This window comes from Camelus dromedarius, chromosome 2 (genome assembly GCF_036321535.1).
Source record: "Camelus dromedarius isolate mCamDro1 chromosome 2, mCamDro1.pat, whole genome shotgun sequence".
NCBI classification, from domain to species: Eukaryota; Metazoa; Chordata; class Mammalia; order Artiodactyla; family Camelidae; genus Camelus; species Camelus dromedarius.
Window position 1 is genome coordinate 15,597,460 of NC_087437.1, and position 70,750 is coordinate 15,668,209.

General features: G+C 51.9%; 1 protein-coding gene across 1 annotated transcript; it reads right to left on the bottom strand.

Annotated features, from left to right (window-relative positions):
• Nucleotides 1-7,696: 7,696 nt before the first annotated feature.
• KY (kyphoscoliosis peptidase) lies at nt 7,697-50,125 on the bottom strand. Its single transcript, XM_031439420.2, has 11 exons — nt 49,990-50,125; nt 46,687-46,749; nt 42,982-43,044; nt 32,504-32,578; nt 30,703-30,765; nt 27,946-28,028; nt 27,132-27,240; nt 25,531-25,648; nt 17,407-17,595; nt 15,887-16,077; nt 7,697-12,134 (listed from the first exon to the last, which is right to left on the bottom strand). The coding sequence occupies exons 1-11, from the start codon at nt 50,123-50,125 to the stop codon at nt 11,239-11,241; spliced, it is 1,986 nt and encodes a 661-aa protein (XP_031295280.2). The 3' UTR covers nt 7,697-11,238.
• Nucleotides 50,126-70,750: the final 20,625 nt, after the last annotated feature.

Genomic DNA, 70,750 nt, shown 5'->3' on the forward strand with positions numbered 1-70,750 from the left:
ATGGGAAGGTTCTGAATCTGTGATATAATCAACCTGATCCTTCTTGCATGAGGTGCCATTTGTGGACTAACAAGGTATCCCTTGGTCTCTTTATTTTGCTCCAAAAAAGGTCTAACACTAACATATGGTTTAACAACATCATGCAATTCCAGTATTTTCCCAGGTTAAGTCATTCCTTAAATCCACATTTCTCAAACTGTTTCCCAGAGATCTGAAATTTTTTAGAGTGTTAGTAAGTGCTCCTTAGAAATGTGCAAAGCAGAACAGAAAAGGCTGCATGTCATACCCCCTGCCCCCAGCCCCGGGCCAGGATAGAACTGCCCCTCTCCCTCCTGCCGGCCATGACCCCTCCATCCTTTTCCCTGATGGCCTCCCTTGGGCTTCCCAAATCACTGGGAGCTGGTGGCCATAGACGCTTAGTGGTTCTTAACCTTTTGTGTGCCAGAGGCTTCTTTGGCGGAGTAGAAAAACCTATGGACCTCTCAGACTATTGACTAAGTGCACAAAATAAAATCCACAGTGTTAAAAGGGAAACCAGTTATATTGGCATTTAGTCATCAAAACCCAAGAATAAACAAATTTGTAATAAAGTGTTATATGCGCCTCTTTATTAACTCATTAATAATGAGACTGAGTGCAACGATGCCTGAAAATAATGCTTGGAGGTGTCTGCCAACACCTGTAGTGAGATGTGAGAGCACCTGTGGTTTCTACTGGGACAAAGCCCCAGGTACTGCTGGCAGTGCTGTGGTTTCTGGTCTAGACGCCCAATGGAATGAAAACTAACTTTCAGTTAGAGCTTACTGAGAATAAGGATGTCAAGGTTTCCCATCCAAGTTCACGGAGACTTAAATTCTCTCCTCAGACCCCTTGTAGGGGATCTGTGGACTCCAGGTAAATGATTTAGAGGCTCGGTGCTTATTTATGCTTTACCTTATATCTGGTCAGTCTGGTTCTACGTGAACTTTCACTTGTGTCGTGAGGGAGGCATTTGTGCTTAGTGTCACCTGTGGTTCTAAAAACTGAGTCTTTAAATGGATGAGATCACAAACCAACTTATCCATTATTCATGGAGTGCCTTTGGGCATCTTGGAAAACCAGCATTATGCACGTGACAGATCAGAGGCTCCCACCTGGGTTACCGGGGACCCTGGGTTCTTAGATGCCCTCCGCATATCAGGCAGCCAGGTCAAGCCTGGGATGGTCAGAGTTCCTGGCCTGGGACTCTTAGAGAAAAGCTAGGTTTGGTCAAGCAGCCCACAGTCCCTATAAGTGACAAACCCAATGAGTGACATCCTGGGCTCGTTGCATATGATCAAGGAAAAGCTGGACCACTTGGACATCTCCTTCAACAGAGCTGCAGAGGGTCCCGCTGTCCACTGTGGACAAGGAGCCCATGACAACAGCAGGAGCTGATGCTCTGTGCACCCAGGCAGAATTTTGTAGCCCAAGCGCAGCCACCTGGGGACTGGGGACAAGGGGCAGGAGGAGGGTGGCTGGTGCAGGGAGGCCAGATGGAATTCCGGTGGGGACAACTCTAGTGGTCCTGAATTCTGTCTTCACAAAGTAATCCAGTAGTCCCTGAATCTCAAGTCATGCATTTTGGGCCCCTGGCCTAAAATTAAATCTTACAAACAAGGCAAACATTTTATCCAGCAATGGTCAGTTAATCGTAGCTCTCTATTGCGTACCCTGCCACCCCTCACCCCAAGCCAGCTACAAGAAACAGAAGCTCCCCAAATTAGTGTTTCTCATACTATATTGGTTGATCAAAAATGTTTTATTGGATTCAAAATCTGTCCATACTTCAGCAATAAATTTGTCATTTAAAGAAGAGGAATTGCAATTGGAGTCTCTAAATACATTTTATAATTTTCGAATTAATATTGTAAAGGAAAATTATCATTACTTTGCAAAGTTTCTCATCAAAGTGGACTAGGAAGAATTGAAAGACATTGTTAACCAGAAGCATCTTGATCAGGAATTTTTTTTAACAATTTCTAGCATAAATCCTGACACAAAAAGTTAAGATCGTGAAAGAAAAGTCTGGGTTTTCATTAAAATATTTGAGCAGATCTTACCAGTTTTATATAAATTCAGTGTCTTTCCTAATACTTTCATTTTATTTTTATCATCATAATTATGTACTGCAGAGAAAATGTAATGAATTTTGTTCCCTATAGATAGCCTTGAATCCTCCCCAGTTTACCCAAGAGGGTTGTGCAAATATTATTGTCTATGCTTTTCATGGGAAGGCCTCCCTTAAATGCTCAGCCAGGAGACAAGAGGGCCTCGGTGGCCAGGGAGGGCCTGGCCTGGCTGCCTGGTAGGCTGCCCTTCCTCCTCTTCCTTCATGCCTGAGCTAAAATATTTCTGCAGTTAATGCGTTTTGATTAATGGTTAAACGTATCTGGGCTACTCAGATGACAGTGCATCCATTTATTCATTCATTCATCAAATATTTAACCAAGCAAACTCCGTATCTTAGAAGTCTGAGCTCCTGCGATTCCCTGAAGATGCTGGCAATACAGAGCCCGGCTCCCTTCTTGCTCTCAGAACCTCTGACAAGTGTGCACAGTGGGGCTACTAGCACACCTGCGCCCTTAAGCAGTCTGCATCACTGAGGCAGCCCCAGTGCCCAGGGTGACAGGCCAAGGGAAGCAGTCTAAGAGCAGAGAGGGAGGCCTCAAAGCCAGTTGGCCACTTAGCAGCTGTACGCCCTTGGGCAGTTTCTTCATACGCAGAACATGGACTCTGATTCTCGCTCAGTGAGGTCAGGTGAGACGCCAAATAGGGAAGAGAATCAAAAAGCTGTAGATGAGGCCTTGCAGGTAACATCTGTTACCCAAGAGGGGCAGAAGGAAAGCATCCACTCAAGGCTGGGCAGCTGACCTTGGTCTGAGGGTTTGGGAGACGGTCAGTGGGGCAGGCGTGGGTAACCTGAGCAGCGCCCATCCAAAGGGAGCGCTGCAACTTGGTCCCCTGTGGAGATGTTCACTGGCTTCTTAGGGCAAGTCACCAGTCAGATACTAATGTGGTTTTCCTGATTTTTAAGTGTAGGCACTAATTAACAGTGTGCAGGCTGCAAAGCAGGTTTACAACCTCTGCCCACACAGCATAGGGGTGATAAGGATGACCTGGGCTGGGGTCTATCACCACAGGCATGACCCCCAGGACAGGGGTGGGGAGCTACAGGAGGATGGGCCACCTTCCCTTGCTGGCAGGGCTCTAAGGGACACCGACACACAGCATCAGGCCACCTGCCACGGGCTCCTTCCATCCTCCATGGAGGATGGGGCTCATAGAATAGAATGACTTCCATTAAGAGCTAAAGCCATAAAACCCCTAGAAGAAAATGGATCTTTGTGATCCTGGGTTAGGCAAAGATTATTTTTCTTAGATGGTGGCATGGATGACTTGCCCACCCTCCCAGCCAGATTTAACAAATGCCAACATTTCATCAGCTATGCTTCAAAATTCACCTAGCATACAAGATTTCTGAAAACTTCTTCGTGGCCTTTCCTAATTTCATGTCCTTTTTTTTCTGTCTTCAGAAGCAAATGCTATCCTGGTGATGGTGTTAACATTTCGCAACCATATTTTTGTCTTTGTACACAGTCACAAAGAATGTATAGCATGATTTCAGGTACTATAATTGTATTTCTATACACTGGAAATGAATGATTAGAAACTGAAGTTAAAAACTGATACCATTTACTGCATCATGAAAAACATACTTAGAAACATACCTAACAGAACACAGGCAAGGTTCTACAAAGGTCTACTAAACATTACTGAGAGAAAGGAAGAATTTCTACCCTCCTCCTTGGAAGTGGGAGATGGGAAGGGAGAACGGGGTTGGGGTGGCATCAGTTGGGTCTGTGCTGGTGGCTCAGGGCTCCTGCCGCCTGGTGGTCCTGGAATGTGACAGATGTGTTCACAGGCCAGCGGGCAGATTGGTCAACTGCTTTAATTTAAGGCAGGCACGTAGGAGGGAGGGCCTTTCAGCAGAGGTGTCAGGTAATGTACAGCTGCCTGGTGCAGGGCTGAGCTTCTGGCCTCTGGAAGATTCTAGGAGAGGCAGGGCGGTCAAGTGTTGGAGACAGGATTTCTTCTTATTAGGCTGGAATCCATGACTGGAATGACTTTATGAGGGGCCTGTGAGCTTCAGATTCTCCAGGGAACAACGCACAGCACATCGGTATCATCCTCATCATGCTGGTGACAACTGTGGTGTGGCAGTGGTGACCTCAGCGAGCACTTACTATGAGCTGGGGATGGTTCTGTTCACTTTATCCTTGTAACTCATTCAAACCTCATCAGAAACTTTCTTGGTAGGTGCTATGATTTTACTGCTGAGAAAACTAGGACAGGAGGTTCAGTAACTTGCCCACAGCAGTGCGATGTGGCACAGGGGGTGTGTAGAATCTGGGTGGCTGACTGCGGGGTTTGTGCGTTGAACCATTGTAGCATCCTGGTGTCGTCCGACAGGCCACCCCAGCCTCAGGAGCACCATGAGGAGGGGTCTCCAGGGAGCTGCAGGGATCTCCCAAGTCAATGTTGATGGAGGGAAATAGAGCCTTCAATCCTGCATCGATGGCTCCTGACCGCACAAGACAGCTTTCACTCAAACAGCAACCAGCAGCTAAGAGGCCAACTTTCCAGAAAGAAGCCCATTGGCTTCTTTTTAAATAGACTTTTAACACTCTTGTTGAGCTTTAAAAATGCCCAAAGAAGCTTTTACAGACAAAATGGTTTTCCTCCTGCAATCAGGTTGACATGTTCTCTCTGCTGCGTTTCTCCTGGGAGGTGGGGAAGGGGATCTGATCCTGATGAAACAGACACGAGAGGGTTCACAATGCCCACGCTCACCGTCGTCCGTCCTGAGGGCAGGACAATCACAAAGGATTTGGGGGCAGGAGGCCTCCCAACACCGTCAGTATCTTGGCTACATTTCATTGTAACATAATGAAATGGTCAGTGTTAATTTCCAGATCCCTTTGGTGTTCACAAACACGCTGATACATGTACATATCGGCAAAGGGTTCACTGGACAATTTGTTGTTCCACAGTCACTTCTTTTACATAAACATTTCCTCGTCTTCCCTCATCAGCACTTTGCCCAGATGGGAGCTGCAAGGGGCCCCTCACCCCTTACATCTGTTCTCCATTAATCAATTGCTCTTGGCTATTCGCGGCAGGGCTTCCCCTCTGCCCTCAGTGGCACAGGGTGGTGGGGGCATCACTGCCAGGTCCCCGCACAGCCAGGGTGAAATGACAGCTGATTCCTTGTGTCACAGAGGCAGTCAGCCATCCCCCTGGATGGAAACAAAGCAATCTCAGTACAAGGTGAGGGCAGTGGGTCCCCCGGGAAGAAGAGCACTCCTCAATCGATCTGTGGTCCTGATTGCTTCCCGCAGGCAAACACCGTGAGCACACCCAGCCAGGTGGCAATCTCTGTCTTTCCGTAAATTCACATTTCCCAAAGAGGCAAAGGAGCTCGTTGTCTGGCATAAACTTCTTAGTTGGGAAAAAGAACCGATGACTTAAGATGTTGTAACTCAACAGCTTTTGGGGTCAACAGCCATGTAAATAAAACCAGTGGTCTATAATTTCATTTTTGAAAGGACAAATTGATGTTCACTCCAAACATGGACTGATCATTTATTCTAAATGCAAGGTACTGTTTCATCATGAGATGAAATAACACACAAGTTCGGCGTGGCTCCTCCTTCCTGGAGCGCTGTGCACTGCCTGCATTTGCGCTCCACGCCGGTGGGTTGCGTGGCCACCTCCTGGAGCCCAGCAGTGGTCGGGATGCCTCCAGAGTGTCCTCTGGCCTATGGTGGGAGTTGACTGGTTGTTCATCAGTGGGTGAGGTTGCTAGGAGGCCAGGGTTTACCCCCTGGTCTGAATAATCTCCTGCTTATTTGGTCTTCGTCCGCGCTTGGCTACCTTGAAGGCAGAATTGGCAAACACATGGCATACCTCACCCTTCAATCCCGAGTCTGTAGATCACTAGCCAATCATAGCACTCTTTCCTACTGATCCCCACGTGACCTCAGAATCCTTCTTAACACAGTCCTCCAGGCAGCAATGACCAAACATCTGGAGAGCTGGTTTAAGTCCAGATTCCCTTCTCATTCTCAAACCCTCGTGACCCAGCTTTGCCACTGGATATACCAAGGACCTTGAGGATCTCTGTCTCTTTTATGTCTCATCCTGCAGGTGCTTCTTTTTAGAGGAGGTACTTTAGGACAACGATGCTCAAAGAATCAGGAGCTCTGAGTATTCACTGGACCGTTGTTTTCCGAGACATCAGCTCTCCCGAAGACAGTCCCGTGTACTCAGGCTGTGCCGGGAGAAAATTTTTCTGCTTTTTGGTCTTAAATAACCAAAGATTTGCCATTTTGCAGTGGAGTTGGAGGAGTAGGTCAGATATGGAACACAGCAGGATGGACCAAATTTCCTCACCCAGGGAGACGCAGGAGTCACTGGTGGGCACCACGAGTTTGTCGCAGGTTCCTGGGGGCTGGGGATGTGTTTACTGTGTTTGGGGCCCAGGAGCAGATGGAGGTAGTCTGGGGGAGAGAATTGACTTTGGTTCAGTATCTTTTGACTCAGGAATTCAGGGGGAACATCCGAGAGAGGGTATTCCAATTGCTGCCTGATTTTCAGTTTTCCTTAGTTCTGCTCGCAAAATCAGAGAGAAGCAACATCCTGTCGGGGCTGTTGCTTCCCCTTTGGTCCTTCTGCTGGGTCGTCTCCAGCCCCTTGCCCTCAGGCAAGAGAGAAGCCCGCAGCGCAGTCTGCCGGGGGCTGCAGGGCTGGATTTTAACACAGCAGGGCCCTTCAGATGTTCCACCACTGACAATCCCAGGTCTACCACCTGCCAGCATCTGTTCACGGAGACACAGCATCACAAACTCTCCAGACTGGAAGGGACTTTAGAGGTCATCCACTCCAGCCCCAGGCTGGCATTTTCAGACTGTTCTAGTAATTCAAGAGTTCCTCCTTCTATTCTGTGGAGATTGTTTGTTCTGACTTCCTCTTAACTATGCTGTTAAAGATGTGGTCCACCTGTGGGCTCCTTCGTAAGGAGAAGCGTGATGGGGCTCGTCGTGTTTGTGGGTCTAGCAGTCAGGGGTGCAGCGGGCCAGATATGGGAACGTGAGTTTTTTTGTCCTTCACATTACAGCTGTTAAGAATGGTCTCCATGGTTACAGCAGCTTCTCAGAGGTATCTTGATTTTCATTTTCTGTACTTCCCTAAATGTCTAATTTATGAATAATCTGCTTAAGCAACCTGCTGAAAAGTTTCTGCAAAGTATATGAATATCAACAAATATATATTTATGTATATTCAAAACAATCAAAAAAGTAGGCTGATAGGCATTTCTGGAATTTTTTTTTCTTTCACTAAAAACAGAAATTAGGATCGACTTAAAAAACTTCAAGTTAAACAAGATTCAATGAAAGAAACACCGCCTTCACGTTCTTCAAAGGCATGTGAGCCAGAGAGGGGCTGGAGCTAACCTAATTATGTTTCCTTTAATGTGAAATAGCATCTCACCATCACATTCAAATAGCTGGGAGATTGATTTTTTTTCCCTAGTGCTCCCTTTGAACATGAAAGTGTTTTTTCCTGTTTTTCCTCCCCTTGTGAGAACAATGATAAGAATGGATCGATAATTACATTGTTGGATAAAAATGAATATAAATTTTATTGAAAAACAACACCAGCAACAATGTGGGGAAAGCATACTCAACAGCCACTGGCCCACACAACTCAATGCACACATTATGAAAAGTCAACACCTCTTCAGAGTTCCAGCTACTCACTCAAATGAAAAGAACTGATCGACCTCAGGTAAACACTGACGTGGGACACAGATGCCCCCCACCTCTGAACACTGTGCCAGTGGCAAAGGACGCAACAGTACAGTTCTCTCGCTGGCTGAGGGTGAGCTAGTGTATTTCAAGGACTCACTGCTTTGGAGAGAATCTTGTCTTCTAAGACCCAAGACCACTGGGAAAACGTTTTTACTATTCAAGTCCTTTGGAGAAGAGGATTTCACAAAATTTCTTGGCAACTTGTCCCTCCTGCTTAACAACAGGAAATACTTCTTTATGTCTAGCCTCAATCCTTCATGCTTCAGTTATCTATTTATCTCCTTTTACTCTCAGCAGGCTGTAAGGAGTTTGTCCCGGAGGGACAATGTAACATAGGGGGAACACACAATGATCACAATCAGATTGTTGAAAACGGAGTCCAGCTGTGTTGGTGGCGCTTCCGAAACAAGTTGAAGGTAATTGCGGTTGTGGTTGTAGCCCATTCGTGCTATCCCACTCCTCAGTTCTCCCCAACCCTCCCCAACCCTTCACACCCTTATGTGGCCTGAGGGCTGCCATCCTAGGACTTGCAGCAAAAGCTCTCTGAGTTCGATCAGTTTCAATCCTTCACTGGCGTAGGAATGAGTGTGGTCAAAGCTGTCCCATACACTCCTACGGGATTTCTAGGCAAAGCACTCCCCAGTCCTATTACATTCGTGTCTTCCCACCACGAGAGGCAGCCCCCAGCCTCGCTTCACAGCTTGTGCGTGGCAACGACGTACTCCATGTACACACAGGAAGCGCTGAGAAGCCATGAAAAAGCACCCAGTGAATTTAACATAAACATCTCAGTCGCATTTTTCAATTTCTGCCTAAAACCCCAGTGATAGATTCAGCCTCACAGCGTTGGGGGTCGGGGGTCGGGATGCAGCGCCGGCAGATCCGCATATCGGCCACCAGGGGGCGCCCGTGCCATTCCACGGGCCGCTGGGACGCTTCGACCGGGAAACAAAGATGGGGATTTGAATAAAAGACTTCAAAACGCAACCCCGAATTCTACCCTGAGCAGCATGCGTGTAAAAATTCATTAAGATTGGATTTCATTTCGTGTGTTTTTAATTCAGTGGATAGAAATGCAGGTGTTGTCTGACTGTGTCTACAGCTGTCTTTACAAGGGGCGGGGGCGCCTGGTTAATTGAGCAGGGAGGGGAGGCTGATGCTCCACCTGCGCTTTGAGAGGCTGCGCCTCCTTCTCTGTTCTTGGGAAAGCTCCTATTTTGCTGGGTGGCATCCTTTGCACGCCCCAGAATGTATTGATTAATTACATTGCTTTGTAAAGGATGCATGTCGTTCTCAGCAGGACTAGATGAGCCAGCCAGCTCTGGGTCCAGTGAGTGACATGAGTCATAGAAGGCACTTATTATTTTGATGAAACACAGCATGTTGCTTTCAGCCTATAAAATCAAAAGAATGAGAAAAGGCTGTTTTCAGGGTGTAAACCCTCCCTTGTTTCCCTGTTGTGGTGCACAGTGATTCCGCCTCTGTGGCCTTTGTGCATTTTCCAGGCGTGAGTGACATGGTGCTGAATGCCTGGGTGGCAGAGCCTGCCAGAGGATGCTGGACACAGGCCAGGGCGGCTCAGCCCCCCAAGGTGTACTGCCCTTGTGTTCCAGGGCCCCCAGCCTGGTACAGAACAGGCACCCCATCACATTGCTCTGGACTGGGTCCATGCTGGGTGGCAGTGGGGATCTTTGGGGGTGGAACCCCAGGGAATGATGGACTGAAGTGTTGGAAGACTGGAACTTGAGACAGGTGTGGGCAGGGGTGGCTGCTGCCACCCACCTTGAGCTCTGGGATGGTGGGGCAGGGCCCTTCCATTCCCTCTGTAGCCCCAGTGTGGAGGGTCAGTGTGGTGCTTATTAAGTGCTCCACGAATAAATGAGGAGGTTCTGAGGATCCTGGCTGGCCCTGGCTGTAACTGAGCCCAGGGGCATTTGGAGGGTAGGCAGTGTGGGCAGAGTGCTGGGCAGTGCTGCCCCTCAGGGGCCAAGGTGCTGAAAGGCAGGGGCTGTAGAGCTGGAGAAGCAGGAGGGCCGTAGGGACCACCTCCAGTGTCTCCATGTGCTGGGATGGCGCTGCTGTGGCCACACATGGCCGCTCAAGGCCCCTCCATCCTTCCCTCTCATTGCCCTCACTGAGACAGCCTTTCCACTGTTGCCATAGCAACGCTGGCCCGAGGTGCTGCTAAGGGCTGGCTGGGCAGCCGAAGCTTCTCAGGTCAGAGCAAGTAAGGGGCTCGGAACTGTCCCTATAGGAGGGGGGTCCTGGGGGGGTTTCTCTTGTCTAGGAAGGGGAGGGAGGGGATGGGATAGGGACAAGCACAGAAATCGCTCCCAGGGCAGATCGGCATCTCCGCAGGCATGGCTTTGGTGGTAGGGATCTTGGGGGCTGACGGGGCCCTGTTATCCTGGGGGTCCCCCTGGCACTGCAGCATTTGCACTCCTCCTTGCCTGGGTCTTTAGTTAGGGTGATGGCCAGGGTTCCCCAAGGGCCCAGCCTCATGAGGCTCCCTGTAATGGGTGCCAGCTGCAGCCTGAGGCACAGGCTCTAGGGGGACCTGCAGGGGCCGAGTGAACCGAATCAGTCCCTCTGAGAGCAGAGTTGGAGGTCTCATGCCCTTAGGCTCAGGTGGCAGGACTGCCATGTGTCCCTGAACCCCCTGGCCCCCACCCAGGACACTCAAGAGTGGGCACTGGCTGCTCTTTGCCTTGGTATCTCCCATAACTTTTCTGTTGCCACATTCCCAGCACACACAGGCATTGTGGAGGCCCTCTGCCTCCAGCCACTTGAGGGGCAATTAGCTTCCTCTCCACACCCTCCTCCCCAGCCCTCAAAGAGCAAGGAGTGGCAGCAGGAATGCGGAAGGTGGTCAGGTCTGGGGTAAAAATGGTAGTGCCACCTCCCCCTGGGGTTGGGGAGCTGGTGAGAAACACTGTGATGCTACTTGAGGGGGGTGCGAGGATTCAGGATGACCCAGCCTCGCAGGGCACGTACCTCTTCTCTCGCCCCACCGCGGCCCGGGCAGCATGCCTGCATTCCCACACCAGCCCTGTAGCAACCACAGCAGTATCAGCACGAGAAGGGGGCATCTGGGCAGTGGGGTACAGTTTACAATACCTTGGATTTACATAGCACCTTTTTCTTCTAAAGGGCCTTTGCCTCTGTCCCCTCGGCCATCAGAACACAAGCATCACTGCTCCGGCGGCGGAGCAGGGAGACTGAGGCAGAGGCCTAGACGGGATTCCATGCAGACGCAGTGGTGTCCGGGGCTCTCTGCACTGCCCCTGGGCCGTCCCCAGGCGGGCCTGGCGGAGGGCCCCGGCAGGCGGTGGTGGGGCCCAGGCCGTCACTGGGCATTCACTTTGTATTTCAAGATGTAGGAGTAGAAGTTGTGGTTGGCATTCTCCAGCACCATGACGTAGACTTCCTGGCAGCCGGCCGTGCTGCAGCTGCCCTCCCAGTAGCCCTCGTGGTTCAGGGTCAGGGGCCACGTGTCCTGCCCCTTCACCAGGGCCTTGGCGACGCCGTGCAGCTTCAGTTTGAACGGGACGTTGTGGTTGGCAGGAAGCACGCCCGACAGGGGCTCCAGCAGCTCGTTGTCCGGCCCCCAGTTGCCGAAGCTCTCGGGGAACACGGGCCAGTTCACCTTGGCGTTGGTGCAGCACAGGAGGTAATTGAAAACGAAGATGTAGTTGCCTGGTTCCTGCCTCTTCTTGACGAAGATCTTGAGGGCAAACTTGCCGGCGTGGGGCAGCTGGACTTTGAGCTCTGTCCGCTTCTCCCGGTGCAGCTGGAAGATGTAGCGCCGCTGCGTCTCCTCGGTGATGGGGCCGTCGTCCCCGTGCAGCGACGCCAGGACGCTGATGCCCTCCTCCACGCCGAAGCTGACGGAGCAGCGCCCGTCGCTGGTGTAGATGACCGGCTCAAGGTGGGACGGCTTCACGATGCCCATCTGCTCCGAGAACCAGCTGGGGCCCACAGGCTGGTGCAGCTCCGCAGGCAGTGGGACGTCCATGTCGGTGTAGTGGCACTTGAGCGTGTACTCCAGCACCGAGCTGTAGATCTCCGAGTTGCCCTTGGCGAAGATCTGCAGCTTGTGGGTGCCCACGGTCGGCGGGTAGACGTCCAGCTTCATCCCGTTCTTCCTGAGGTTCAGCAGCCCGTGCTCCTGCTTACCGTTGAGCATAAACATGAACAGCGTCGGGGCGCAGCTCTCGATGGTGACCGTGGCTTTCCCGTTCACTGTGGAGAGGAGCCAGGGTCAGGTGAGATGGAGTCAGCATGTGCCCACGTGCCAGTAAGTGTTTAACAATAGGATCTCTGGGGGAAAGGCCCTGACTTACAGCCTCTGCCCATTTCCACGGCAGAGATACCTTCACTATGATAGCTTTCAGCCACAAGTGTGACGTCACTGAACAGGATCTCAGCCGCGGCTGCACACCCCTGGAAGGGCTCCCCTACTCCCTCAAGGTGGTTTTCTTCCAGAGAGCTGAAAGCTGGGGGTCGATCTCAAGAAAAAAAATCTGCCCCCTAGCTGTATCGCTTTGCCCATTTAATTCACATCAGATGAAGACTGCACAGAGGGTTAGCCTGATTCCAGGGCAGGGAGAGACGCTGGTTGGAGAGCCACCCTTTGACCGTCACCTCCAAATTTCATCTTACTTTCACTCTGCTCCCTCCAGCATCAGATCATTACAGTGTCATGGCTGTCATGTCCATGCATTACCTTTAAAAGCTGATTGGAGCGGCTTCCCTCCAGGAAACTGTGCTCAAGGGGTGGGGCTGCTTCCTTGTCTCCCCCTCTCCCCTACCCCAGGCTTCTTGATGGAAGTCAGTGGCTGCATGGGAGGGTCTTCTGCGTCCACCCCTCCCACCGCTCCCCTTGCCGTCCAGCGCTGTCTTCTCTGTCCTGGTCAGTTCTCTGGTCTTTGCAGCCCAGGGCACTCTCCTACCTGGTCCTCCCTGCCTTGCAGGACCACAGGGAGGGGCAGGGTTTCTCTGAGAGCCTCGCCTTGCCTTCCTCTCAGAAGATGATCCCCTGCTCCTCATCCCAGCCACCTCCCTGGCCCCATTCACGGATGAGCACAAAGGAAGGAGACAGACTAGTGTCTGATCCATGCTAGTAACTCTCCCCAGCCAGGGGTCCAGTGCTCTTGCTGGGGAGGGGGAAAGCCATGCCCAGGCTTTAGGACAAGTGTCCCAAGACTTCCGATCTAATCAGCCACGAGGTCCCCTGAAGCCAAGCTGCTCAGCTACTACATTCAGCGCTACCTCCCATCTTGGGAGTGAGAATCCCCACACAGGCCACAGGACAGGGATGGAGGCTCAGCTGGCCTCTCCCCTCCGCCTTCCTCATGGTCCCTCCATCTGGAAGACTTTCCCTCCCTTCTCAGGCACGGCTGACTCCTTACCTACCTTATTCTCCCAAACCCCTCCCTGCCACAGTTCCCTTCCACCAGTTCAGCTCTCTGATATCTGGCCTCTGCTTCTACTCTCCAAAGTCTTCAGTGACTTCCTTGGAGAATCTGGGCTGCTGGCCATGCCCTCCTGGAAGTCCTCTCCTCACCTTTCGTCCACCGCCCTCTCCATCCTGGCCTCTCCCCACCCCTGTGATCCACCATCCGATCTCTGTTACCATCCCTTCTCTTCCCATTACACTAACTGTGAGATCTTTGTGCTTTTGTGCTATTTTCTTTGTCTACACTTTCTCCACTGCTGTCAGCCACTGTGGGACAACTGTTCCTGGAAACCTCCAAAGGAAAGTGACCAAGAGCAGTAGACTTGAATCCCTCTTCTCCCTTCTCTTTTTCTTCTAAGCCACTCAAGGGGCAGAAGCTATCTCAGCCCTCAACTCCTCGTGGCCCCCAGCCTGCTCCATCTTGTTTCCCAGGTGGTAGTGAGGTCCCTGTGCAGTTCACCTTGGATGCACAGGGCCTGCCAGCACCTCCACACAGCAGCCCAAGGGCTCCTGCAAATATACACGCAGTCACTAGTGGGCTCAATTCTGTGGGTCACCATCAAACTGGAGACCAGTGAAGAGGCCTCCAGCAGCACACCCCTTCACATCCTGGGGCCCTCACACCTGCTGTTCCCTCTTCCACTGTCCCCAAACCTGGATAAGACCTTAACGTAATGTTCTGACTGCAGAGAAGGCTTTCCTGGGGGGGAGGTATAGCTCAGTGGTAGAGCGTGTGCTTAGTATGCACGAGGTCCTGGGTTCAGTACCTCCAATAAAAAATAAGTAAGTAAGTAAATAAATAAATAAACCTAATTACCTCCCCCCACAAAAAGCAAAACAAAAAAACAAAAGCTTTCCTGATGCCCTGGGGTTAGGCTGAGCTGCCGGGAAGCCCCTCTCCTCGCCCGAGGCTCCTTCAGGGAACTTAGCACCACTGTGTAATGTCTGTGTTCTGTGTAATGTCTGTCCTCTCTGCTGGCGTGGGCACGTGGGGAAGGCCCATCTGCCTCCTTTCCTGCCGCGTGCCAGGCCTGGCCAGGGCCCCTGGCCCAGGGGGTTCTTGGCAAAGGTGAGTTGAACAGCTGGGAAGACCTGAAGTAAAGGATTGGAGACCCCCAGGGACCCTGTAGGAGCCTGTGATCTCTTCCTTCCCTCGTCCCTCCTTCTCCCTCTCCTGCTCTCCCCTCCCGGCCTTTTGCCCCCCTCAGTTTCCCTCTCTGCTTTCTTCCCATCTCCACTCTTAACAAAATGAGCTCCAGCAAAGACATAGTCTTTAAATATGCTTCATGAATATGCAATCAAATTTTAGGTTACTATATATTGAGAAAGCCAGCGTTAACATGTCTATGTCTCTTGAAAAGGCAAACTCCTTGGTGGCATTGTGTTGACAGTGGTGTGGCCTGGCCCACTCCTCCCTGTGGCCCTGTGGCCCACGACGGACAGAGCCGGCCCCCGACCTGACATCCGTGCAGCGGCCCTATTCTCAGGACGGCAGCCTCATGCTGTTATTTTCACAGCAGGAGCTGCCAGGTGTTTGTGGTTTTCAAAAGTATTCCAGAGCTCAGCAGCCTGGTTAAGGAGGCCATTGTGAGGTGGAAGGGACCAGGCAGCTGGGACCAATGTGGGGGGTGCCTGTGCTCCTCGTGTCCCCATTTCCCTGCAGCATGGCCTGGGGATCACCCGCAGTCTGCCCCAAGGACCCCACTGTGCTAACACTGGGTGAGCTCACGGCTTCCCTCTTGGGAGCACACAGGCCCCCAGGTGCAGAGACGGGGCCCATGGGCAGTGCTTGCAGAAAGTATGGGGGCGCACTGACCCGGCTGTGCTAAGCCCTGAGCTGCGGTCCTGGCCCCCCAAGCCCGGCCTGCCATGTGCCCTGGGGTTCACAAACACACCCAGCTGGCTGCCTGATGGGGGAGGTGGGGAGCAAATGTCAGTCCAAGCCAGCCCTGGGGACAGCCCAGTCCCGGTCCTGCACTGCCCAGCCCCAGGGCAATCGGCTGGAAGAGGCTGGTCCTGCCTCAAGAGGGAAGGAGGCAGAGTAGCGGGCAGAACCAGTAGCACCAGGCCGGGGAGACAAGGCTGTGAGAGGCCAGGCTATGCCCCTGGAGCCCGGCCCTCGTCTGGGCTGCCTGAGCTCAGATGTCGAAGGGTGGCTGCATCCTTCCTGTCCTGTGATGCTCATTCTCCTTCAGCTCCCAACACCTAGCTCAGCGGCCACCTCCCTAATGTAGCACCCCCCTAGCACTCTGTCCTGGGAGACCCCCGCTGCTCCCCCACCAGCGGGTTAGGCCACTGACACACAGATCCCAGCTCTGCGGGGCCAACACATACTCTCTGCCAGGCGTTCGGGAGCATCTGTCAGGCACCTGAGCTGGGAGGTGTGTGTAGCCAGTCCTCTCCCTGCTGAGTCAGCTGAGGGAGACGCACCCCGCTCGGGACCACCAGCCCTGGCTCCCTGACCTGCTGGGCGGGGAGCGCGGACCTCAGAGGCTGCAGGAAGAGCTCCTGGCCCGGCTGGGCCAGCTCCGGTTACCTGTTTTGATGGTGGAGGTCTCCGGGTAGGCGCTGAGCATCCCCTTGTTGTAGAATTCGCTCTTGTGATACATGTTGTTCTCAAACTGCCTCAGGGACTGTGGAGGCTTTAGCAGCTGCCAGTTCTTGTTGTCTGGGAAATGGTCCTCGATGAACAGCGCAGGGTGCGTGAGGAAGTAGAATTCGTTGTAGCTGGAGGGGGAAGAGCTGGTCAGTACCCGTGTGGGTGGGTGGGGGGCTCAGCCGTGCAGAGGAGCAGGTGGGGTTCACAGGGGGTCTTTGGGGCCTACTTTTTCAGCTAACACATCCACAGTAGGGTCCCACCCACAACCTGATGGGAAGAGGCACCATCTGCAGCCCTAACACGGGCACTGCAGATGCCCCCTCAGTGGCTGCTTCCAGAAACAGGAGGCAAGGCCGGATCTGAGGCCCATTTTACGAGAAGGTCACAGCCCAGGTGGCGCAGTCCAGGTGGAGAGTGGGCTCCCCTTGCTCTCAAAACCAAAGAGATTCGAGCAAATCCATGCCCCACGGACTAGGTGCTAGTGACATGGAGGGACAGCAGGGAGGGAAGGCCGGGCGCACCAGCTCTGCACGCAGCCCGGGGTGCGCCACTGTGCAGGGAGGAGGCCCTGACGCAGTCCCTGGAAGCGGCTCTCTGGAGGTCAGTGATGGGGATCAGCGGAAGAACAGGGAACTCAGCTGGAATGGGGGAGCCTCCTCGAGGCCCAAGGCGAGCAGTGCTCAGAGCTGACAGAGCGGAGGAGGGCTGTGACTGGACGCGCCCTGTGTGGATGGGCCGAGTGCATGTGCTTGTATCTGCCCTGTGGGAAGGACCGTCAGGTTAAACTGCACAACTGAGGCAGCGCCCTCATCCTCCGGATGAAAAGCCACCTGAGCTGCTGATGTACATCAAGACCCAGTGGGAACGTCATGGCCTCAAGATAAGGCCGGCACCTCGGAGGCCAGACCTGCACACTCCAGCCCCGGCACCCCAGCCTCCCTGCCCCATGGTGGCCACGGTGACCCGGCACAGCATAGTGTCCCTTCCCACAAACCAGAGCCCCTTCCTCAGAGATGGGGTGTGGCTGATTCAGCCCAGAGAGGAGGGAAAGGAATCCAGTGTCCGGGAGAAACAGTGGAAGAGAATTCTGGCATCTGTGGATGGAACACAGTCAATGGCCAAAGGCCTGAGGGAACCTACGGACACTTAAAGAAGCTTCTCAGGCCTGCCTTTCTGTGCATGTGGCCCGTGTGTAGGCAGACACTGTCTTTTAGTACTTGGGTGGGGAGAGTGCCCAGGAGCCAGGGGGCGGATTTAGTCATTGGACAGCGAGGTGACAGAAAGATCAAGGCCCTTACAGTCGGCCTGGAGCTAGCTCACTCCCAAGCCCAAGGAAGGGTGGGAGTGGCCAGCAGCAGACGGAGGCCCCCCTGCTCTCCTCCCCTGCTGGCCGCCTTCTCCCCCTGCTGCCTCCTTCCACCGACCAGACACCCCGCAGAACCAAGGCTGGCACTTACAGGAAGGTGAATTTGGAGGTGGTGGAATCCACCAGGCCGCTGCCCCAGGTGCTGTCCACCAGGTGCCATCGCCCCTCCAGGTACACGGCGTTCCAGGCGTGGTCAAACTCTCCAGAGAAGCTCTGCCCCGGCTGGTAGCCAAAGCCCTTGGAGTAGCCAGGCACGGTCATGCACTGCACACCGGCGATCCTGGGGGCGGGACGGGGGTCTGAGAGGTCGCTCCTGCTGTGGGTGGGGGGGGCTGGATCCCCTCCTCCCCCAAGCCTGTCTGCGGCCCCAGGCCTCAGGCACTCTGCTGTCCATCAGTCCCTCCCTGTCTCTCCTTTTTCCTGCCTCTTGCACAGTCATACAGCCTGAGGGCTTTTATATGCAGGACCTGGGGACAAGGGGGGTGGGCACAGGGTTGGCTGCTCCCACTGGAACAGACCAGCTGCAGTTTCCGCTGTCTGCTCCTCCCTCCAGACTGTACAAACCACTTGGGAATGTCTCTCCCCAGAGCCTGCCTGACTGCTCCGCCAGCAGCCTGCAGGAGGACACGGTGCGACAGCGAGGACCACCGGGGGACCGTGGAAACCTGGGGGATGATGATGTTCTTGAAGAACCAGAGAGGATCTGGAGGCGCGACTGAGGAGCTGGGTCTAGATGACACGGGTGGGGCATCAGCGAGGGGTGCTGGACCGGAGGGTGAGCCCACTCCCCTGCCACGCCCTGACCATGGACAGCTGTGTGGGGACCTTTGGGCCAGGCCAGTGGGAGTCCCCTGTGACCCGGGGATGACTGGCCCACTGCCAGGATGGCTCAGATCTGACTGCCAGGGCCACAACAGAGCAGTAAGGCCATTTGCTGACCGATTGCTGTGGCCACGGTTTCAGAGTCCCTTGTAGTTGTCACTCTGGGAGTGGAAATGCTGACCAGTCGGCCTGAGCTTTTATCAAGGCCCCCTTGAGAGCATTCCCCAACCACTCACAACCAGTCTGGGATGACTTTCTAAGGCCTGGACAGCAGGGGATGGGTGCTGGTCACTTCTGGGGACCCCATGGGCAAGCTACAATCTGGGCATTTGTAGCTGAAACCCTGAAGCCCAGACCTAGGCTGTGGGCACCGCCCTGCAGCCACAGCCAGTGTCCTGAGAGCCCTGCCACGGCCAGGCGGCCCCCACATGGCATCTGAGGGGTGGGCTGCTCTTCTAACCCAGGAGATGCCCTGTGCGGACACTTCTGGGGACAGTGTGTGAGTCAGAACAAGGTGCTCCTTCTTTGAGACCCTTTCCTTTCACCGGTAATGCTGGTATAATCAACACCCAAACCCGTGGTAGCCAGGATGTCTGCAGTGGCCCCTGCGGACGGGGCTCAGCACAGCTGTCTGCTGACTCTACCGTCCCCTCACACGAACCGGGTGTGCGCTCCGGGGTGTAGGCAGGGCTCATCTCAGGGAAGTGGACCCCGGGCAGCCAGGGTCTTTCCAGCGACCAGATCTGAGCCTCAGTTTTTCTAAACGAGAGGCCACGGAGCCTCAGGGTAATGGGGTGAAATGGGCATGCATTCAGGATAAGAATGGGGAAATTTTCCCTATAAAAATGAACTTGAATTAACAATTAGCAGAATATTGGATTAAATAGTATGTATCTCTATGTACATATCATTTGTAGAGAGAGTTGGTGAGGCCAAAGGTGTAGTTACCAGACTCCACCCTGCCCTGGGGGCTGCGCACATCCCCAGGGAACCGCTCTCTCCTGCAGGGGGCAGGCCTGCTCTGCGGGGGGCTCCTGGGCTGGGAAGTTTTGCAGCCCCCACCTGTTTCTGCCTGCATCTTCACAAAAGGAGATCCAGGTCTCCCAGGCTGTCTAAGAAATCCCACAAGAACAGACCAGCTGGGCCCTATGGGAAGATTTTGGGAGCACTTGGGAGACCAGGGCAGAGAGCAAGACAAACTAGATCTGGATGTCAGAATGTTCTGCTGGTAAAGACTACCAGCTCCCCAAGCAGAATGGGGACCCAGAGGCAGTGGGTCCAGGAGCCCAGGAGCCCAGGAGAGGAAAGAGAGTGCAGCAAGAACTCCTGGAAAGCCCCCTCGTCATTTAGCTGCAACCAGATGTGAGGCCCAAGGGTTTGTTCTCAGGATGGGCAATCTGAATGAATGTAGAGTCTTAGAGGAAACAGCCAGCAGAGAGGGGAGGGTCGCATGCGTCCCAGAGGCATTGGACAGAGGTACAGGAGGTACCTCCATTGGAGGTAGGGCTCTACATACTCAAGAGAGTGGGTGAGGAGAAGGAATGTTGTGAAAAATATTTAGTGAGGTCAGAGATGCTCCTGACACGCTGTGAACTGACAAGAGCCTGTAAAACTCCACCATCAGCACAATGCCTCTGTGCGTGTGTGCGTGCGCAACATGGAAGACGGGAGACGGATTGGTCTCTTCGTAATGGGATTAGGGGTGATTTTAATATTCTTCTTTAAGCTTCTCTTTATTTTTACAGTTTTCAATAACGATTATGGGTTACTTCTCTAATTGGAAAGAATCCGTAAAAACTACCTGAAAATGACATTCTCTGCTGAGTTATTTTCCTTTCTTGCCCAGAACGACAGGGCATGTGAATTTCTAGGATGATGGGGAGGGTACAGGGAGGACTGGGAACAGCAGTATTTGGAGAAGGGGCTGCTCTGCAGGAAAGGGAGGGGAGCTGTGGGCCTCGGGACACGCTGCCCACAGTGGCTCGTCCTCCGCTCTGAGCCACCTGGAGTGAAGGAAGGAAGGAAGAAGCGCTGAGTGCCCACGCAGCCTCCAGGTGCTGTGATAAAAATGGAGTGGGTGCCGATGTGGGCAGACAGCCGGCTCAAGCTCTGCCTGGGTGTCCTCCTGGGAGAAGCCATGTCCTCAGGCTGGGGTATCCTCCCACCCAGGAGGTGAAGTGAAGGTATGGTCTGAGCACCAGCACCAAATGGCAGGGGGGCAGGAGTAAGAACCCTGCCCCAAGCCTAGAAAGGGCTGGAGGAGGGAGAAGTGAGTGGCTGGATGTCCTCCCCAAGGGCTCCCAGCTGGAGGGGGCGGGGACCGGGCTGAGCTGGCAGAGGAGGGCTTGCTCCAGGGTGACTTTGCCAGGCTCTCCACGGGCAAAACGAAAGGTTGGCATTAAGTGGTCTCTAGAGGGTGATTCTCCTCTGACAGGCTGGGGAGAAGCTGAGAGGGCCGTGGGGAAGGCCTGGGGCAGAACAAAGATGAAAAAAACCCCTCAGCTGTAAGCATCTGCCACGCTTGACTATGAGATGAGGCTATTTTGTTACCTGGCAGCCATGTGCAAGATGAATTGGACAAAGAAGTCATAATGCAATGCATGATTGTTAATAATCCACAGCGCTCATGCAGAAGTGTAGAACTAGTCATTCCAGCTGCTGGTCGCTAGTCAGGATGAACCTCCACCATTTCATGTCATCAAAAGATCACTGACTCTACACACTCCGGGCAAAGCGCTATACCAGGTGCCAGGGAATAAGACCCCATTTATCCTTTCAAAATATACTACGGACTATAACATAATAAAATACAGTATACTAAAAGTAAAGCTCACTGGCCACCGTAGACATGCTCGTAGTTGGAAGGGGGGCAGATACAAGAAAAGCCACTAAAATACTAGTGATAAGCATAGCCCTTTTAGAGAGCCCCAAGGAGGAAGAATTTGCTGGAAAGATCTGGGGGAGCACTGAAGAAAGGGCAGAGGACGAGAAATACATCCTCCTCTGAGAGAGCTTTGACCAGCCATCCTAGAGCCGAGACATCACCCATGGAGATGCACCTAGTAACCTCAGGCTACAGAATCTTGGTTTTCACTTCTGACAGTTTGGAAATCCCAGCGCCAGTGGGGTTTCCAACGTGGAAATAATGGAGGAGGTGATGGATTCAGACTGTGACTGTCATTTTATACAGAGATGGTCCGGCCCCAGCAGCAGCAGGGCTGAGCTGACTGCAGTGGGCGGTGCACCCTGCACACAACAGCCCCTGAACACAGTGGACTTCCTCCACTCTGAACACTTCTCGCAGGATGGCTGAGCCACGTGGAAAAAGACGGAGGGAGGGAGGGATCATAGCCGTAGGAGAGGCAGTGAAGCTTGCCCTTCTTCCGTATCTTGATGAGAATATTGTAATTTCTAATAGTAAAATTAGGAGACATGGTTTTATTAACTTTAAGCCCAATGGTCAGTTTAACTGGGCAAACATATGTGAATTAGAATTTTTAGGGCCTTGCTGTTCCGAAATCGTTCATCCTCAAGAAGGTTAATGTTATTACAATAAAAGTAAATTCTGAACAGAAAAAAAAAATTGTGTTTTCTACACTGCAGCAGGACAGACATAACCATGACTTACATTTCACAATTTATGTAGTTGATTTCTTGTAAATTTGACGGTGTCTTTGTATTTCTGCTCTATGGCCCCCTTTCCCTTTTTTTATACCTCCCTATGTCCAGGTCAGTAACTATAATCAAGGTAATAATTCTCACTCCAAAGCCCTGAGGTTGAGTTCAGGGGCCTCCTCTCTGACAAATGAGAAATCCACAGTTCAGAGAGGGAGACTGACTTGCCTGGGGACACACAGCCAGCCAGGGGCCAAAGCAGCACCAGGGCTCATTTGTCCTGATGCTCAGGAGGCCTCATATTGCACCAGCTCTTTTGTACACTGAGGGTTTTTTTTCATCTATAAACTTTTGGGTGGTATACGGAGTGAAGTTTAAGGCTGGTTTGCTAGAGTGATGTAATTCACCTTTGTGAGCACCATCCTTTGGGGTATCTATAAAGGTGGGGGAGTTCAGATGCCCCTTTCAGTGGCCCTCTATGACAGAGCTAAGGGTTTTTCATCTGCCTCTTCCCAGCCTTTGGGGGCCTCAGGAACCAAGTGATGCTCTGGGATTGTCTGGGACGTGATGCTGAGCTGTGCACGCTACTGTGACAGCTGGAGGATGCATGGAAAACAGACTGACATCTGATGGGTGACAACCAGTCTCTGCAGCATCAAAGCTTCAGACTGGTAATAAGCTCCCAGCTTTATCAAAAGTCCCTGGGAAGTCTGCTAGCTGGTGGTGCTAGAGCCGTGATAACAGAGAAAGGAATTATCACAGAGGCTGACTCAGTGGCAGGATTCGGGGGAATTAAGTTTTGCCCCTGCAAGGAAAGTAAGCAGAATTCATCAAGGCCGTGGGGAACGGAAGCAAAAGGAGAGACATTAATACTGGACCACAGAAGGTCGGGAAGAAACTGGACCAGCATTTACAAGCAGTAGCACTACCAAAAAATAAATGCACGTTGGTTACTCGGGAAAGACGATGAATGAATGATATTGCAAAAATATCTGAATTCCCCACCAAATTACTTTATTAAATCAGTCTTTAATGAGGCCCTTGCAGGCAGGTGGCAGGGACAGGCAGAAGTAATGGTGGCCGCATCGGTACAACTCTTGCTAAGAGGCCACCCTGACAACTAAGCAGGGATAAATCAGCAAGTGTGGATTACACGTCCTCGGTTACTAAGGAATCCGCTAATGAATTTACCAAACCTTCAGCCGTAATTTTAAAGAGAAGGGAAATTAGGAAAGATGCGTGGACAAGGTTACTGATCTTTAAAGCCAAAGTTAAAGGAATTCAGAGAACTGTGAGCTATTGTGTGGTTAAATGTCCCAGGCAATGCGGAGAGCATTTCACATGGTAACTGCCAGGCTGGAACCTAACTTTAAATGATGCAAAACGTTGGGATGTGTTTTAATGATCAGCTGTGGGCCAGAATCTGGCTGTAGTTCAGCCTCTGGACTAGGCCAGAGAGCTGACAGTTCCACTCAAGGCAAATGTCAGTTTTCTGAGCCTACGTGAGTCTATGTGGGTCTGCAGGAAAGTTCTACACAGCAAAAACGTTCCCATACTCTGACAAGGCAGGAGAGTTTAAAAAAACCCCAACAACCTCCAGGTTAGCAAACTCCAAGCTGCATGTTCTCGTTTAGGGCTGTAGTCCTGCTGGTGGGAAACAGAGTTCCCAGGGTGCAGATGAGAAAACTGAGGCTCTGAGAGGCTAGGTGCCTTCCAAAAGGAATAAAACTAATATGTGGTGAATTAGGGACTGGAAATCAAGGACTGGTAAATGAACTGAGTCTTCCTGGCTTAAATCTGATACTCTCAGACCATGCTAAGAAGGCTTCTATTGGATAAAGAAGGATCTATTCTATGACTTAAAACCCCGAGGGTTTTCCAATTTGCAAATTAAGATGAAAATAATTACATTCTGAAAAATGCTAGGCACAAATGGAACTGAAAGCAGATTGAGGGTTATTTCTTCATCTAAAAAGAGAGTAAGGTCGATTTCATACAAGTCTGCGAGGAATATCTTGTCATTTCCTGGCACTGAGGGCCTACTGTGTGTAGGATTCTGAGATGGATATTCACAGGGGAAGCAGGAAGGCAGGGACGAAGACGTAAAAGACCTAACAGACCTGTAAGACCTACAAGGGGAAATGAGCACAGGTAACACCTACATGATAGAACAAAGTCCAGAAAAGAATATGACAAAGTGGTAAGTGTCATCTCTAAGTAGTGGGATTCAGGGTACAATTTTCTTCTTTTTGCTTCTGTGCACTTTAGAAATCATCTACAGTTAAGTGTTTGTTTGTTTTTTTTTAATTTAGAAAAGTGATTAAATAAAAGCACAAGACCTGAGCGGGTGTATAGGTGTGCTGATGGCATCAAGAGAGGGCGAGCAGGTGGGCGGTCCTGCAGTGGGGCCTGGGAGAGTATTAGAGAGAGGGGAGCACACTGAGCTTGTCCAGCTGGAGTGTGGGAACTGCTGGAAGGCACAGGGCTGGAAGGCGGGGTGAGGCCGGGTTTGGGATGACTTTATGGAACAGTGTGAGTCTTTACTCTTGTTCAAGGACGTAGGGCCTGTGGAGCCTGGGCAGGGGGTCGGTGAGCATCCTGGTTCCTGGAGAGTTGGGGTGCCAGGGCCTGGGGTGGGGTGAGGATGTGGGGGGCAGGGAGATGGGTTGCAGAGGAGTTGGCATCCTCTGCAGCCTGACCTGCCCTGGTCCCCTCTGGGCCTATGGTCTCAGGGGTGGGCCTTGGAGGTGGGGGAAGGGAAGAGCATAGAGCAAGCAGGAGAGTTGGAGCAACATGTGTCTGCACTCAGCGGTGGTGATCGGGGCAGGGGGAGGCCGGACAACTGGGGGTCAGGCCAGGAATGGGTTGCGTGTGCCCCAGGAGCAAGACGGCGCATGACCACTGCACCACACTGACACATCACAACGGCCCGACTGTGGACCCTTAAGTGTTTGCTGCTACTCTTGGTTTGATAATTACCCTCTGCGGTCCTGGCCAGCTGATACCTGGGGGCCTGAGAAGACCCACTCCCAGAAGCCTGCAGGACAGAGTACACAGTCTGTCCACACCCCTGGGAAGGGGCTTTTCGGTGGCCCCCAGGGCTGACTGTTTCCCGGGGATCACAGTAGACCCCAGTGGGCACAGGAGGCTGTGGGGGTCAGCAGGGCCCCCCAGCCTTGAGTCACGGCGTCGAACCAGCCGTGAGTCTCCAAACACAAACCACTTACCAGCCACTCGCCTGCTCTCACCCCACCTCCCGGGCCACCCGGCCAGGTGCTCGCTCCCAGGGCAGTGGAAACGGAGCCCACAGGCGCCAAGAGAGGAGCTGCTTCCTCGTTATTCAGCTTTTCCAGCTGACAAATCTTTTCAGGGAGGAGATCTTTTGTTTTCCCCAGAGAGGGCCCCTGTGCCAGCCCCGAGGACAGCCTTTCACAGTCCTCTTGGCGTCAGCAGCCACTGTCCTCACATTCCCAGATCTGCCATTCTTCTAACCTTCAGCTGCACAGAGATGGGAGAAGGTGGAAAAAGGGCCTTTTATAACCAAATTATCTCTGTGCATTCATCTGCCATTATGTTAATGCATCACGAAGCCCGGCAGATGGTACAAAGTCAATTATGCTGGTGTTAAAAAGGGAGAAATTGACCTTTTCAGGACTCACTTGGATTCGGAGCAGAGTTTGCAAACTCAAGTTTTGGGCCCTGTCTGTGCGTGAAGGCGCATGGTGCTTGGCCTGGGGAGAGGCTGGGTCAGGGTGGTCAGCCCGGGACCCCTCCGTACCTGCACATTTTCTCGAAGAGCCCAGCATAGCCATCACAGTTGGTCTTCTGGGTCTGCAGGATGGTGGTGGGTTTGAAGGCTTGGCGGTCCTTCTCCTGGGCAGCCTCGATGTCGTACTCTGGAGGGCAGAGGAGGGGACCGTGAGGAACCAGGTCCTGGGAGACGACCGGGCTGGTGCAGAGGAGAGGGGGTCCCCTGCCTGTGGTACCACCCCCGCCCTCCGCTGTGGCTCCAGCATTGCACCATTTGGGTCGGCCTCCCTCAGGCGGGGGAGAAACCACTGTGGGCTGAATGGAACCAGGGCCTCAGGCTGGGCAAGATCTGGAAATGCCACCTCTTTGTGTGGGTGGTGAGAGGAAGAGCGAGGCTTTGGCTCCTGAGGCTTCCGAGGAGGGGCTGGGAGGGGAAGGGACTAAGATGGCACTGGGGGTGGCGGCTCCGGCCGCTTGTCCCCTCCTCCAGTTCCAGCTGCAGTGAGGCTGCTCACCCGTCCTTGCTGGGGCCCCCAAGGCCAAGGCCTCACCCTGACCCGCAGGGGGTGTACTGAGCTGTCGTGAGAGCTTGTCTCCCCCATAGCCCATCACTCCGCTAATAAGAGATTCTAAGGTTGGCGGAGAGGCCCTGAGGCAGGAATCACTGTGGCCTTTGAGGGCACGGGGGCAGGAGGTGTATGTGAGTGAGTGTATGAGTGAGTGTGTGAGGGTGAGGGTGGGGGCAGCAAAGTCCAACAAATGTTCTGTTTCCCACCCCGCTGCTCCCTGGAAGCCCAGGCTGAGCTGCTGGGGTTCAGGTGGAGGAGGCGGCCCCTCAGGGCCTATGGCCAGACGCCCTACCTGTGTCAGGGGAGTCCATCCGCTAAGCTGCATCCCTAACCGCTGCTCTGGGAGGTCAAGGGGAAAGCCCAGGGGCAGCAGGTCAGGGGAGCCCCGCTGGTTGTTATGTCAAAGAGAAGATGCTAGAAGTCCACCTCTCCACCCGGCTCCTCCACTGAATGCAAGGGGCAGCAGCCAGAATCCCCTTAGCAACCACCCGCCAGCTTGGCTTGAGCTGGTCAGATTACCAGGCTGTCCCGTGCAGAGCTGCGGGCAGCTGCACAGGCCCAGGTCCCCTGGGGTGGCTCTGGAGAACCTGGAGACTGAGCTGAGAGCAGTGTCCGAGGTCGCCCAGGTGGGAGCAGAGAGCAGGGAGAGCGGTGCCCACCCTTCTTGGCTCAGGTGCTTTAAGAAACCTCTTAAAGTGTGGTGATAACTTCTCAAATAGCTGTGACTCATCCCCAACCTCCTTTTGGAGACGACCTTCTGCCCTGGGTTCCCATCTCTGTGGAGCAGGATGGAGGGAAGGCTGCTGCTGGGTGAAGGGCTTCCACTCTGGCTGTGGGCAGAGGGCCACGTGGGATGCCTGCCCACCCACCCTTCATGGGGACCGCTGGCACATGGTGAGTTACCCATCTTGGGTTAGTCTTTGGCTATTCAACCCAACCATCTGGGAGCCCCTCTCCTTCACCTTAGTCTTACTCCACACACTCTGGTGATAGAGTCAAGACCAGAGATGCTCTTCTGGGACCAGGGTCCTAGAGCCAGTGGACCCACCAGTGGGCCTACCTATGTGGTGGCAGATCCAGATCCAGATGGCGCGGACCCTCTCCAGGTCACTGTGGGCCTCCTGGAGCAGGTCACTCACCAGCTCGTCCAGGCCACTCTTGACCGTCACCTGGGGAGTGGGAGGGATGTGCTATGGCAGGGCCTGCACGAGGGCTGTGGGGAGCCCAGTGCATTGCCACCTGCAACCAGGGCCTCTCTTCCTCCAGGTGGAGAAAGAGGAGAGGCCCAGAGAGGCCAAGGCTGGGTTGAGAGCAGCCCTTGGTGGGGACTGGCCATGGTGGGCAGTGCTGACCAGCTGACCCACTGGGCCTGGAGCCACCACATCTTTTCTGTGTAGGTCCTGGGGCCACCCAGGTGGGCATCTGGGCACTACGGCGGCTCCTAGTCATGGTCAATGCTCCCCAGAGCAATCTACAGATTTAGCACAATCCCTATAAAATTTCAACAGCCTTTTTTTTCTTTTACAAAAACAGAAAAGCCAATCCTCAAATTGATATGGAATTTCAAGGGGCCCAGAATAGCCAAAACACCTTTGAAAAAAGATGAACCATGTTGGAGGACACACATATCCGGATTTCATACTTACTCAAAGCTACAATAATCAAAATAGTGTGGTAGTGACATCAGGTCCTGGCCTTCTGTCCCCCATCCACGTGCTGTGGAAAGGCACTCTTGGTCACCCACCCAGGGGATTCTTGATACTTTCAGGAGGGGCTCAGGGAGGGGCGTGGCCACCCTGGCTCAGGGAACTGCAAGCCACCTTGGACGGAGGGGCTGGGGGGCGGCCCACAGGCCGAGGGCCCAGCTCTCCTACCTGTGAGGCATAGGTGTCCAGTTTCTCAAACTGCCGCAGATCCAGGGGCATGGATTTCAGGCTGGACCGATCCCAGGGGTAGGCTGGAAACACAGGGAGGCTCAGCCAGCGGCCGAGACCGGCTGACAGGGCTGCCCAGCCCAGGCCTCCCTGTCTCTCTGAGGAGCTGGGACTGTCTGGCCTTCAAAATGATTCCCAGACTGAAACCCTGCTCTCAGGAGCTAGATCTCCTAGAAGGGTTCCTTGGTCAGACCGGTTTGGGAACCGAGGCGACTCCTCACTGGGAACAGAAGTCAGCAGTGAAGAAACTGGCTTCACCTCAATGAGCTCAGCAGCCCCAGACGGACTGATGACGGAGCCCCTTCTCCCCACCACGTAGTTTCCTGCAGCTTCCCCGCCAGCTGTTCCGGGAATGAGTTCTCTTCCTCCCTCGCCCACGGTCAGCTGGAGACTGACCACATGCACCTCAAGGGCAGTCGCCCAAGATACTGTGTGGAGGCCCCTGAGGGAGGCTGGGCCTCAGAATCACTTACGGACGTCCAGCCTTTCTCAGAAGGAGCCTGGACCCGGGACAGCCCCAGGGAGCTGCTGCACGGCTAACCGACCAGCGGTCAGACCCATCGATCGATGGACGAATGGGCAGCAAACCCCTGTCCCAGCCCAGAAAAGAGCCCAGGCTCTGGCTGAGTCTTCCTTACTCAAGGCCCTCTGACCTAAATCAGCCAAGCTGGGTGGGAGGACAGGGAGAGGGTGAGGAGAGGATGGGGCCAAAGGGACCCTGAGCCCCTAACTCAAGTGGACCAACTCTCAGCCTGCATGTCAGAAGCCTCCGGGTGCTGGGTGCGTGAGGGGTGCAGGTGGGGCCCCAGGATATGACACCAAGCCTGGGAAGAGCACAGAAACGTGGGGGTGTGCCTGGTGGGGCTGTGCAAGGCCTGGGTTTCAGTCGGGCCAACCTCCAGCAACCTCTTGGCCTCAGGAACGTATCTGTGGGGAGACTGGGGGAGTGAATGAGATGGTGGGTCACGTGGGAAAGTCAGTGTCACTGATTCCCGGGGGGATGCAGGGTGGCGGGTCCTCTGCTGGCAAGTGCAGGATCAGAGGTATGAAGCCACTGTGCCCAGTGTGGGGCTGCGCCCACATGCATCCATATACCCCCGAGGACTGTGAGAGTCCCGTTACTCGGTGCTATAGACCCCAGAGATGTGGTGAGAGGGTGAGGATGGGGTGTCACCACCAGCTCTGGCCGGAGCTGCTCCACGACCCCCTCTGGGCAGCACTGGATGTGACATAGTGCCAGCTGGTTAGGGACCTGGTCACCGTCAGGCCACAGAGGGGCTCCCAGGCACTAGCCAAGTTCAGCCCTCAGAGGCAGGCCACATGCATTTTCCCTCTGCTGAAAAGCCCCTTCCTTTAGGACCCAGGCCTCCTTCCTTCTCGACCTCAGACTGGGTTTGGCCACCTCTCTCTGTCCCCTGGGTCCCTCTTAGGAGGAGGGGTGAGGGAGGGGCCTTGGTCCCTTTGACCTGAAGCCTCGGACACGTCCAGGATCCGAGGCTGTTCCTCTCCTAGGAGGGAGCAGAGCGTGTGGTGGGCAGGCAGGTGGTGCACACCCCACTGTGAGGCTGTGGCCTCACCCAGCAACCTAGCCTTTTCTTTCTTCACTTTCTGCTCTTCCACAAAGACCAAAACAGTCCCTGGACCCCTGCCCCCACCCTTCCGTCCCGCACGGTCTTACACCGGAGCGCCCTTAAAGCCCTGCACCATCGGGGCTCACTCGGCTGCTCCCGGAGCTGGGATTTTTTTGCCTCCATCACTCAGATCACCATCAGGGCCTCTCCTGGGCCCAGCCAGCCCCTCAGAAGGGAGTGGGGACACCTGAGCAGCCCTGCTGAGATTCCCCCTCTCAGTGTCCTCTCCCCTCTCGGGACTCTGGCTCCTGTCACCCTCTGACAAGGGCCGTCACGGGGACTTAAGTGGGTATGAAGTGGACTTACACATTTAACAAGCTTCAGCTCTGCAAACGAGGCCTCCCCTGCCCCCATTTCCAAGAAGGATGGCATTTCTAAAATGGGACTGAAAACTCTATTATTAGTTCTACCCTTTTTGGGTTCCATCTTACAATATCTGAACATTAAAAATACCCGTAATGATTTATGCCTCATTAAATTTACCTTTGGAACAGATTCTATAAGATTCAAATATGATTTGGCATAAATACATTTAAAACACCAGTGGCATTAACTAGATTATTCTAATTTTAAACCAAAACAATGGGAAGATGTACCAAACTGCACTAAACCTTAGACGCCATCTGGTCTACTGAGGGGGAAACTGGGATCCAGGGAAGGTGAGTGAGGACCAGAAGCAGGACTGGAGCCCGGGTCATCTATCACCCATTCCGGGCGTCTTTCTCTGCCCTGCTCTGCTTATTCACACGTCTCCTGCCTTTCAGAGGCTTGGCATTCCATTTGAAGTTAACACAATTCTGCGTCCTGCTTTTAGTGTTTCCCATAATGGGCTGCCTTGTTATTGCTGGGGTTTATGCTCCAGCTCTGGGATCCCGTCTGGTGTGTAAGCTGTTTTACTTCTCCACCTGTGCGCATGCAGACACTCTGGTCCCCTGAGCCCAGAGGTGGCCCCAGGCTCCCAGCACAGTGCTCCAGGGAGCCATTTCCAATTGACTGGAGATTGGCCCCAGGGGTTAAACCAATCTATTGTCTCAAAGAATGGCCCCAAGAAGGCCCTGCAGCTTACCGTGGGCGTCTTTCCCTCCAGGCTGCCGGGGTCTTGTGTTTCCATTTTTATCACCTTGTAAACCTACAATATCCCAAAGGCCAGAAGTAGAGACACTTCAGAAGCAATAGAAAAGCAAGCACAGATGGCTCCCTGTGTGGTGGTCCTTGCTTCTGAACCCTCCTCTTCACCCTCCTTCTCACCCCTTCTTGTTCCCATCTCCCACCCCCGAATTGCTGCTGGGATTGCCCTGGACTTCCTGGTGAGGCAGAGGGAGGACCAGGAGCCAGGGAAGGGGTGGCGAGAAAGAGAAGTGTAGTCTGTGAGCAGAGGGAGAATCTGCTGGGACATTGAGGCTTGTGATTATTCAGTGGCCCTGCCCGGACCCCTGTGCTCTCAACCTCCTCCGGAGGCTCCCAGCATCTTGAACACAGTTGGGGATCCTGGGAGCACCAGTGAGTTCCCTGACGGGGGACCCCCAGGCAAGAACCGTCCACGGGCAGACATGAACGTGGGGAGACGGGAATTATTCCTCAGGAAGGTTCAAAGACAACCAAATCCCATAAACCCAGGACTGTTGAGGCAGAATGGTCACCAACGGTTATCAGACTCCATGAGAAACAGAAGAATCTCCTGCTGATCTGAAACCAGATCAGGAAGATGTGGGTCCCTGATGGAAGCAGGAGGATCTGGTGGAGGAGGGGGAGTGGGTGCCAAGGCTGGTTGTCTTTGCCCTTGAAGGCAATTGTAGGCTGTAAATATAACAACGGAAGGTTGCAAATGTATATAGGCCACTCTGAGAACAGTGGGCCTGTTCCTTCTTGCACCCACATTTTGTTTCCACCTACATACCTTGGTAGAGTGATGGGGGTTCAGAAGAGTAGCCCCCAAGTCTTGTGTACCTACCACACCTGGCTCATGCTTTATATTGCCTAGCTCCTGTAACCTACACGAGCCTCTGAGGGACGCTGAATTATCATCTTCCTCCTAAAGATGAGGAAACTGAGTCCAAAAGAGAGGTTAAGCCACTTGCCTGAGCTCACACAGCTGAGCTGTGAATCCAGCCATTCAACTCCCAGGGGCTGCCCTCTCCGCACCTGCCTGCCCTCGTGAGACCTGGGTAGCCAAGGGCTGCAGGCCCAGGCAGCCTCGGAGGAACTGCCTTGGCCCACCGAGTGGACGTGGAGTGAACCTGAGCCTTGGCTGTTCTGCAGCCTCCATTCCTTGGACAGCATTTCCCCAGACCCCTGTTTAGCCACAGATTGGACAGATGCAGGGAGAGGACCGAGAAGAGGGCAGAGGAGACGTGGTGGGCCTGGGTCTAGGCCTGTGCACATGGCTCGGAAGGCTGCCAAGTACGGTAGTTAAGAGCACAGGCTGCATTTGGACCTGGGTTCTGACCCGCCTCCTAGTTGGGTGACTTAGGCAGCTAACACCTCTCTGAGTCTTTGCTGATTTAAAAGGTGGGGATAATTCTGGTATATATCAAAGAAGTAAGTTACTGAGTGTACAGTGCTTAGCAGTGTCACAGTCAATAAATGGTATCTAAAAACAACGACATTCTTGTGATGAAATTCATCTTTAGCTAAATGCTTGGTGTTACCCATGCCTAATGGCACAGACTTTAAGGACAGGGGTTGCTGACTATGGAGAAGAGAGCTCCCAGGATGAAGCTGTTGTGTCTCTGCCTCATTCCAGTGTGTAGACCCAGGTCACCACTCTCCGTCCCCTAGAAGGTGCCCAGGCTGGGCTCTGGCTCTTCCAGCTGCCCTCCATCCTCCCTGCCAGCCCTCCACATACAAGCAGCCCTGTACGTACGTACGTTTAGCCAAGGAGAACTTCTTGAGCAGCTGGGGCATGGCGTCTCGAGGGTGGACCTCCACAGTCAGCTGTGTCCCTGCAAAGGAATAGGAGGTGATATTCTCTGCCAGATGCTGCCAGGAAAGGGTGCAGTGTCTCATAACAGATATCTGAACAACAAAACACAAGTGGTTTTAGAGCTTTCTTTTGAATACCCAAGTAATTTTTGTTTAAAAAAAACCCCAAAACCAAGAAATAAGCAGTTTCCAGATCTGGGCAAGATGGAGTAAACATATTCCGCCTTGTCTCTCCCACTGACTGTAGCTGTAAGCATTGGAAAGAATGCATGGACCAACTATTTGAGGACTCTGCAAAGTAAATGATAGAAGGCAAATTGGGGAAGAAGACTAGAATTTAAAGCATCATTAAATTGGCAAAACTGACCATTCCCCTACCCTTATAGTATTACCTAGACTGGACTCAAAGGCAGCTCCAAACCTAGAAATGCACGTTGGATGCAGGGAAAGAGTGCTCTAAGGGAAGCCCTTTCTTCCAGCCTATGCAATGAGAAAGGGAAACTCTAAGAGTCAGAGAGAGTGGGGGAAATTTCCACCCGCCACCGTTTTCTGTTATCTCCAGACTCAGCCCCTAGGGAAATTCTGTTGGTAGCAGTGCAGCAGTGATTCTGCTGGCCCTGTAGGCACCTAAGTCTTTGAGGGAAGGAACCAGCAAAGCTACCATTCCCAAGAGTGTGGGGGAAAATACTCATTGGTTTTTTTCTCTTTCTATTCTCCACTGTTTGGCTCCAGATGCAGACACAGTGGTGAGAAATACCTGGACAAATGGGGAAACTAAAATCCCAGCTTTTGGGCTGAAGGACAGGGAAGTGGGTAGTAACGAGGTAGGGAGCTCAAGAAAGCAATTCCGTAAAGTTATGGATGAACTCCTGTGGTCACCTCTGCATGGATGGGTCTCAACCATGTTGTGTATGCTTGGATCTCATCCTAAACATCATATCACAGCCTTTGAGAATTAAACTATGGGGAAGACCAATGCCCAGACTGACTGCTGGGTGGTGCATGTGCAGGGCAGATCTGTACAGCATTACAAAGGCTACAATTCCAAATTACTCAGTATGGAATGACCTTGGAAAATGTATCAACTTAAAAAGGAAAAGAAAATCAACAGATGCTAACACCGTGATGACACAGATTTTGGAATTACCAAAGACTTAAAACACCATGATGACCATGCTCTAAGAAGTGAGGGCAAACAGTCTTGAAATAAAGGAAAAGAGATAAAGTATCAGTCAAAGTGAGAGGATATGAAGAAGAAACAAACAAACAAAAAATTTAGAACTGAAAATATAGTAGTTTAAAAATTATCTGGATAAGTTCAATAGCAAAATATTGATGACAAAGGAAAGAGTCAGTGAACTTGAAGACAGATCAATAAGAATTATTCAGTACGAACAATAGAGAGAAACAGTGAACAGAACCTCAGGAACCTGTGGGACAATACCTAAAGATTTAACATTCATGTCACTGAGATCTCAGAAAGAAAGGAGAAATAGTGTGGTACAGAAGAAATATTTAAAGAAATAATGACAGAATCATCAATGAAACCGAGAGCTGGTTTTTTGAAAAGATCAGTAAAATTGATAAACCTCTAATCAGAGTTACCAAATAAGAAAGAGGTAAGATGCAAGTCAGGAATCAAGACACCAATATCAGGGATGAAATGAAGGCTTTCACTGCAGACCCCATATATATTAAAAGAATAATAAAGGAATACTATAAACAACTTTATGCACAAACATTTTGCAACTTAAATGAAATAGACCAATTCCTTGAAAGCTACAAACTACTAAAACTCACCCAATGAGTAGTTAACCTGAATATTCCTATATCTATTTTTAAAACTAAATTTGTAGCTCAAAATCTTCTGAAAACAAACAAACAAACAAGTATGCAAACAAAAGCCATGTCCAGATGGTTTCACTGGCAAATTCTAACAAAATTTAAAAAGAAATAACACCAATATCAATTTTTCACAAGATCCTTCAGAAAACAGAAGAGCAGTGAATACTTTATAAACATTTTATGAGGCCAGCATTAATCTGATATGAAAATAAGGCAAAGACAGTGTAAGGAAAGAATAGTACAGAAAGTATTTCTTATGAACACAAACATAAAAATCTTCAATAAAATATTAGAAAATAAAATTCAGCAATATAGTAAAAGAATCAAGTCACAACTAAGTGTAGTTTATTTTGGCAATGCAAGGCCAGTTCAATATCTGAAAATCAGTGAATGTGATTCACCATATCATCAGGTTAAAGAGGAAAAACCACATGATCATATCAATTGATGGAGAAAAAATATTTGACAAAATTGAACATCCCTTCATAACGAAACCTCTCAAGAAACTAGGAATAGAGGGAAATTTCCTAAATCCAAAAAAGAACATCTACCTAAAACCTAGCAAAAGTAGCATATTTAATGGTGAAAAGAGGAATATTTTCCCCCTAGGATTAGAAACAAGGCATGGATGTCCACTCTCTCTGTTCCTAATAAACATTATATTGAAAGTCCTATCCAGTGCATTAAGATAAGAGAAAGAAATAAAAGTCATATAGAGCAGAAAGGAAAAAATAAAATTCTCCTATTCACAGACGATATGTCTATCTACACAGAAAAATTCTAAGTAATCTACAAAAGAAGTTCCTAGTACCAAAAGGTAAGTTTAGTATGGCCATGGGATACAAGGTCAGCACCCCAAAATTAATCATATTTATACAGGCAATAAATGATTAGAAACTGAATTTAAAAATTACTATTTCCCATAGCTCCAAAAATGAAATACTTAAGTATAAATCTAAAAAAAAAAGTGCAAGAACTTTAGGCTGAAAACTAAAAATAATATGATCAAACAAATTAAAGAAGACTTAAATAAGTGAGATATACCATGTTCATGAAATGAAAGACTCAATATCATCGTTGGCAATTCTCTCTAAATTCATCTATAGATTTAATGCGATTTCAGTCACACTCCTTGGAGGAATTTTGTAGATTGTTGATATAGGCAAGATGATTCTAAAATTTAGATGGAAAGATACAGCAACTAGAATAACCAAACCAATTTTGAAAAAAAAAAAGTTGGCCTCCTCCAACTGATGCAATGATAAAGCTACAGTAATTACAACAGTGTGATGTTGGCAAAGGGATACACAGCTTAATGGAGCGTAACAGAGTTAAGAAATAAACCCACACACAGATGGAATTTTTACAGAAAAATTTTGTCTTTGTAAAAACAATCCAATTGAAAAATGGGTAAAAGAACAGATATATCACCAAACAAGTGATTACAGGCGCCAAATAAGAGATTACAGATGTTCAGCATGATTAGCCATCAGGAAGATGCAAACTGAAAGCAGAATGAGATATCACACCTATTAGAAGAGCAATAATAAAAAAAAATCATGATAATTTTGGCTGATAAGGTTGTGGAGAAACTAGATCTCCCATATATGCTGGTGGGATTATAAAATGGTCCAGTCACTCTGGAAAATAGCTTGGCAGTTTCTTATTAAAAAAAACAAAACAGGCACTTAACATATAACTCAATGACTACACTCCTGGGCTTTTATACCAGAGAAATAAAAACTTATGTTTACACAAAAACATACACACAAATGTTTATAGAAGCTCCATTCATAATCACCACAAACTGTAAACAGCTAAATGACCTTCAGTGGGTGAATGAATAAATACCTTGCAGTACATCCATATCAGGGGTACTTCTCAACAGTACTCTTAGAAGCAATGGGAGGAGATGACTATAAAGTACCTGCACAGGAGAATATTGAGTGGGGGGGACAGAACTGCTCTGTATTCTGATTGTGGTGGTGGTGACATGAATCTGTGCCTGTGTTAAAACTCACTGAACCACACACGAGCAAATTTCATTTTACTGTATGCTAATTTAAATTAAAACAAAAATTTAAAAATGCCAACCAAACAGAAAAGTCAAGGCAGGATTAAGACAACACAAAAACGTGGATGATACAGAAAGGTGTAAAACAGAAGGTGGCAATGCAAAGCAGGGTTGTAACAAGCATGCCTTTTGCAACCTGCTTTCTTTGCTTAAGTCTTTATATGTCAGTGAGTGGTCGTGTGCCATCATTTTGAATGGCTGCATAGTACTCTAAGCTATAGATGGTTTCATAATCATTATAAGCAATCTCCTGTTGTTGGATATTTAACTTTTCCCAAATGTTTTGCTGTTATAAACAATGGTGTGATGAACATTCTGATACACATCGCTTTACACACTTTTCAGATCCGTTCCTTCAAATAAATTCTTAAACATGGATCACTGAGCATGAAGATTTTTAAGATTTTTTGCTAGACATTGGCCAACTTTTCTCATGAATTATCTTAACAGTTTATGATCCTCTCAACAGTGCAAGAGAATGCCGATTTTGCTTGTTCTTGCTGTGCTAGATTAAAAAGTTGGCCACAGTTCTTTGTAGTTCCTCCCCCAAAGAGGTCTTTTATTCCTTCCCTTGAATTTGGGTGGGACTTAGGATGTGGTTTGGCCAGTTAGCAGATGGCAAAAGTGACTCTTTGCAAGCTCGGAGCCTTGGCCTAGAGACTTTGCAGTTTCCACTTTCATTCTTGGGATTCCAGCCACAACCGCCATGTGACTGCGTCCAGGCTAGCCCCCTGGAGGGTGAGAGGCCACATGGAGTGGAGCAAAGCCGTCTCAGGTGAGGCCACCCTAGACCAGCTGGTCTCCAGCCAACCCTCCAACTGATCACCACACATGAGCGAGCCCAGCCAAGACCCGTGATCAGCCAGGTGGGGCTCAGGCAAGAACGCCCAGCCAACCTGCAGGCTTCGTGGGCTGGTAAATGCCGATTGTCTTAAGCCACTGAGCTTTGGGGTGGTTTGTAATGTAAAAATAGATCCCTAATACAATCACTGACATTTGATTTTTGTTAATCCTTTAAGTTTTTTTTTTTTAAATTATTTTTTGGTGGGGAGGTAATTAGGGTTTTATTTATTTATTTTAATGGAGGTACTGGGGATTGAACCCAGGACTTCGTGCATGCTTTAGACTATACCCTCCCCACTAATCCTTCAAGTTTTTATCAAGGAATAATGACGTCGCATTGTTCTTGTGTATGTCTTTAATTTTCAGTGCACTATTTTTCACACATCTATGTGCCGTTTTTAACGCTTAGTTTGTGAATCGCCTATTTCCCTATTGATGCATTATTGCTTTCCTTATTGATTTTCCTTATTAACCCTTTGCCTGCTCACAGTGCTTTCACAGAATAACAGTACTTTCTCATAAACTTGCTCTGCATGCCAAAGAGAATGGCATTCTCAAACAAGTTCAGAAAATACAATGTGGCCTCCAAAGGGATTACTCTGAAGGGGTTAACATTCACTTTAGTGCAGTTTCTAGCATATTCACTATCAAAGAAAATCAGCCCGTGACTTGATAATGAAGATCTTAAGCATTTCAGCGTTAAAAGCATCATTTAGCTCTGGTCGTAGGATCAGGCGCCCTGGCCATCGGCACAAATGCTGCCTGCGCCTTCCCGTGATGCCCTGGGCGTGGGTCTGCGCGCCCCTACCTTTCCACCTTCCCCACCTGAAACACTCTGGGGCATTTTTCGAAGTGGGTGCCAAGCTGTATTTGGGTGCTAGATGCCTTGTGAAAAAAGGGTTTGAGAAACACGCCCACTTCCTTCTCTTTTGTAGGTCGCAATGCACAGTGCTCTCAGAAGTCCTGCAGCAAAGAAGTCGGCTTAACCCAGGGCCATTTTGTCAAACAGAATCTGGGAGACACTGGGCTGGAACAACGTCCAGAAGTGGAGAGAAGCTGTGAAACTAAACCAACCGCCTGTTGGTTTAGGGCTCAACCACAAACCTCTTCTGCGAACGTCTCCTAATGGCCAAGGACTTCCTACCACTCCCAATTCAGGTCCGTCTCTTTGTTAAAGAAAGAGTGAGCCAAAAACCAAAATACTCTTTCAGCCCCTCCGAGGCAGGCACTGAGGTAGCCTCACACGTGGAACGCAGATCGGCTGGAAGCTCCACTCACCATCAGTTCTCACCCTTCTCTCCCCCCCCTCACAGGGACAGGGCCTGACATCCAACGTCCCCCTGAGGCCCACCCCCGGCTCCGTCCCAAACTGCTGCTACTGCTCATCACCCCCCCCCCCGGACCAAGAAGCTCCCCGCCTCTCTGATGGGTGTGCGGCTGTGACTTGTACTCGCACTCACAAGTGTGTAAGAGCACTTCCGGGAGGCTTCTCTGCTCCCGGATGGGCCTGGGCCTGGTTCACGGTACAGCCCTGTGCTTCCTAAAGGTGTGGAGTGGTAAGACTTTGCTGACTGTGACATTCCTGTATCAAATAAAACTCTTAATTTAAGGGAAAAAATCAATTTGCCCCGTCTCCAGTGATAGAGTGAAGCGTCATTTGGAGCAAAATTTAAAGTAAGATCTAAACTTTAAATACAATCAGATACCATTACACTCATCCAAGTCAGGACCAAACCCAAAGGAGGTCCCTCTTGGGATTTCGGGTCACCCGGCTGGCTCCCTCAACTTGTTCTACAAGTTGTCACCCAAACATTTTCTGAAGCTGTAGCTTTGGCTGTCTCAGTACAAGTGTGTTAGCAATTATTTTCCGCCGCACCTAAGAAGTGGTTCCAGGCCCCTTTCCCAGATGCTGCGGGCTCTGCTTCCTACTCCCTACCCTCGAGGATGTGAAGATGCTGTGGACATGCCCAGGCACGTCTGGTGCGCTGCCCTGGGCCTGCCTGCTACCCAGTCAGGAGAGTTCTCCCACCCGACAGCTTCTCCAGGTCTCTGTGGGTTCGAAGCAGGCTCTGTTTAAAGGCCTAATTTACTCAGAATTCCTAATGCAAAGATGGCAAACAGATTTCATGTTGTTCATTAACTCTGACTGATTGGAAGTGGCTGCCTGGAGAGCTTATCAATTAGCAAAGACCGTCAGGTGTGTGTGTGCGTGTGTGTGTATGAATGTGAGTGAGTGTGCATACACGCGTGGGTGTATACGTGGTGGGGTGCTGCAGGATTCACATCAGATATTTGTCATCATTGACTTAAGGGGTTCCTTAACTCTCTCCGTAACCAGCTGCCACACTTACAATTTGGATTCTCTGGCTCTGGAACATTTTCCTGCAGGAGCTGAGAGTCAGAAAACCTCAGCTAAAGCATTTGTAACTTCTGAAAAAACAACCCTGAAACAGCCCCTGGCTAGGTATTCAACAGAGGTTTCTCCGTGTTGTGGTTTCTGCCCGGAGTGCGGTGGGCAGTTCTAGTGCAGGGAGTGTGAGCTCTGATGTCCCAGGAACAGCAAGCTGGATGATGACAGGGGACAGTCCAGCTTTGCAGGCCCCCCAACGGGTACTGCCAGACGCCATGTGGAAGCTCCATTCAGCACCTCTACTGATGGGATGACAGCAAGTGTGGCCGAGCCCAGGACTGGGACCGCTGGGGCGTGCCTCCTGAAGCCCTGACTGACCCCGGCTTTCACTGGGCTCTTGAAAACCCAGGGCCACTCACGATTCCTTCTGCAGAATGGAGCTCGACCGGGATGTCCCAGGTCTGGAAACATGATAGCTTGCCCTGAGCACACACATGATCAAAGGAGGCACAGAGTGTCTGCTCAGGGATAAGGGAGGATGACCTGAAGGCATGCAGGCCCCAGCAGAAATCTGACTCCTCCAGAATAACGTTTGGGGCCTGAAGTCACCGGGGCTCCTCTCGTTCTGTGCATACACCCATTACAGGTTAAACTTCTGAAGCTCTCCTCCGGCATGAAGATCCAAGATGCCAGTGATCTTTTTATCACCTGTTGCATAAAGTTTACCCCACCTGGTGTCCCTCTGCTGGACGCTTTTCCCCAGATGCCGCATGACCTGCTCCTTCACCACCTCCGTTACTCAAATGTCACCTCCTCAAGGAGGCCTTTCTCAACCACTCTATTTTAAATTGTCCCTGTGGTAGGCTGCATAATGGCCCTTAAAGATATCCATGTCCTAATTCTAGGAACCTGTGAATGTTACCTTATACAGCAAAGGGGACTCTGCAGGCGTGATTACATTAAGGGTCTCGAGATGGGAAGGTTATCCTGGGTTATCCGGGTGGGCCCAGCGTAAGCACCAGGATGCCTATAAAATGCGGAGACTTAACCACTTGTACGGGGAGAAGGCAAAGTGATGATGGAGGCAGAGATTGGAGTGACACAGTGACAAGTGAGAAGTGCCAGAATCTTCTAGAAGCCGGCAGAGTCGAGAAAAGAGTCTCACCTAGCACCTCCAAAAGGAACCTGCCTGCCACCCGAGAGACTGATTAGCCCAGTGTGATGGATTTGGGACTAGTAGTCTCCAAATTGTTAAAGAGAATAAATTTCTTAAGCCGCCAAGTTTGGGATAATATGTTACAGCAGCCCGGGGAAACTGATACGCACGCGTGGGCACCTTTCACCTGCTTCTTGCTTTACCTTCTCCCCTGGCCTTATCTGACTCCTTGCATTTTTATTGTTAGGGTCGTCAGTCGCCCTCACGAGGGGGTCAGCTCCACTGGGACAGGCACCTTTGTCTGTTGTGTTCTCTGATGCTCCCCAGCGCCGGTGTTTGGAGATGCTTTTTGTGGAAGGAATGGGTCAGTGTTAGTGTGGACTCCAGCTCAGCCCCAGAGCAGGGCAGCCTCTCCCTCACTTCGGTCTAGGCTCCCAGCAGGTCTTACTGCTGGGCCCATCCCATCCTGACCTACAGAGGACGCTGTCTTACTTGCAGGGTGCCAAGGCCACTCTCTTCTGACCCTCTGGAAGCCTTGGACACTGGGAGGTGGCATGTGAGTGGCCCACAAAAGCCAGGCGGGGCTCTTATGACTGGCAGGCCCCATCCCAGCCTTGTCCCACCCCGCAGGTCTGACAGTGGCCCCTTGCTCGGGGGCCACAGCAGCCACATCTTAGCTTTCTCCTCTGTCAACAGGGGTAACACATGACCCCATCCAGGGGTGTGGCCAGAACTAAGGGAGATCATTGGTTGCCAATCCATCCTCCCTTTAGTTAGGTATTGCTTACTTTTGTTTTGGGGAGAGCTGAGTGCTGCTAGTCCATTTCAGAGAAGAAGGGGCCCTGGCCTGTTCTTGTGGTGCTCAGGGCAGTAGCAGGTCGCAGTGGCCCACTGAGTAGGCCCCAGGGCTTGTCCTGGAGCCGTACTCCCAGGAATTCTGCCCTAAAAGGATACTGACCCAGATTGCAAGGAGAGCTGGCCACCTCCTGCTGGGACCTTGAACCTACAGGCCAGTCCTCATGACCTGCCGGTACCTCTCCTTGGGGATGCGGGGCTAGCCGGTGTTTCACAAAGCAATGCCCCCAGAGGCTCGGGATGCTCCAGGCCTCCTCCTTCACACTGCACCCTGGACATACCCCTTACAGGTTAGGGCATCAGTGCTGAGAGCAACATGGTAAAACCTTAAGGCCGAGTCTAGGCGAGCTCTCAGGCACCCGGCCCTGAGTCTTTCGTGCAGAGCAGAAGACCAAGGTGAGGGGTGGGGTCTGGTTGGGGGTGGTGTCGAGGGCAGTAGGGGGGTGGGGGGGTCTCCAACGTGGTCTCTCCTCCAGCTGTAGCTGCAGAGTCATCCTGTTTTTAGCCCATCATGCTCTCAGATACAGTCAACTGCAGAGTCAGCACACGGATGGCCTTGACTGTCCTCCCAGAGCCCCCGGGACCCATCCCGGCAAAGCGAGGATTCCCAAGGAAGGGCCGCTCACTCGCTCTCACTGAATTATACTTGTCCCCGGAGGGAAGGCCCTGAAGACTAGTCTTCGGAGGAGAGGCCAGGGAACAGCTGGGACTCAGGAGGGACGGCTTGGACCTGGTGTGCCGGCAGGGGGAGGCCAGATTGCAGGGCGGCTGCGGAAGCAGGAGCCGTGTGAAGGGTAACAGCTGAGGCCGTGGTGGTGGTTGGGGGTGGGAGGGGGGTCAGATTATTCCAGCTCTCACTCTTGCTGGCCTTGTGATCCTGGACAAAAGACCACCTTTCTCAGCCTCAGTTTACTCAAATGAAGATAGCATGAGTACCAATCAAATGTGCCTGTTGTGAAACTTAATTCACAGGAGAATGATCAAGTACAAGGCCTGGCAGGGTGCCCAGTGTGAGGTCAGCCCTCAGCAAATGTTAGGTACAGTGATGACAACTGGGCGATGATGAGGACAGCAGGGGGTTCTGTGGCCCGAAGGCTTCATTTCTTTCTCCCATGACACATGCAGCCTCTTACTGCTCCCCGTGGGATGCGGGGAGAGGGGGAGGGGGCACCCACATCCATCCACAGGGCAGAGAGGACCCTGCTCCCCACAGTCTGCACTCTGCAGCTGCTGTCTGTGGTGGGGGCATCAGATCCAGGCGCGCAGGAGCGGGATGAGAGGTCACAGGTGGTGGCCTTACCTTGGCTGTCGTAGGACGTGATAACCTGGGTCTGCTGGGGGTGCTGTTTCTCCACCAGGTTTCCTATTTAAAGAAGACAGAGGGACCAGCGGTGACCACTGAGCCCACGTGAGGCAGAATCTTCTCCGAGCAGAACAGAAAGCTGGCGGGGGCCCGGCTCATTCCAGGTCTGGTCTAAACATGTGTGAATCAGCAGTGTTGCACATCTGAATGCAGAGCCAGGTGACTGTGCGCTGGTGCACACACACCCTCCTGCTCTCAGCAGGGGCCACAAGAGGTCGGGTTTCTTCTCAAGAAGTTGGGGATGACTCCCATGGGCTAAGTGACCACAAGTCCCAACTTCGGCATCACCAGGCAGTTCCCCTAGGGCAAAGGGAAGCCTCACCGGTTTCCACAGCTTTCTCTGGAGCACCCTGGGATTGGTTAACTTTTTAAGGGTGGGTGGGTCAGATCCGAGACTTGAATGCAAGTCTCCTGCCTCCAGCTCAGCCTCCTACCTCCCTGTGAGAAGAACAAGAGGGGGGGGGCCACTCGCCTCCTACTCCAGCCTAGGAGTTGGGGTGCTTGCAGGTTGCTTCAGTTTCACAAGCACCTGCAGGACACCCACCACGCGAACGCTCTCTCCACACACTGGGAATATTCATGTCCCCGACACACAGAGCCGTCCTCAGAGCTGAGTGAAGTCAGGCTGCTGTAGAAAGATGCCCAGTTCCTGCCGTGGGCCATGGAGGGGGAACCCTTAGGCATATCTGCCCCTCCCATGGGAAGCACTGCCTTTCCTGTATCTCTCCCTTCACGGCCGCTGTGGTGGCCTGGTCTTACTGAGGCTGCCCTTGACCCTCTGCTTCAGAGGAGTAGGGGGTGGCCCCGGGAAAGGCCCGAGTTACGGCAGTAGGAGGTCTCCCCGCCACCACCACCCTGGCCCCTGCCAGGCTGCAGAAAGGCCATTGGCCTGCCACTGGAAGTGACCACTGGGACCGGTGCCCGAGCCTGGTGCAAGCAGGCCGCTGGGGCGCTGGCCTGACCTGGTTCCATTCACATGACGTCCCTAGTGTACCCAACCAGATCTGCCACTCAGCATTTCCCACGCCTGGGCCAGGCAGAGGCCAGTCAAGGTGGGTTCATTCAGCTGGACTGAACCTGCGATCCACCTGGCAGGGTCTTTGCCCTGGAGAAGCCCGCCTGCTCCAGCAGGCCCCTCCCCTCCGCCCCTCCGGGGCTGAAGTAGGTCGTTCGGCTGAGGGCCAGGACCACTGTGGGTGCTGACCCAGGGTGATGCAGTGTGCTGGGCTGCAACACCAGGCCAGACCCAGGCGAGGACAGGGAGACCGCCTCCTGCGGGCACAGCTGGCCGATGGAGGAAATAAGATCTGGGAAGGGAATCCTCAAGGAGGCTGATTGGCTGGCATGGCTGCTGTGGGGTATTTATAGTCAGGGCTGCACAACTGATTTCCCTGTAGCTGTGGGGCATTAGTCCCTGTGCTGCTAGGCAGACTTCAGCCAGGACCAAGGAAAGCAGCCAATCACAGCAGGGGAAGCCCGTTGCCGGGGAAGTTGGTGGCTCAGCCCAAACACCTGCTGCTTGGAAAAGTTTGGAGCAGTCAGGCTCCCCCTCACCCCACGCCGCCAATGCCCCAGCCCAAGGAGCGTGTGGGGCAGCAAGAGGGGGAACATGTGCCCTTTTGGACCAACCCCACGTTCAGCCACATTTGTGCACACTCCACCAAGCATAAGCCATCAGCTGCTTCCTTTTCAGATGAAAGCCATCCAGTTTCCAGGGCTGGGCAGCCTGCAGGTTACCAGGGCTAGGTGCCTTGCACATCAGCAAGGCAAGTGCGTATTCTGGACCTCACCATCGGAAAACACAGAAAGAAGCTATAACTTTCATTTCTGCCTGCATTCAAGCAGGCCACTTGAAAAAATATACACATTTTACTTGAAGTAATTTTAAAATTACATATGCTGGTGGAGTGGTGGAACCATCATCTTTTCCAGGATGAAGTCTTCTGGGGGATCTCTTTCCAGCCCTGCATTTATCCGAAACTCTCAGTTCTAGGGTGGTTTTTGCAAGAACTACTTTAATCATTGTCTTCATCGGCGGGCACACTGTACTAAGACCCACTTCATGTCTTTAAGAAGAGTCTTGTAAGTCTGGTAACAGTTACTGTGTCCCTTTGTGTTTTGTTATATTTTTCTACTAACTTTCCCCCAAACCAGGAACCCTGAAGATGGTAAAAAAAAAAAAAAAAAAAAAGAGGATGAATTCAGTATCTTTTCGATCCTCTCCTGATGTGACAACATGCCCGAGAAGCCACAAGATGAATTTCAGACAGCTCAGGCAAGGTAAGAGCTGCAACAGATGAAGATGCTGTGTTTCTTCCCCCCGCCGGGCCCATTTGCCCTCACCCCACCCGCGCATTGGCTGAGCATGGCTGCGTGCATAGGCAGCTATGCATTTCTGCGGCTGACAGGTCTCTGGAGGTCTGACTCTTCTTGTAAATCTCATGAGCCCGCAGCATAGATTCGCTAACACTGATGTCTGCTTCCATAGAGCTAGAGCTGGTGCATCTCCCATCAGATGGCCCCGGTAGCAGGGTTAAGGAGGCCATCCCACCCACATGTGCACATCAGCCAGGACATTGAGGGGTGGTCCCTGGGGGCAGGGGTGTCTTGGGGATATCACCTCCACGCACAGCAAGGGGGACACAGGCAAGCTCTTCACCTCCAGGGTGCTGAGACTCCACTGCGGTGAATGGCCTTATGAGCAATCATTCTAACAGGGCCCCAGGAGGGCAGGCATTCTTGACTGTCCTGTTCACTGTTTCACTTACAACAGTTAGAACTCCTCTTGCCACAAGTGAGCACTGTAAGGAAGGAATGAATGAACGAATTTATTCTTAGAAGTTCATCCTTCCCCTTTATTACTGTCAGAAGGATGGCAGAGCATAGCAACTGAGGTCTTGTCTCCCACTTGAGCAGGGTCACACTGGCACTGATGAGTCAGTCATCTGATCCAGGGGCTCACACAGCCAGGGTCCCATCGGGGCTCTGGGAGTGGAGGTCTGATTCCTGCTAGAATTCTCACATGCCCTCAGTGCAGTTCCACAATGTTCGTTCCTGGAGGTTGGGCTTATAACTCTCAGAAGGGCACAGAATAAGGCCCAGTATATCGGTCCAGGCACAGCATTGCCAGAGAAATCCTGGCCCTGCAGGACGACTGCCGCCTGGCACCAAAAAGAAGAGGCTTTGGAAGCTGATTTCCCTCAGATCTTATTGTATTCTGGGTCCCAGGCCAGGAGTCACAGAACACTTGACCGGCATTTCCCTAGGCCTTGAGTAACACTATCCAAGGCAGGCCGCCATTTTCACAAAATTTTCAAAAGACGGATGACCTGAGAAGCCCCATCTCTCTTGGGAACACATCCAAACCCCACCATCCCAAATGACTCCAGGTTCTCCCTGATAGCCAGCAAACATGTGGACGCTCAGGTTTACAGCATTCACCCCCGCAATAGCCAAGGAAAACTTGCCATGGTCACAGTGACCCCAGAGACCTGGTTGAGTCCTGAGCAGCCACTGCCTCAGTGGTTAGATGTCTAGACCAGTCTCCAAACAAACAAAAGAAACCCAGTGCATACAGGCATTTTTCAATATGTTGAATTCCAGAGATCGAAAAGAAAATAAAATGAAAACGAGAGAATTTACCATGCAGGTCACTGCCTTCCAATTTCTGCCATCTCCGGATTCCATTTCCGACGACTTGGAGTCCTATGAAGTAACAAGGACCAGCGTGAGGCTCTGCAGTAGAGAGACCCAGGCCAGGTGCACCATTTGCAAACAGCTCTGGGTCAAAGTGTGGCTGGTGGATCTTGGCTCTTCAGGGATCTGAGGGAGGTGGCCAGTGAGATGCACTTGGAGGAATGAATGCCATCTTCCACATTTAAAACATTTACAACATCACCACGGGAGTTTTCGAGGGTGGCGGGCTGGTGACCAGGATCATCCAGGGAGAATTTTCACAATAGAGATGGCCTTTTGCCACTCCCACATCTCCACTGCACGGATGTGGAAGTATTATTATGAAGACATTTGCCATTCATTTTGCCTGCCTATTTCTGTACGTGGTGAATCTTCCACTTACAGAGTCTTGATGGGGAGTGGCGGGTGGGCACAGACAGCCCATCCCTATGGGAACAGAAAGTTATTGTTGCCTGCTATCCCAGCCTCCCTTGCAGCTAGAGCAGGGACCTGTGTGGCCGAGGAAAGGCAGTCAGATGCACCTGTGTCCCATTCCATCCTGGGACCTTGTGAAGGAACAGGGAAGGAGATGGAAGCACGTCCTCTCTCTCTCTCTCCCTCTCTCTCTGGCAGCAGCTAGAAGTGGTAGCTGCAAGGTCGAGTTCCTGGCACAGAACTGGCATACGTCCTGGCAGGGCAAGCAGCGGCAATAAAATCAAGTTCCTGGCGCAGAAGGAGCATCCAGTGCTCCTTGGTGGCAGCGGAGGCTTCCTCACCAGACCAGCGCTGCTGTGCAGCTTATGGCCCCGTTCCTGGAAGCTCGGCCTACAAGCTGCTTCTCCAGCCTTTTCCACCATTCTGAACCCTCCAGTCTTTTCTCGACACCCTGCTTTTCTGCAGAGCCCTCCACCATCAGTGTCTGGACTTACTGCTCGGAACCCTCCCTGATACACCCGGGGAGTGGAGTGCACACATCCCATCAACTTTGAGGAAAAAGCTAAGACATCAAAGCTCTTTCAGACCTGGCATGGGCAGTTTGAGGCTACCTCCTCCACGGCCAGGGGAATACACGATAGGCGTTGAGGGCTCCCAGGCACGTTTTGGAGAAGCACCGCTCTAAGGAAGTGGCTGGGGACATGCTAGGGCCCTACTGGAAAGGGGAGGAGGGTAGAATCTGCTGCCTGGCAGCCTAAATTCCTGGTGCCCACGCTCCTTGCCTCCTTGTCCCTCTGACTCTTTTCTGCCACACAGACACAGCAGAAAGTCACCTGGTCACAACTTCACATAGTCCTTTGCATGTGACAGTAACCAAGCTTCACTTCTTTTCTTATGCGGAGCTCAGGCCCTCCTTTGCAGAGCTGGGGAAGATTCCCTGCCCTGCCAGGGACCTGGAGCGGGGAAGTGACAGGATGAGACACCTAGAAGTCTGTGTGAGGGTGTGTTTTGGATCTTTGCACACCAAGAGGAGGCCTTGGAACAAGCTAGTCTTGTTCAGTGTTGCCCCTCCTTAGGGAGTGGGCCTGCAGGCTGGCATAGCCAGGGGTCTCCCGGACATGACTGCTGCAGCAGGCCTCGGAGGCCGTGCGCTCGCCCTCTGATGGGCTCCCGTGCAAACCTGTCTGATGGTGAATAAGTGACACAGGTCTCTCCACTGCCGTAGAGTGGGAGATATGTCCGTCGGGAAAATATTTGGAGAACAGTATCGGCAGAGTGCAGTCAGCAAACAGGGGTCTTCTTTCCCTGAGTCACGTTTAGGAGAGTGAAGTGCGTTGGTCTGGAGTCATGCAGGGTTTGTGCCCGGTGTCAAACACCTCTCGGAAGCAGCCCTGATCTCTGGCATTTATGGCCCTTCTCTGTGATCTCCATCCTAGCTAGTGTCAGAGCCTTTCGGAGAGATGTGATCAGAGGAGGAGAGGGAGGCGGGGCCTCGTGGGGGCCCCTGGCCCCCTGGACTGCGGTACGTGTAGCAGAGGCAGCCACAATTCTCTCAAGGAAGGCCAATGGCTTCTGCCAGTTCCCTCCTTACAAACACCCTGGGCGGGCCATTTCCTCTTCTCCCACTAGTAGATCTGAGAACTAAAGTACCAACTGACCCAAACAACTCCAGGGCCCCAAATCCCCAGGGAGACTGGAGTGCCTGTCAATATCCTCAGCTCTCCATAATTGACTTCTTTCCCCTGCCTGCCTCCCCAAGAAGTTCCCAGGAGCTATGGGGCAGCCCCAGCCTGTGTGGCTGGTGGCGGCAAAGCCATCCATGGTTCCAGTGCTTCAGTGGAGCGAGTGGAAGGTGAATGTTCAATATGCACAGGGGCCATGGGGACAGAGAGCCAAGGACAGACTTCAGGGAGCACTGGAGCTGTAAGGGAGGCAGAAGGCGGACGTCATTTTACCTTGAGAGCGGTCAAGCTTCGCTCCCAAAGAACCAGGGCATAGTCCACCTACTGCACCTTCACACCAGCCTCCTCAAGGGCTCCTGAGGGCTTCCTGATAGACCCGGACCCAAGGGAGTCTCCGACTTATGGGGGGCTGATTTAACCTCCATTATTATCCATCTATACTCCCTTCATGCTGTGTCCTGTTCTCTGGAGAGTACAGAAGCCAGAGTCTTGCTTTCCACAATCACTCTATGAACAGTCGCTGTATCTTACCAGTCTACCCTTGTCCAGAAAGTCTGTAGGATATTAGAATTAATAGATTAGCCAGAGTAGGGAGAGCAGCCTTTAAGTCCAACCCTACCCAAGCTTGTGTGCCTTTTACACCTTGTGTGCCTTCTACTGTAGGAGGCTAGGAGAGGGCTCAAGAGAGGGGACACTGAAGCCATGGGTTGTGCTAGGACACCAAAGGAGCACCCCATCTCAAAATCTAACTCCCCACACAGATCCCCCCGGATCCCCCGTGCCCTGCAATGTGGCCTGTGGGGAGCAGGCCTTGGGCACGCAAGAGTCAGGCCTGAGGCTCTGGTCCCTTTCCTCCAGGGCATCTTCCAACCTGATCTGCACCCTTCAAAGAGTGACTAGCAGGAAACCGGCTCCCGAGGGTGACAGAAGCACAGCAGGCCTGCATGGGGAGTCAACCCAGGGCAATCACGGGGCTGCGCGTTGCCACGGGACGCCAGAGCCAGAGCTGTGGCGCGGAGGCGCAGGCAGCCTTGGGGAGCCGGACGGCCTCGCTGACTTCGTTCGGGGCGCGTGGGGCGCCCCCCGGCGGGCGGGCCCCGGGGCGAGGAGGCCGAGGGGCTGGGGGCCGGGGCCGGGGCCGGGCGCGCGTTACCTCCTCTGCGCTGCGGCGGCGCGCCCGGGTCCGCCTGCCGGTCCGGGTGCGCGCCCTGCGCGGCGCGCCGCTTCTCCGAGTGCACGATCAGCAGCATGTCGATGGACACAGCGTTGTCGTCCTTCTTCAGCTCCATGGTGCCGCCCGCTCCGGCCGGTGCGCCGCGGCCGCTCGCGAGGCTGCCTGCGCTGCAAATGGCCCGTGCGCGCCGCTGCCCGGCGCGGGAGACGGCCAGGGCGCGGGAGAGGGCGCTCCCCGCCGCCCAGCCGCGGCGCCGCGTTTCGCTGACTCTGCCAAACTCGCCATTAGGGCCCGCCCGGGAGGGCGCTACCCCAATGAAGCGGCTCTAAGTCACCTTTGAAAGGAAATCCCCCGCCGAGGCCGCCGCTCCCGAGTCTCCCTCCCCGCGCCCCCGGCCTCCCGCCATGGCGCTGGAGCGCGTCCTGGGCCCCGGGGGTTACTCTCGGGCCGGCGGGGCTCTGCCCCATCCCGCGATTCCAGGAGGCTTTCCGAGAGGGCCTGTAGATCTCCAAAAGGCGCGGCAAATACAGAAATCGCACAGTGAGAGTCAATGCAGGAAATGTGAATCGGCAGGGGGCTCCAGATTCGACTGCAAGGTGTGGAGAAATTGGCCAAATTTTGGCCTTGGCGCCACTCTTTCGGTGGGTGTACTTAGAGCTTGACAGCTCCCTCCGTAAGAGGGAGATAGGTGGATGATGGGGTCATGACCCCCTCCCCCATTACGGCCCCACCAGAACTTGGACCTTGCCTACTGGACGTCAACCTAACAATCTTCTCTGGCCTGAAGTGCAAGTCTTCACATCACTGTACCTTCTAGAAGCCTGGCTCTTGCCCGGTAGGGAAGGGGGAGGGGAAGAGGAGGCGGCTGAGGTGCAGGGAGCAGCCTGCCATGGCTGGCGGTCAGGGAGCTGGACCTGAGGGCCCGTCTATTTTTAGTGGGGCCTGGCCTGCCCAGCCAGCAGTAGCGCGGCCTTTGGCTCTGGGACTCAGGAGTGTTTACAGCGCATCTGCCTGGTAGCCCTTGGCACGGTGGGCCCACCAGGCTGGGGCCAGTCCTCTAACTTGAGTTTCCACCATTAAGAAATACCATGCACGTGGAAGCCTTTGCTCTGGGACCCTCCTTGCTGTGGAGTTCAGTGACCCCACCTTGCAGCATGATCTGGGAGAGCTCCCCCAGCCCCTTGGAGGCAGACCCTATGACCCAGGCCTGGGTTCCACGCTCGCTGCCCATGTGACCTTGGACAAGACACTTCCCCTGCATTTTCTCACCCGTATCATGGGCGGAATGCAGTTCCTCCCCCGGCTGCTGTGAGAGTGAGGTGCCTGTGTGGTGCCTGGTACATCCTAAGTGGTCTGCAATTGGTAGCTGTCATTCTCCCATCATTTTAAGGGTGAGGAAAGGGACAGGTGAAATGACAAGTCAGTGATGGAGCTGAGGGTCACACAGCTGACCCCTCAGACTCGGAAGCTCTTTCTCTGCTGACTATGGCTCACTGTTTGGTCACTTGTAAAGGCTGCCACCTCATTGCATTACAGCTGCCCCTTGCCCACCGGGCATCTGATGAAAGGAGAGGTCATCGGCTTCTAGCAGTGTTGCCCAGAGTCCCGAGAGACCTGAGCTCAGGACCAGCGGAGGTGGTGAATCTCAAAACAGTTTCTGCATGCAGGGAGCCCTGTCCTTCCCTGTCCTAACTGCCTGCATATGTGCGTGTACACCACTCCCCCTCACACAGATCTCTAGATGACTGGGGAAGTACAACCTATTAATTAATCACTATTCATTAATTTGAAGCTGCTGCAGTCTTGGAGATTGCCCAGGCAGCCCTCTGGCCCCAGCATTCCCCCACTTGACCTGGGACAGAGGGGCTTAAGTCCTTTGAGGGTGCAGATCCCAACAGAAGCTCCTGTGCAGCACCTGAATGGGGCTGAGTGGGGAGGAGGGGGCTGAAGCCCCCTTGCTCGCCAGGCATTTGTGTTTCTGTGCCCCACACTTACTCCCCTGCTGGGAGTGTTACTCTCAGGAACTCGTTCACCATGGTACCCCTCCCAGAGCTGCCTCTGGAGGGGCAATGACCTGCGGGTATGCCAGCCCAAACTCCAGGAGGATGGTCTGGGGTCCCTACCTACTGGATGCCAGGAGCACCAAAAACCCAGAATGTCTCCAGACACTGACACATGTTTCTTGGGGGACAAAAATGCAGTGAGAACACAGCTTTGGAACAAACCCATGAAAATACAGGCTGGGTGGACTTGACTGCTCTGGGAGAGGCTACTGCTTCGGGATCTGGATGCTGCCCAGGACCCAGACTCAGAGGCTCCCACCCACAGCCCTTAGTCCAGCAGCTTCTTGGGGCCCGCAGAGTTGCTTCTTGCCAGGAGCATGGGCAGAAAAAGAGATGTCCACTTCACTCCCCAACCTTCCCGCATCCCTGGCCTCTGGTGACCCATCCCCTAAGCCACACTACCTTTTTGGGTCTGAGAGGGAGATACCGCAGGAGGTGATGTGGATGAGGGCATTTGGATGTATCTGGGAAGGGAGGAGGAGCAGGAGCGAAGACTGAAGCTGTGAATTATCAGTCAGAAAGTCTGTCCCTCTGCTCAAACCCCCCTTCAATTGTTCCCACAACCAATGGGACAAAGAATAAATGCTCAGCCTGTAATTCACAGCCTGGTCCAGCCTCCTTCTACAGACCCATTTCTTCCTCTTTCCCTGCCACCCCACACGTGCGGCAGCCACAGCTTCCCCAGCACATCTGGCCTCTGCTTCCAAGCTTTGCTCCACATCCTAGCCCCTCCATCCTGCCACCATCCTGAACAGCATGAGATTCAAGGATCTCTGTATTCTGACCCAACCATTGAATCTACCTCCTTGTCTTAAGATCTGACAAGCCAGGGGACATCTCCATGCTGGGACAGAACTTTAGTTATTTTCATGACAATGAGCTGGAAATTTCAGGACACCAAAAAGACGAAGAACAGTCCCATGGCTATAATGTCGCATTTATCCTCTGTCCCATTTAGTACCCAGACACATCTGGCTGTCACTCACACTGCTTTCACCCCTTTGCATGAAGGAGGGATTCGTCAGTTAAAGAGTTCTGAGCCCTGAGCTGACTTTGCTGTCCTGGAAGTGGGGAGAGGTCGAAAAGGGGAGGCTTACTCACGGCAGACGAGGTCCTCGCCAGGACGGGGTGTGTTCTGATTCACGCTGTTGTTTTTCTTCAGAATTAGTAGTTCCTCAGGGACCACCAATCTTAACTCTTACTTCTCTTGAGATTCCAAGGGTCCAGTTTCCCTCTTCTTTGTAGAGACTTAACAGGCAAGTCAACCTAATAGGCAAGTCAACACGTGAAAGGCTCTTAGGAGGCAATCTGTAGACTTGCTTTTCTCCATTGGTGCAGTGGGGAAGGGGTACACAGAGAGAGGGGTGACTCCATGAGGAGCAGGGGACCAAGTCCTAGTCTCTTAACACCCTCGCTTTTCCTGAGATGGGCAAACCTTTACACAGGGTACCAGACACCTTTCCCAGAAGCCTTTTCTGCAGCTGGTGTCGGCTTCTTGTGGAGTCTTGACTCAGCCTGGCTTGGCTTGCCTCCAGCTCTGAGTCTCTGTTACTGCTCTTACTTCTTCCTGGAAGACTTCTTTCGACCTCCCTGGCAGGTACATACAGTCCAGCCATACTTCAAGGCCTGGCCCTCACCTCCACCCTGAAGCCTTCCTGGTCACCTAGTTCCTGGTGCTCCTAGGGGATGCCAGCTCTGTGTGAGGCCTCTCTTTGTAACTATCCCAATAGTTAACAGGACTTGGAAGATTATCCCCTCCCTGATCCCATGCTCATCAAATATAAAAAATCTGTCCATTCCCACGGGAGCAGCTATCCCAGGAAATTGTATGTTTCCAGACTCTACCTCTTAGCAGGGTGACCTTGGTATAAAGTCCTTAGTGATGGTTTAGTTAAAGCTATAGCAGCTTCCTGGGTTCTAGTCAGACCCCCGTCTGGGTCCTGCTCAGAGGAGGGTCTCATGGATGTGGTGCTACAGTTGGGGAGGGGGGACAGAAGAAACTGGAGGCATCCTTGACCTCCTGGTGGAGCAGGAAGTTGCCACCTGTCCTGTGTCTCCCCTGTCGCTGTTCAGCCATTGTAGAGAAACTCAGCGAGCCACAGAATCCATTTCATACTGACATCAGATCTGTGCAGCAGAATGTGGCTTGACAGGGCTCTCCTTCCTCCCCAACCTTCCCCTGTGCTCTGTGAACGCGGGGTACATCCAGTGAGATGTGCCTCTGTGTTATCTCCATTTCATATGGGAAACTGAGGCTCAGGGACTTAAGGAGACCTGTGAAAGGTCCCACGGTGTCTTACACAGAGCAGGTGATGACACCCTACCCTGTCTGACTCCAAAGCTCAAGTGCTGAATCATCTCCCACCCCCGGTGACCATCACATGCCTGTGAGCTGAGGCTGCCTAACATCCCAGCTGAGGGAAAGAGCAGCCATCTGCCTGCAGGGGAGATGCTTTCGACAGTCATAATGAACACACCTTGAGCTGGGGTCCGAGACCTTTGTTGAGGCTCTTGGGAAAATTCTTTGAGCTCAAGCCCTGAGCTGGGCCATTGGGGACAGATTTCTCAGTTCTGTGGCGTCAGTAGGGGAGAGCTGGTGGCAGTGGCAGTAGATGAAAGTTGGTGGTCTGAAGCAGTGAGGTGGCCGTGCCAGGGACTGAGAGGGAGATGGAGCTCTGCCATTTGCAGAACCATTAAGAGGTACGCTGTGGTGAGGTTGATTCAACTGTAAAGAAGTCTTTCCAATTCTGCTGGGTTTGGATGAGGATGCTGCCTGGCACAGACAGCAGCATCTTCTTAAGACCCTACTACGTGCAATGCCATTATGATGAAATGAGAGTCAGCTTGCCAGGAGGGCGTATCTGTCCTCCTAGAGAGGAAGGTCCAGGAACGCTGCAAGGTGGAGCGGACATCCAAACTGTGTCCTTGAGAATGAATGAGTAGGAAGAGTCCCAGGAGAAGGGCGAGGACTTTTCAGGCAGAGGAGCAGTCTGGAAGGAGGGGGCTGAGGGGCCGGAGGGAGGGCTGGAGGTGAGAGAGAAGATGACAGGTTTCAGGACATGAAAGCAGGGTGATCTGGTTGATGCCGCAGTACAGGGAGGAGAGGTCTGCAGGAGGCAGAACCTGCCATGGGTGGGGCCCCTGCTGCCAACCTGAGCAGTGATGGATGTTGTCTGCCGGGAGGCGGGAGCAGGGAGTGTTCAGGAGGGGGAGGGGCAGGCCTGACAGTTACCCCGGACTGGCCTTCTGGAGGGGGTGCTAGGCAAGGGGTTGATGGCATGGAAAGATCATCAGACACCACACTTGGGCTGTGTGAGGAAAGGGGCATCTGGGGGTGCAGTGAGGAGTATCTAGGCTAGGGGGAGCCGGCTCAGAGCAAGGGCGTGGGAGAGGGCAGGCGCTGGTGGGCAGGCAGGTGATACATGAGGCCTCTGCTCCAGCTGGAGGGCAGACCCGGCTCGACCCTCAGACACAGGAGACCACTCCAGGTGAGCAGGGCCACAGGCTTCCACCAGTGAGACAAGCAGCCTGCCAAACTCATGTTCATTATTGAAAATTTAGGAAATGCAAATGCTGTAAAAGGAAGAAAGTAAAATCATCCAATCCTATCACCTAGGAAATCATCACTTTTGTTTAATTTTATTTTTTATTGCAGTGTAATTGATTTACAATGTTAGTTCCAGGTGTACAGCAAAACTATTCAGTTATTCATATACATACGTATATTTTTTTCAGATTCTTTTCAATTGTATGTTATTATAAGAAATTGAATATGGTTCCTTGTGCTATACAGTAGGTCCGGATCATCACCTTAAAACATTTCGTTATTTAGCAATTTTTTCAACTACAACATATAATTATTACAACATATATAATAAATGAGTATATGTGTATACACATATATACACATGCATATATATGTGTATATTTATTTTAAAAGTAAAGTTGAGATCATACCATATAGAGTTTGGTCTCACAATGTTTTTGGTCTCAACACATGTAATGAATAGTTTACTAAAAACTATTCTAAACCCAATTTAAAAGGCTGTTTCATCCCCCACGGTACCGATGTGCCATAATCCGTTTTTCTATTTTCTTGTTGCTGTAGTTTGTTTGGCATTTTCCACTTTTATAAATAACATGTTGATAAATATCTATGTGGTTATACCTTTGACCACATATCTGATTATTTCTTTAGAGTAGGTTCCAGGTAGTGGAATTACCGAGTCAAAGGTGATGACTATTTTAAGGCTTGAGATATATATATAACGTCAAGTCACTTTCCAGAGCAGTTGTGCCTGTCTGCAGTCTCACTGGCTGCGTGTGTGTCCCCCTCCCCGCTGACCCCCACAAGCACTGGTTGCTATCATTGCATGAACCTTTGTCGTATTATAATCGGTACAAGATAACTCTAGTTTTTATTTTTTAATTGTCACTGAGATTGAGCGATATTTTTCACATAAATGTAGATGTGTGTATGTGTGAGTGAGGGATTTTAGGGGTGTGTAGCTTCAGTTTCTTTTTCCTACTGGAATGGCACAAACATTTAAACATTGGTTTGAAAAATAACTCAGACCTTCAGAGAACAGAGGAGAAGGAGGTTAAGTGAGGACGAGCCGCTCTGAAGGCACCTCCCCCGCTGCTGACGGAACCATCTGGAGCATGGATTTGGGGAGAGTTTGGTTCCGAGGGTGCTGCTCAGTCTCACGCAGCCGCCCCCACCCCGTCCCAAGAAGCCAGAATCCATGACGTTGCTGTTAAACACAGTTTCCATTCTCAACCTTTCCAGTAGATCTCTCCACGATGGTCCGTTAGCCATTCCCTGTTTCAGTATTTCTGTCCAGGACACCCTCATCACCCTTCCTATTTTTCTGTCTGTAACAGACCCCTTGTTACGACCCCTTCTTCTTACATATATGATGTGCCTGTGTGGGAAGCACCACGTCCAAGTTCCAGGTGGTTTGACTTTGGGAGTCTCTATACTCACTGGCATTCTTGGCCTTTTCCTGTGGATGGAGATGATGAAAATCAATTTGTCTCTCACCACCACATCCAAAATATCTCGAGCTATGCCAAGAGACGTATCCAGTGGCACATGAAAGTCCATGGAGAGATTACCTCTTCTGCTTGACCAAGTGTTTATTGCCGAGCTATTGAAATGCCCCTCGTGTATTCCTCCATACGCCTCGCTCTCCGATGGAAGCAAGTGTCCTCACGCCCACTTCGTGCTTCAGAGTTCGTCCCCCAGCAGTCACCTGCTCCTGCGCAGAAGTCGGCATTTGTACTTTCATGAACTCATGTCGTCCTCGCTCTAGCCCAAGGCCGGGCTGACAACTTTATGCCTGTTTTATTGACAAAGGAATAGAGGAGCAGGAAATCCATTCACACGGTTTCCCCAGTGCGCCAACACTGGCTTCTGGGTGGGCCTGGTGCCTGAAGCAAGCCTCGTACACTTACCGTCCTGTGTGTTCTAGGAGAAAGGGCACAGATGCCTTTTCCGGGGGCAGGCTCAGATTTGGGCTGGCACCCCCAGGTCTGCACTCCCAGTGACACCTGTCCCCAGGGAAAGAGCCCTCCCGCCTGGCGGTGGGAGGTTGTCTGATGGGGTCGTGAGGCGGCCCCCAGCAAATGGCTTTGGAGTATCAGAACAAAAGCACAGATGAAGTCAGAACTGCCTTTCAGTCATTACTGGAGACCCTGGGGGACTGTCGGGAGGAAGCTGGTGCCCTTCTGCCCCAAGCAGGACAGGCCCAGTGGCCTGGATCCCAGGGAGAACAAGGGAGCTGGCTTTCAGTGTCAGCCGTGGACTCCAGCCTTGCCTGTCCCTGGGGCAGAGCCTCTAATAGGAGCCACGGGTATTTTTAGTCTCACGTGTGCAGGCACAGGACAGGCGAGCTGGAAGGGAACAGCTAATAAGCAGTGGTCCTTATTAAGTTGGGAAGGATGAAGTAAGGGGAGGGCGGGAGCCTGGTGGAACTTTTGCACACGCCTCATTTTCAGAGAACTCTTTTTCCATAATTCACAGAGAAAGATTGAGGTCAGGGTGATTACGCACATCCCCAGTTACAGAAGCCTGAAAGTGGAGCGCGTTCACCTCCTGTGGCCTGCCGGTCCCCTCCCCCCAGGCCCCTCTGCCCTCCCAGGGAGCAGGATGGGCAGGAGGGATGGATGCTGGGCTACCAAGGCTCTCGAGGTTGGGGGGCTCTCTAAAAAGACCGGATGAGAAGCTGATCCCCAGTGTGATCCTCACAGCCTCAGGAGATAATTGAGTGGTATCAACTGTGATCCTGATTTCACAGGATTGGGAAATGGAGGTTCAGAGAGGTGCAGGCCCTTGGGCAAGGCCACACAGCTGGGATGTGGCAGAGCTGGGATTCAAACTCAATGTTCTAGATCAAGGTGCACCATTGTTTGCCAGGACATTCCACTTTTCCCCAAACGACAGTCAGTCATGTGTAAGACTCATTATCCATTTTATTAAACCACACACTTTTTTTCTATGCCAACTCTGTGCCAGGAACTTTATCACTGGGGTGAGGATACAGTTGCTTCTCCCAGCTGAACCTCGAGGCAGCCAGTGTGCCAGCTTGTCCTGTGGGAGAGGTAGACTGGGAAGTGAAAGCAGCAGGTTTCCAGACTGGGGTCCAGCATGAGGACAGTCAAAGCTGTGCTAATACAGCCAGGACCCCTCCTGTATAGCATCTTCTGAGGGTGAGACTGGGGGCAATGACCAGGGAGGGGCGGGCGTGCCGTCAGCCCTTTCTCCAGACCTGCGTTGCTTGGAGTCTAGGGCAGGACTCACTAAGTGAGGGCTTGGCAAAGCTGGAATTAAGGGAGTACCCAGCCCCTGCTGCTATCAGCCACTCCCTTCCTCCCACTCCCCACATCTTTATGGTCTGAGAGCAGGAGACAGCGAGAACGTGGATTTGGGATGGAAGCGCTGAAGTGAGTTCCATCCACCTCCTGTCTCAGTCCAAAACCAGCCATGGCGTGTGCCTCTGTCCATTCAAAGACCCATCCTTTCATCTACTCTTTCATATCTAGTCATCCACTCCATCTAGCCACCTATCCATTCACACTCTCATCCATCCATCTCAGTTAGCCTTTTGTTCACTCATCCCTCCATCTCTACCTGGACGTCACTTGTCAATCATCCGTCAGCCCCATCCATCCATCCCTCCTATCCAATGTGTTCTGTCCATTCCCTCATTTGTCTACTCATCCATCCCCATCCAATTACCAATTCCTTCATTCCATCCGCACCCAGACTGTTCCAGATCTTGCGTCTGGTGTTGTGGGGACACAGAGGTGAATGAGTCTTTCTCTTGTAGTCAACCTAGAAAACAGGGTGCAGATCAACTTATGAAGGAAACAATGTAATTTAAGAAGGTCCAGAGAGGAGCAACAGAATGAATATGGCTGCAAGAGAAGGAGAATGAGGAGACTGAAGGAGAGGGCCAACAACTCAGGTCATTAGACTCCACTTGTGGGGGAAGATATAATAGAAGGAGAGAGAAAGAGAGAAAGAAGGAAAGAAAGAAAGGAAAAGAAAGAAAGAAAGAAAGAAAGAAAAGAAAGAAAGAAAGAAAGAAAGAAAGAAAGAAAGAAAGAAAGAAAGAAAGAAAGAAAGAAAGAAAGAGAGAGAGAGAAAGAAAGAAAGAAAGAAAAAGAAAGAAAGAAAGAAAAGAAAGAAAGAAAGAAAGAAAGAAAGAAAGAGAAAGAAAGAAAGAAAGAAAGAAAAAGAAAGAAAGAAAGAAAAAGAAAGAAAGAAAGAGAAAGAAAGAAAGAAAGAAAGAGAAAGAAAGAAAGAAAAAGAAAGAAAGAAAAAGAAAGAAAGAAAGAAAGAAAGAAAGAGAAAGAAAGAAAGAAAAAGAAAGAAAGAAAGAAAGAAAAGAAAGAAAGAAAGAGAAAGAAAGAAAGAAAGAAAGAAAGAAAAGAAAGAAAGAAAGAAAGAAAAAGAAAGAAAGAAAGAAAGAAAGAAAGAAAGAAAGAAAGAAAGAAAAAGGAAGGAAGGAAGGAAGGAAGAGGGAGGGAGGGAGGGAGGGGGAAGGGAGGAAGAAGGAAGGAAGGAGGAGGGAAGGGAGGAAGAAGGAAGGAAGGAAGGAAAATATGTATTGAATGTCCACTCCATGCTAGGTGCTAGGTACTTTCACTAGTCTTACTTAATTATCCCAACAGACTTTCAGGTGCATTTTGGAGATGAGGAACTAGGGTTCAGGTAGGCATCTGTTAACCATGAATAAAACTTGAAGAGCAGGGCTAGGTTGAATATGCCTAACACAGAGGATCAGAGTGAGAACTTGAAGCAAGTCGGTCCAGGACAATTGAAGAGTGGGCTATTTGACAGTTAACTTCCGGAATACGTTTCCTGAAGTTGTGCATGTGGACAGGAACCACAAAGTCAACTGGCTCCCAGGTGCTCAGTGAGAAGGAGGTTGTGGGGTAATGCCCAGCTTTTGGACTTGGATGCCAGGTTGCATCTGTTTGTCACGGAATTGGAGCCTCCCTTAGTGGCTGTGCCAGGTTCAGGGTCCTCCTGGAAGATTCCTGGTCCTGGACCCTCTCTGCCAGGATGCAGGCTCAGGTCTGCAAGCACCCTCAGGCCGAACTTGCAGGCATTCTCGCAGCCAGTTCAGTGTCAAGTTTTGCTTTGCTTTTCCGGTCCAAGATCTTCTCCTGGGGGTGGGGTTCTGTGGAAATCCAGTAGAGCCCCAGGGAGGAGAGCTCAGCTTTACCTCCCAGCTGTTCGGGCTTCAGCAGCCGTGAGTCCCAGCTCTGGGCCCTTCTGACGCCCCAATGTGCAGTTTTCAGCTGACACATCATCCCTGGCACTTTCTGGATCCAGACCCAGTTCTTATCATTTGATGTCATCAAATAGTTCCCTGACAGTTGGATGAACCTCTACGGACCACTGATTGTCAATCTCTGTTTCAAGGCTGGAGTGTTCCCAAATGGTTAGGAAGGTGGTCCAAGCAACCAAGGACTCTGGTGACAACTCAGGGTGAGGGGAGCCCTGCAGCTTCCCAGACAGCTGCCTTCCAACAGCTGCAGAGGACATGACAGAGGCTGGGTGGGGATGGCAGCATTAATTAGAGGTTCTAGAATTACATAGGTCTTATTCAGTTGGGCCCTGCTGCTTCCTACAAACTTGTAGGTCTTCTCCTCTCTGGAGTCAGTCTGTCTGTCTATCTGTTGAGAACCATCTCAGCTTGGTCTTTGCCTGCCTGCCCTGGAGAGTAGGTTCGGGGCATAGGAATGCAGGTGCCCGGGTACCAGTCCTGGGTCCAGTGGCTCAGCCCCTCACGCAGGGCTGGGAAGGGGTATGTGTGAGGAGTGCGGCTGCTCTGGGCCCCGTTCCCTCGGCCGTCCTTCCTCCCCAGCTCCCCCCTCGGCACGGCCGGCCCCACCTGCCAGCTCAGCTGTCCTTGTTCACCATGTAATCCCTGCCAGGGAGAGAGGGGAACATGAGCCGGGCCTTCTCCCGCTGCATCCTGCCATCCTGTCCTCCCTCCATCCAGGAGGGCCAGGGGAGGGGGGCTGCTGGGGACAAGGAAGGGCAGAACGCAGGCTCAGCTGCCTCCGGGCTGCTGCAGCCGCAGGGCCTCCTTGATGCATGAAACACACAAACCCCAGGCCTTCCCTCCAGAGACTGTGCACACGCAGGAACTGCTCTGGTGTCTGGTACCCCGACACCTGCTGGGCCCACTGAGTGCAAGAGAGCCTCTCTTGCCTCCCCTTCACTTCCATGGGTCTGGGGTGGGGGCCCCTGCCAGGTGTTTTAATTTTCATTCTAAAAAAGCCACTTGGGACCCAGGGAGCTCAAGTTCCGGTGTTGCCAGGCAAGTCAGAGCCTCAATCTCCCCATCTGTAGCCCAGCAGCCATCATGCCTGCTGCCCAGGGTAGGAGACAGAGCGAGGTAGTGCAGACTGGCCTGGCACATGCTGGTGCATGGTGGTGACTGTTCACAAGCAGTGCAGGCCAGGCCCTGAACCTGGGACTCGGCCACACGCCTGCAACCCTGGCGCCTCTGTACATTGCAAGGAAGGAGCACCTTGCTGTGGTACCTCAGGGACATCAGGGTGGTGGCCTATGTACCACAATCGTGGGGAGCTGTGCTTCCAGGGCTGTGCCATTCATCTATGTTTTCCTAAAGCAGCTGCTCCCTGCACATGCCAGGCGCTCCTTTAAGGCAGTTCCGTGTTTGTGCGTGCGTATAACAGGGCCATTTGGTCCCTGACTGGTGCCGTAGAATTTGGAGGAGTCATGGCCCTTCTCTGAGCCTTGGTTTCCTCATCTGAACAAACGGGTATGTTGATCCCTGCCTGACGGGCTGTTCTGGATTCAGTGGCAGGCCCTGGCCCCCTGCGTGGCACACGGTAAGTGAGGGCTCCTGCGACCCCTTCCCCTCTTCCAGTGCAGAGGTTTCCTCAGTTGCCTTGGGATCTGATCCAGGGAAGAAGGGAAGGGCCTAGGAGGGCACTAGATGGGCAACAGGGGTGTGGGGGGCCCTGGCTTCTCACTGGCCACCGATGTTCTATGCAGACAGAAGTGGGGCAGGGCTGGCCTCTGGTCAGCAGCACAAGGCCACTTCTGGCCCCACCCTGCAGGTCTGGGAGAAATCAGGTGGCTTTCAGGCACACCACCCAGCCTGGCTGCTTCTTCCTGCTAAGGGAAGGGGCCAGGGTAGAGGCCTTGACCATGCCTCTCAGTGAGGGATCAGGGCTGGCCCGCGTCCATGGAGGATCCCTGCCTCCCAGTGCTGCCTCTGGGAAGAGCCTGGGAAAAGCCTCCTGGGTGCGAGGCCCCCCTCCCGCACGGCCGGGCCTCTGGCCCTGGAGCCGGGGTTGCGCAAGCAGAGCCGGGAGCTGGCCTCGCGCAGGGTTACCCGAGGCAGGCTGGGCCCAGGGCTGGGCCAGGCCCTGGATCACAGTGGTGACAGTGACCTGCTTGTGGCAGGACAGTTTGCACTCCCCAGGTGGTTGTTGACAAGCTGCCACGGAGGGAGGAGCCTCTGTGATGACACGGGCCTCGGGCCAAGGCCTGACAGCCATCTGCTCAGCCACCAGCCTGCAGGCCTCCGGGGAGGGAGAGGGCAGGGGAGGAAACAGAGGGAGAAGTGGGGGCAGAGAGGGCCAGAGACAGAGAGAGACAGAGGGACACTCAGACAGAGACAGAGAGACAGAGACACAGAGACACAGAGACAGAGACAGAAAGACAGAAACAGAAAGACATAGAGAGGAAGAGAAGCCACATAAAGGCAGAGAGATATATGAGAGGAAGATACCCAGACAGAAAGAGGCAGACAGAGAATGAGAGACACAGAGAGACAGGGACAGAAACGAAGGGAGAGAAATAGAAGGACAGACAGAGAGAGAGAAGGAGAGACAAAGAGAACAACAGAGGCAGAGGAGCCAAGAGAGGGGCCGAGAGAGGGAGGGTGGTGGGGGACAGAGACGGACAGAGACACTACAGAGACCCAGAGAACTAGAGACATGGAGAGAGACAGAGGCCGTCGGGGTCGGGGAGAGATGGAGAGGGGCAAAGAAACGCCTGGAGACAGGGAGTGAGGGCGCGTGCTGGGGCAGCTGGGCCGGAGTGGCGGTGGACAGACAGAGGCTCTGGTCAGGTTCCTGGTGAAAGGAGAGCTTTCAGAGGGAAGAAGTCACACTGACCGGGGACCCCGGGGCCAGGGTCCTGACAATGGTCCTCAGATGTTAGTAGGCAGCAGAATCACGGAGGCCACATTCAAGTTCAGGAGCTGGCCCATCCCCAGTCTGATTTGCTGGTCAAGGGGAGGCCAGGAATCTGCATTTCCAGAAGGGTCCTCAGGAGAGTCTATTGTGGGGTCACACCAGTCAGAGTCAGGACACTGCACCAGGCGGAGTCAGGACACTGCACCAGGGGAAGACAGGCTGGGCCCCTCCCCCTCCCCCTCCCGCTCCCCTTCCCCCTCCCTCATCTCCTTACACTGTGGGTCCCTGGGTGGGCGAGGCCAGGCCTGGGAGGGCTCTGAGGGAAGTCTCCACAGACCTGGGGGCATCCCACATCTTCTGTTTCATCAACCAGTGATGCCAGGAAGGACTGGGGGCCTGCTGAGCCCCGGATGGGTGGACTGGGAGGCACCATAAAAGGTCATGATTAAGCCCTGTGCAGTTGAGGAAACTCAGTGGCTGGGCTGAGACAATGGAGATAACATGAAATGTTAATTTTTCAAACTCCTGCTATGGCCCCGGCTCTGTGCTGAATATTATTTCATTCCATCCTCTTAAATAGGGTAAGAGTCAGCATGGACTCCACCGCAGAGGTGAAGAAATGAGGCCCAGAAATGACAAGTAATATGCCCAAGGTCACACAGCCAGTGAATGGCAGAGCCTGGACCAGAATCCCGGCCTGTGTTACCCTGAAACCCCGGGTCACTCCCAACCTCTCCCCTCTTCCCACAAACGGCTCTGTTGCCTCTCAGGCTGGGATCCCGGACTCAGCCTTCTTGATTCCTTCCACCTTGTTCCCACCCAATCCATGTGCAAGGCCTCCAATGCCAGCCCCACGCTAGTCCTCTCCCCATCACCATCTCCTCCCACTGTAAATGTCTCTTCCCAAATTCAGCCCTCATGTGTCTTGCAGATCTGCCAAGGCTGTAATCATCCAGCTCAGTGTTCCCCCTAAACGTGTTCCCTGTGCCGCCGGAAGGGAGCGAGGTGATTTCAGGTTCCTGTCCTTCTAAGTACTCTAGGAGACAGAGCCGGAGGTAAATTCACCTGCTAACGCTTCCTGAGAGGCGGGTGGGGTTGGGATGCCCCGGGGCAGCCGGGGTGAGGGGGAATGGTCATGAGGCGGTGACAAGCGGAAGGACAATTCAGGAGGGCATGATACTAAACCAGCCTCAGTCTCAAGGCACATGGGTTGTTTCCAGAGAAAATTAATGGACTATCTTCCCTTGGTTGAAAGGTCAAAGAAGTCATCTCCCTGCTCCTTGCTGTGTTTTACCCCTCGCTGATGAACGCGCACTCCAGAAGGCATTAATCAAGCTCCCTGGTCTTCCAGGTTGTTCCCCGGCTCCTCTTGGGCAGCCAGGGGACACCATGACTGGGTGTTGGAACTGTGGCAACTCCCACCGTGGGGCCCAGCCCTCCCCCCGGGGAAGGCAGATGTGGCTGGAGATGTTGGCAGGAGATGACTCGATGGCACTGGGGGCGGGGCTCTCTGAGCAGATGCGGAGTAATTCAGACGACAAAATGTACACCAGGATGGTTAAGTTCACATCGTGTTTAGAAATCGGTAGACTCGTGTCTGGTCGCAGCTGGCTGTGTTTTTTCTCTCACACTACACTGCACTCCCAAGACTCAAACCAACACCAGGTGTGTGGGATTTTCACACCAAGAAATTCTGACACTAACCGCCTGGAGCTGGCGTCGACCCTGAAGGTTAAGTGCTCAGTCCCACAAGACTGCCCCCCGCTTGAGACACAGATCTGAAGTCACAGGTCCCTAGGTGAGCCACATTTCTGTCTGACTTGGCTACAAATTGGAGGTTCCCACCACGCCTCCATAGGTTTAATAATTTGCTAGAGGGGCTCACAGAACGTAGAAAAATAGTTCATTGCCAATTTATAACAAAGGATAGTGGGTAAGATGAACAGCCTGATGAAGAAAAACACAGGGAGAGGTCTGGAAGGGTCCCCAGCACAGGAACTTCTGTCCCTTCGAGCTGGGGTGCATCGCCCTCGGGGGCCAACCTGGAAGCTCTCCAGACCCCACGCTTTGGGGATGTTTAGGGAGCCTTCCTCCCCTGGCCATGATCCATTAGTAACTCGCTTTCCAGCTCCTCTCCCCTCTCAGGGGGATGCAGGGTGGGCCGAAAGTGCCAAGCTTCTGATCATGCTTAGTCTTTCTGGTGACCAGCCCTCATCCAGGAGGCCACCAGGGTCCCCTCATTGGCACACCTGTCCTCCTATCACCCAGGACATTACAAGGGCTTGAGAAGCCTTTGGGGAACCAGACTCAAACACCACATGTTAGCAGGCCCCAGGGGCAGAGACTAATAATATACATACACACATATAATAATAATAAATTATATAATATATAATAATAATAATAATAATTACTATTTTACAGCTTGACTGTAAAAAACCCAGTGGAACGCCCATGGGTCTGCTTCACAGACACATCTGTCTCGTGACCCTTCTGGGAAGGGCCCTCTCTGGCTCGAATGTAGTGGCCGGCAAACTTCACGCTCCAGCCTCCGAGGAAGGGCTTGCAGGAGGCTGTCCCCCACCAGACCACAGGTATCTGCTGGGACTCTCCTGGTGGAAGGGCCAGGAACTGGAAATGTGGGGCTCCAGAGGGCCCGTGGCTGCACCTGAGGCTGCCCTGGAAGGAGGAGCGTGGGGCCTGTCAAAAGGTGTAAATGCCAAGTCTGCACTATGTGAACTCTTGGGGTGCCCTGACTCGCTGCTTCGCAGGTGCCCCTGGCCAGGTCATGGGGCCAGGAAGCCAAGAAGCCCATGACCATAACCCCCCTGTCTGCCCAGCCATCCACCTTGGCATGAGAGGGAAGTCAAAGGTTGAAAAAGACTGTGCAGGTGAGCTGCCCAGGAGCGGAGCTACCAGCAGGCCCTTGGCCCCAGGAGCTGGGCCCACCCAGAGCCAGGAGCAGAACTAGGAGGCCGCATTGTGAGCTCCCTCCCTCCTTGACTTTCAAGACAAGCCAAGAGCACTTCCTGGAGCTGCTTTCAGGAACACCCAGATGGCTTTCTGTCTGAGCTGAGTGGTGTCCAGCTAATGATCATGAGAAAATCATTTGTTTCTTTTTTTAACTGAACGCAACAGCTCTTCAGGTCGACGGCCACTCACATCGTGTAGATTTGCACACAGGTGCTCCCTTCCTAATAAGGCACATCTCAGTGACGCATTCCTGTCAGGAGGCCACCACCTCCACCTCCATTTTCACCTCCACCTCCACCACCTCTACCACCGTCATCACCTCCACCTCTACCCTCCCGTCCCCCACTACCTCCACCACCATCTCCACCACCTCTACCACCATCCCTCTCACCCTCACTACCCAAAAAATTTGTCCTCCACCTCGGAGACCCTCAGCCTTCAAATTAGCAGCAGATGGAATTGGGGCAGACTGCAGTCAGAGGGGCACACACCATGGATTCAGAGCAGCAGCCCCTTTCCCTCCTCTTCGTGAGCCTGTTCTGTGTTAGAGTGATGTCCAGGCTTCCCCCTCTACCAAGCTTCCAGCCCTAATGCTTGCAGCCCTTGTAATGCAAGAGTCTGACTGTGCAGTAATGACGGGGGGCTCTCGGCCCGGCTTGCCCTTTAGCTGGCTTACCCTGTCCGGCTGCGCCAGGCTGTTGACAGCTGCTGTCTGATTGGATTGATCAGCCCCTGCGTGGGGTGGATCATTAAATATTTTGCATAACACCAGTGCTGCCCAGGCTCACTGTGACTCAGTTCACATTACTTGTTGATGAGGCTGATGGTGATTTCAGTCATGATAAAGCTCTTTAGTCTTTGTTCCAGTTCCAGGGGGACTAAAACACCGAGGTAATTGGATCAAAGACTTTAGGTAAATATAGAGCCAGCGCATGTTAAAAAGTTGGAATTTGGGGACTGGCAATTTCTGAGCACAAGCAAAGGGTTTCAACTATTATCAACTAGATAACTCAAAGCAAATATGATTTTTCAGGCTCTCTGAGCTATGTTCACAGACAGCTTTGCAAGTTGTTTGCCTCCAATACGGAATACTCCTCCTAAATCCACACGCGGCCCCTCTGCATCTAAAATTTAACCTTGGGGGAAAAATCAGTTCTAACTAGTGGATATCTGATTTGATAAGAGCACTTGGGGAAATGCTCTGGAGGATCTTGGATGCCCACAATCTGAGCTTTTATCACGAAGAGAACAGTGAGAACCAACGAAGAAAGTCAGGCAGTGGTTCAACATTGTAAGGTAGTTCCTTAAAGAGTCAGCCTTGGGAAAGAGATGGTACTCCTGAAAAGAGCAGTGAATTCCCCCTTTCACGTGAGAGGATGGCATGGCTGGTCGGCAACGCCATGCTGTGCTGTGGGTAAATGGACCGCTCATAGCTGCCTGGAGGGAATATAAACTCTTCCGACACATTCAGGGGGCATTTTGGGACCACCTAATAAAGTGGAAATGTACATGCCCCATGATCCAGCTCAGATCTCACAGAGACTGTTTATCACAGTAGAGTTTGTAAAGCTCACCAACTGGGACGTGTCTGTGGCTGGGATGGTTGTACCCATCATGGCCTCCTCCCTCCTGCACTGGAGTTCTACGTGGTGGTTACCACGGACGTACTAGATCTTCATGAATGGTGATTCCTCTGTGGAGAGAGAGAACTGGGGAGGGATTCACATAGATCATCGATCATCTGTAATAGTTTACTTTCTTTAAAAAAAAGATCTGAAGCAAACATAGAAAAATTTTAACCTTTATTCACTTCCAGTGGTAGGTATTTCTTACGTTTTGGGTATCAACAGTGCTGTTCTGTGTGTTTGAAATATTTCATAATGAAAAGGATACACGTGCCCCAGTGTTCATAGCAGCATTATTTACAATAGCCAAGATATAGAAGTAACCTAAGTGTACATCAACAGATGACTGGATAAAGAAGATGTGTGTGTGTGTGTGTGTGTGTGTGTGTGTGTGTGTATGTATGTATATATATATATTTAAAACTAAATGTTACTCAGCCATAAAAAAGGATGAAATTTTGGCATTTGCAACAACATGAATGGACTTGGAGTGTATTATGCTTAGCAAAATAAGTCAGAGAAAGACAAATACTTAATGTATCACTTATATGTGGAATCTAAAAAGTAAAGCTAACTAGTGAATATAACAAAAAAGAAGCAGATTCACAGATATATAGAACAAACTGGTGATTATCAGTGGGGAGGAGAAGTGGGAGGGACAACATAGGAGTAAGGAATTAAGAGGTACACACTGCTATGTACGAAAGAAATAAACTACAAGGGTATGTTTGTATAGTATTGGAAATGTAGCCACTATTTTATAATAACTATAAATGAAATATAATTTACAAAAATATTGAATCACTATGTTGTACACCTGAAGCAAATATAATGTTGTACATCAACTTTACCTCAGTTAAAATTTTTTTAAAAATGAAAAAAAAAGTTTACATTAAAACTTATACATGGATGTTCATAGTAGCATTACTTATAATAGTCAAAAAGTGGGAACTACTCAAATATCCATTAACTGATGAATGGATAAACAAGCTGTGTTGTATCCATTACAATGGAATATTATTTAGGCATAAAAAGGAATAGAGTGCTGATATATACAACATGGGTGAAAAAATTACAAGTGAAAGAAACCAGATACTCAAGTCCACATATTTTGTGATTTCATTTACATGCAATGACCAGAATGGGCAAGTACGTAGAGAAAAAAAAAGTAGATGAGTGGTTTCTAGGGGCTGAGGGTAGATGGAAACGGGAGAGGATTGCAAATGGGGATGGGGTTTTGGTGGAACGGTGAGGGAAATGTCCTGGAATTAGATAGTGATAATAGTTGCACAATCTTGTGAATAATGTTTAAAAAAATTAAAGTGTGATTGTACACTTCTAAAGGGTGAATTTTATAAGTGAATTATACCCCCATTTTTTCAAAAAAAGGATAAAAAAAAAGGTGAATCTGTTTGAGGATGGAGTCGACGGTGAGGACTCAGGGGTAGAGGGGGAGAAACCAGATCTTGTGATCTTACTCGAATCCTTGTATCTGGTTGTGCCAGAAGTCAGACTACTTTGGAATGTTTCAGTTCTGTGAGCCAACAAATTCTCTGCTTCTTAGGTCAGGGTGGATCAGGTTTTCTGTCACTTACCCCCAAAGGCACCTAGGCTGGCACACGTGCCCTCTGACTTCCTGGGAGCCTGCACTTTTCCTCTTGTTTCTCCACCTCTGCCTCTGTTGGCTTCTGCTTCATGCTTCTCCCATTTAAAAATTTTTTCTCCTCAAGTCCACTTCACACCTTTCTCTCTTCCCCATTTCACTCAAACCTTCCTAAGAGTGACCAAACCTTGCTATTCTGTTTCCTCGCGGTCCCTTTCCCTCTTGACTTGGGGTCGTGGCCCCCTGCTCCCTGGCTGCTCTACTGCCCCCCTGTGGCCAGTTCCCAGGATGTCCTGCCCGCCACTGTCCTGGTCCTCCCTTCTTCTATCTGGGAGGGCTCAGATCTCTGGGTTGCCCTCTGATTTCTGCTTCTCCACTTCTTGGCGGTCCCTGCCTGGTCTACTCACCCCAGGACATTTGCACTTCCCTTGACTTTGTGTGAGACCTCCACTCTGCTCCTTCTCCCTGGGGAGCTGCCTCCACGCTCTTGCCTCGCAGCTTAATTCCTCACAAGCACAACCTTGCCTGTGCTTGTCTTCCTCTGACCCCTTTCTCTTTTGGAAGCACCTCCATGGACCTTGTCACCTCTCCTCCTCTTCATGCAGTCACCCAGTCATGCTGTGCCAGGTCCCCTCCTGAGCATTCTCGGTGTCCCTGCACTCTTGGCAGCCCCATCACTATGGTCTCCAGGCCATTTGGCTCCTGGGGGACTTTGCCTTTGACGTTGTCTCCTCTGGTTCCACCTCTTGCTGTGCTCAGATTTGAGTAAGCCACTCCCTGCG

Excerpts from the sequence above, each read along its gene's own strand:
- KY (XM_031439420.2), bottom strand. The coding sequence starts at position 50,125 with ATGGAGCTGAAGAAGGACGACAACGCTGTGTCCATCGACATGCTGCTG. Across the intron at positions 30,766-32,503 it reads GAAGTTCTCCTTGGCTAAAC|GTTTACAAGGTGATAAAAAT; the intron begins GTACGTACGTAC and ends GGGATATTGTAG. Across the intron at positions 12,135-15,886 it reads GACCTCCACCATCAAAACAG|TGAACGGGAAAGCCACGGTC; the intron begins GTAACCGGAGCT and ends TCCTCTCCACAG.